Raw genomic sequence first — 50860 nt, forward strand, 5'->3', positions numbered from 1 at the left:
GAGTACTACTCTGGTGACCAGCCTAGCAAATAACCTAGCTGTTATCATAGAGCCGTTGTCCAGTGACTGATAAAAGCAGATCCAGAGATCCATGGTCAGGCACCAGGCTGAGCTCTGGGAATCCAACTGATGAGAGAGAGGAGAGATACTGCAAATCATGATGGGAGGATGTGCAGAGATGATTGGCCACACTAGCGGAAGCCCATGAACTGAGGACTGGTGGCTGTGGAGCCCCCATGGGACTGAACTAGGTCCTCTAGATATGGAGGACAGTTGTTTGGCTTGAACTGTTTGGGGGGCACCCAGGCAGGGGGATCAGGATCTGTCCCTGGTGCATGGGCAGGCTTCTGGGAATCTGGTGCCTGTGGTATGACATCTTGCACAGCCTTGGTGCAGTGAGAAGGGGCTTGGACCTGCCTAGGCTCAGTGTGCTGGGCTCTGCTGACTCACCATGGGAGACCTCGATTTGGGGATGTGGGGATGTTGGGTGGCTTGGGAAAGAGGGCTGGGGAGTGGGAGAATGGAAGGGGGGCATCTGTGGATAGCATGTGGAGTGAGTAGAAAATTTCTTAATAAAAAAATGAAAAAAAAAAGAAATTTTCTATTCATTTTTCATACCAACCACAGATCCCTCTTTTCTCCCTCTTCCCAACACCCAGGGTTCCATCTCAACCCAGCCCCCATTCCAGTTCCTCCAAGGCGAGGTGTCCCACAAATAATCAGTAGAGCCTGGTACATTGAGTTGAGACAGGTCTAAGCCCCTCCCCACCATACCAAGGCTGCACAAAGTGTCCCACCTGAGTCCAAAAACCTCACTCATGAACCAGGGATGGATCCTAAACACACTGCATGGGGGGACCCACACAATTCAAGCTAAACAACTGTCTTGCCTATCCAGAGGGCCTGGTTCAGTCCCCTTTGGGCTCCATGATGATTGGTCCACAGTACATGAGTTTCCACTAGTTGGCTGGCCATCTCTGTACATTTTCCCATTGTGATTTCGATGTCCCTTGCTTATAGAATCCCTCTTCTCTCTCAACAATTGGATACCTGAAGCTCAGCATGGCACCATGCTATGAATCTCTGTATCTGCTTCCATCTGTTACTGGATGAAGACTCTATGATTACAGTTAGGGTATTCCCTAACCTGATTACTGGTGTAGGCAAGTTCAAGCACCCTCTTGGCTATTGCAAGTAGTATCAGGTATATATACTCACTCATAAGTGGATACTAGATGTAAAGCAAAGGATAACCAGACTACAACCCATAGCTCCAGAGAAGCTAGCTAACAAGGAGGACCATAAGAGGGACACATAGATAGCTCAGCAAATGAGAAATAGATGGAGATCTACATGAGTAAACAGGGTGAGGGTGGGTAATGGAGGGTAGGGCATAGGGGATGAGAACATAAGGAAATGGGAGGTTCAAGCTGGAACAGGGACAGAGTGGGAGAGCAAGGAAATAGATACCATGGTAAGTGAAGACCCCCACTTTAGACTACATTGTATTTTAATTAGCTTATAAGGTAATGGAGTTACTTAGACTATTCCTACAGGAGGTTAGATTTTTGTGGTTCTCCTTTCCATTTTCTAACCATCTAGACATCCTTGGTGTACCCTTCTGCCTCATTCTATTTACTTCCTTCCATTTTAAATGTGTCCTGTTTCCAGTTCTTTTTTTTAAAGCTGTGCACTCTACACTAGGGGAAACCATTTCTTCTGCAATCAGCATTCCTTACTTACCATTTCTTCCTTTGAACTTTACATAACAACTTCTCTTATACTGAAGCAAGATTTTAGGGAGATTTTCAGAATACTTTTAATTCAGGGTCTTTTGGTGTTATTTCTAAATTAGATGTTTTTTCTGTCAGCACTAACTTAAATTCTGGTATTTTAGTAGTTTCTTGAACAACACTTGGAAAAAACTCAGAAATTTGCTTCCCATGACAAGTGTTAACATTTGGTTAGGTGCTCTGTTGTTCTTCAGAGAAGCATTTAGTCAGATGAAAAATTCACAAATGGAATATTTATATATATTTATGTGTTGACTTACGTGCATTTTAGGTATTGTTGTATAGAGAGTTAATAGTGTGATTCCTTTTGAAATTGTCACATTTCCTGTCATTTAATCCTCCTTCTTCCCCTTCTGTATTTACCTTCCTCCTGAAGTTGCCCCATCCCATTTTGTCATTTTCCTCTTCAGATCACTGGTGTACTGCTCTTCCTTTTCATTTCCCATACACACCCTGCTGTGGTTGCTTTCTCTTTTCCTGATTTCTCAGTTGCTTCAGGTCATGGATTCATATCTGAAGATTTGGAGCTAAGACCAAAGAAAAGGATATTGAAGAAAGTAGTACAGGATGTGATTGAATACAGAACACACTCAATTTGAACTCCTTCACAGTTGTGACAAAAGGCCCAAGGTCCAGACACTTTCAAAACTGAATTTGAGTAGGTCAGGGACATGCCATCAAAATATCACAGGCTGGAAAAACAGGTTTTTAAGCAGAAACAATAAAACAGAATAATATTATTGTAATCAGGGTATACCAATCCCTCAATTAAATATCAAAAATGATAACAGTACCATTGCATGTAGCTCATGATCAACAGGGCAGAAAAGATGTCACAGCAATAGGGAGATTCAACAGTTTATCATCTATTTTTGTGAAGTATTATTTTCAGTTTCTTGAATCATGATGTGCAGAATGCTGGGTGAATCTCTGAAGATATATCCAAAGTGATTCATTGAGCAAAAATAAGCCACCGTGTAACAGTACATTCTGGTTGATCCAATAGCCCTGAGATAATAGCATGGAGATTCATTAATTATGAAAATTCAGCCTATAACTTAGGCTTATCCTAAGTAGTTCTTGTACCTTAAATAAAACCCATTTCTACTAATCTACATATTTCCACATAGTTTGTGCCTGTTACCTCTCTTCTTCATGTCTTGCTTGTTCTGATTCCTGGTGTCTCTTTCCTCATCCTAGAACCAATAGCAAACACAAACTCTGGTCTTGACCCTTTCCTTACTGTTCATCTTCTCTATCCAAATTGCTGGCTTATCTAATGCCAATTCACTCAACTAGTCACTGCTTCTACTCCTTGATTCAAGGTATAACTTTATTGGGTAGTCTCAGGAGTGTCAGAGTGTGATCAAATATATCAAATACCAATTCATGACTTTTCATGCATTGTATTTTCAGTCACTTAAGACAATACAGGTGAAGCCAACACTAATACCTATTTTCTTTAAGCTTCTGACTTCCAAATTTATTTTTACAATGTGGTCTCCATTATACTCAAGTTTTTCCAAACAAATGAGTCTTACATTCCCAACTGCAAAAATAGTGATCTCAGAGTTAACTAGCATGGAAAGAAGCTTCTCTTTGGAGCAGATAATGATTAATACAGAGACAAAAATTGAGCAATGTATATTGTGTGTAACTGTGGGGAATTGTCAGTCTCAAGGACATTTACTTCACATCAACTCCTAGAAGGATGATGGATCATTGAGAAAGAGTGGAAAGATTGTCAGAGTCAGTGGCTTTGATTTACTATAAGGAATCAGTTTCTTGGTTCAGAAGAAGGCAGTTGAACATATGAACTCACATTAAGTGTGACAATGTGCACAAGCCTATTGTAACCACAGGGAGGACTAAATCCCTGTATTAAGATAGAAAATAGCAAGGAAGACCTACCACTCACTGAGAAACTATAGACATTTGACATTTGATACATGCTTAGCAAGAAGAAATAGAAAATTTCTTAATAAATATATCCCTGATATCTCTGCTGTATTCCAGGGAATGCACAAAGATTCCAGACATATATGGACAAGCCTTATTTACATGTTTGAAACATAGGGCAGAAAGTTAGGCTGATGAATATAGGCGTTAAACCTAGAGTCCCTAGATTGAGGGGGAAAACCATCAAAACTCACTAAACAAAATTCACAAGGAAGTAAGAAAAATAAATAAGAAATTCCTTGGCCTTGGGTCAAACTTGGTGAATTAAAGATGCAGGCAAAGTTGTTGCAAAGCTCCTGTTTTTGTAAAAAGATTAATATCATTATACAGAAAACATACTGTGCACAGTGGGAATATTTAGTATCTCCACAGAGTAAAACAGCATCTACAGAAGACTCACAGTGAGAAATGACAATTCCTTTGAAATGTATTTGACTGAGAATGCTGATCAAATAGATCCATGCCAGAGAATGATCAAATTTAGATGTATTCCCAAGGATTATCACAAAAAGATTACTGTAACTTTGACACATGTACCAGGGTACAGTTTAAGATGATGAGAGGACATGTCAGAATTTTAGAAATGGTTCTGTGTCACAGGAATTAAAAAGACTTGCAAACACTAGGGCTACAAAGGTGCCTGCATCAAAGACTTATAATTCTCTAAGGCCCACAGTCCTGTAAGGAGGCCCTAAAATGATATTGCATGTGAATATCTTTTGCTGAGTAAAACCATATGAATGGTGTGGTGCTCATCCAAGATTTGGGTAATGTGTGTACAAAAACTGATCTGAAGGTATGACACATTCTAGTGGGGAATAGATTTCCCCAATAGTCCTCTCTGATGTTGGATGTAGGTCTGAAATTCAGGGTCTTTGCTGGACTTCTGTTTTTTGGCTTTAATTCAGTCTTTTGTGGTACCTAAGTTCTAGTGACATGTGAAGACTATAGAGCTTTAAAGATTTGAGCCACTATAATGAAAGTAGATTATTAGTCATAGATGTCTGAAAGTTCTACCGATCTCAGACTTTGGTCTTCAGTATCAGCCTCCTTGACCTCTACTATGTTAAGAGTTGATAACTCATGCTCTCCCCACCTAGACATCACCTGCCTCTTGTGGTGTCTACACTATATAATAATGATATCTCTCTTAAAAAGGAAGCAAAATAAGCCTACCTTCCATTACATTTTTAAAATTCAGATATCTCTCTCTTTTTTTTTTTTGCAGGGAAGAAAGAAGTAACTAATACAAAAGTAGAGCAATTTTTTAGTCATAAATCAATATAATCCTTTCACATGTGAACTGATGGTAGACTGATTTCTAAATGGTCTTATTAAATTAAAAAAAAATGAGCCAAATACAGGGGTGAAAGCCTTAGAGAGGTCAGGCAAATAGGGAAAGCCACCAAACGACCTTACCTCACCAACTCTGCAGCTTCCAAGTGTGAGCTACTTCCTGTCTTACTCACACCTTTATTGCTTCACTGTTCTGACCTCTCATTGGCTATCTTAGCCTAGCTACCTCACTTCCTTATCACTGTCTGTCTGTAAAATCTCCAGGACTCTATGATTGGTACTGGGATTAAAGACTTGTGTCACCACACTTGGCTCTGTTCCCTAGTATGGACTTGAACACACACCCCCTGGCTGATAAGTGATCAGATTAAGGGAATGTGCTGCCTGACTTCTACTTTGCTTAAAATGGCTGGCCTTTCCCCCCTGATCTCCAGGCAAGCTTTATTAAAGCACAAATAAAATATCACCACATTTCAGCACAAAAAAAATTTTACCACATTTCCCCTTTTTGCCTAATAAAAATAAAAAATTATAACTAATACAAGAAAATCAATATACCATAAGCATAATAACTATATACAATATATACAAGCAATAAATACATCTAGTCCTTATGCATTTATCAATTCAGAGAAAATATTCCATTATCTATTCTATTTTGGTGAGTCCAAAATATACCTAATTCACTTTCTATCCTAACTAATATTACCGACAGAAAACAATGTTATGCTGTCTTTCAAACTTATACACTTAAAACCTCTTAGTAAGTTTCTTTTCTGAATTTCTTAACAAGGAAAACTGTAACTATAACTATCTGTTCTTCAACTCCCTCAAAAACCCAAGAAGGAAATAATATTACCTAATAAAACAGGAAGTGCAAATGAGAGACTTCCAAAAAAATGTGAGTTGACAGAAACAGCCAGCTCCCTGGATAGTCACCCTAGGTTTCTCTGCACATTGCAGCATCTTCTTTGGCCTATAGGCTTTACGTATCTGACAGACTCATTTGTGAAGTAGGATGTACACAAGGCTTACAGCTCGACCTCACATTTGGAGTGAGTATTCCATGTACCAGATAAACTTGAATTGCACCAGTGTCCTGTTATGATTCAGGATTTTAAATTCTGGAAATTGCCAGTGTGTTTGGAATTTGGCTTCCCATTCTTCTTGGCTTGTGGGTGACTTCATCTCCTTCATTAAATGCCAATATACCATTGAGAGGTTAGACTCCATCAGCCTAGTTACTCCTTCAAGAATAACTGTTTCAGCTACTGTTCCAGTGTACACCAGAAGCCATCAGTTCACTGCTTGTTCAGCTGCCTTTGAAGAAAGGGGCATTGTACCTTTTCTGGATTGCAAATCCACATCAGCAATGGTGTCATATTTTCCTGGCCTCAGAGCACACCTGTTGCCAAAGCTGCAGCCACACTTGTCTTGGTAAGGTTTGGTAGTCTTTGTTTTGTGTCCTGTTTGTCCATTTTGGATAGCATACTGTCAACAGTCAATTCGAGGACAGTTTGTTGCCCAGTGGCTAACTTTTACCACAATGAAAGTTAACTCCATATGCATTTTCTTCAGTGCCCATATCTTCTTTGATGTAGTTTGGTGCTGCCAGGAGCCAACATGTCTAATAGTCATATAAAAAAAGAGAAAAAAAGCTATGTTATTAAAACATTTTAAATGCCATATTCTGTAGATCTCTGAAGGGATTTCTGTCCTAGTCATTCTATAGTTTAAAGCAATAGATTCACAATAAGGCAGATTCAGATGGAATAAGACTTTAAATGGTTTCAGTATGTATAAAAAATATATGTAGGCTTGGAAGAGAGGGGAAAAGGAGTATAGATAATTATATAAAAAATAGAAATTTTTAAAAAATAAAGTCTTTAAAGAGGCAACAATAGTAATATAAAAATAAGCCACACAAAAATGGATATTATACGGAGAATCTGGATTATGTTGTCTTTGAGATTTTAACTCAGAAAGACATTTGATTGTAAAGGCTGCTGAGTTAAATATATATATCTTGCCTTCAAAATTTGGACCTCAGGAAAGGAAGCTCTGCTTTTGTTTCCGCAGGAAGCAAGAGGCTATGGATTTGTTCCAATTTAAAATGGATCATATTTGATCAAGCCAGACCTCCTGATAGATGGTACCTATTAACAAAGGTTATAGCCTGTAGTGGGTAGCTGTTTCAGCTTTGGCTTGGAAGTACTACCCCCATTGAGGCTTCGGTAACTGTCATGCCTACAAGGTGGGCCAGAGACAGGAGCCCTTAAGACCTGAGATCCAGAAACGCTGGCACATCCAGATTTCAGGTCTTAAGAGCTCCTGTCTTGGCTCTGCCTTGGAGGCATGACAGTTACCAAAACCTCAATGGGGGTAGTACTTCCAGGTCAAAGCTTGAACAGCTACCCACTACAATAGCCAGTCTTCCCAGGACTTGACCATTATCTCAAATTTTCTCAGGATCCCCATAAGACTACTAGCACCCCTTATCAGCAGTAAGTAGCCTAGAACACTATGCCCACATTTCCAAAAATGGATTATGGATGTTTGTCTTTTTTTAGGTTGTTGGTTACAAATTGTTATTGGTCATAGTCAACATTTTTGTAAAAGAAGAAAGGGGGATATGATATGAAAATATAAGATATAGAAATGATAAAATAAAGGGGTGGATTGTTGAACCTACTTTTAAAGATAAACAACTTGCTTAAAATATTTTACATTACTATGGATTTTTATTTATTGATACAAATTTAAAGTTAATTTTGTTATACTATATGTATATTTCTACCCTTGTTTAAGGTATTATGTTTGTAAAGCTCATTTGAAATGATAGTGGATAATTAAAGAAAGAAAGGTTAATAGTTAGTCTTCTATGATAGTCAAACTTAAAGTCATGTTAAGTCTTCTACATATGTATAGATATAATTCAATTAGTAGGTAATCTTCAAACACTTTGAAGACCTACAGAATATGGCAGTTAAAATCTTTTAAAAACTTAGACTCTCTGGATAGTGAGACACATCTACTCCTGACAGCACTGATTTACTTCAGAGAGAAAGATAACATTGAAGACACTCCATATGAGGTTTATTTTATTTTTGGCAAAAATAGCCATTTGAGCAAGAAATTGTTCTTGACTGGACTGCTTGACAAAATGTTATATTGACTGGACATGCAGGACCCACAGGACCACAAAACTTTGAAAGAGCAATGAAAGTCAATATGATCCTTCAGGATCCTGCTTCACAGAAGAAACTACCAGACATTCTACAGGACACAGAGATAAATGACTGAGAGATTAAATGTATGGGCTGAAGATGGATGACCCAACATTGCAGAAGAATTTTATATGACTGTCCAGACAGCCATCTGTCTCTGTCACTCTAGACTTTTGGAAGTTGCTTATCATGTGCTTCCTGTTTACTTAGGTAATATTATATCCTTCTGCAGGCTTTGATGTAGTTGAAGACTAGATAGTTATAATTTTCCTTGGTTATGATAAAAGATAAGTTAGATATGAAACTTTGGACTCACAAATATAGGATATATAGAATATTTTCTTTAATTTTGCCCAATAGAAATAGACTAGGTATTGTAACTGTAATTCTTGCTAGATAACTGTTCAATTATATATAATTTTACTATGTTAAAGTTAAAACTTTCCTTTTTGATGAGACAGAAAGGGGAGGTGCTGTGGATGTCTTTTTTTATGCTATGAATTATGTGTTGCTCTGATTGGTTGATAAATAAAATGGTGATTGGCCAGTAGCCATGCAGGAAGTATAGGTGGGGCAAGCAGAGAGGAGAGGGAAGGCTGAGTAAGAAGACATCAGCTCACCATTAAGGGAGCAGTGTGTAATGGCACGCAGGTAAAGCCATGGAACATGTGGTGATAAATAGATTAACAGAAATGGGCTGAGATTAGTGTAAGAGCTAGTCAGTAGGAGGCTTGAGCTAATGGCCAAGTAGTTTTAATTAATATAAGCCTGGGTGTGTTTACTTGAGTCTGAGCAGCTGCAGACCAGGTATGACATAGGTAAACTTCTACAACAACTGATGCATATGTTTGCAGCTGGAAGATTTTCTGTGTCCTGGCCTGCAGGTGGTTTAGGACAAATCTCTCTCACTCATGTCCCCCAAGTAAACACACAGAGGCTTATATAATTAAAACTGCATGGCCATGACTCAAGCTGCTAGCTAGCTAGCTCTGTATTTTAAATTAGCCCATAATTATTATTTCAATTTGATCCATGTCTGGTTTTGTTGTGGTAATCTAATTGTACTGAAATGTGATTTTGATTGTATGTTAATAAATAAAGTTGTCCGGGGGTCAGAGCTATTAGAGCCATAGCAAGAGTGTAGTGGTGGTGGCACACGCCTTTAATCCCATAGATCTCTGTGTGTTCAGGGATATAGCCAGCATTGGAGACATATGCCTTTAAGACCTAGGGGGCTGTACATTCAGACAGTGACGAGGCCGTCACATGTTTGGGTTTACAACCAATGAGAAGGCAGAACAATAATACTATAAAAAAAGGCGTACAGACAGGAAGTAGCTCTCTTTTCAGGAAGCTGGGACACCGCAGGTGGAAGGGTGAGATTTTAGCTCTGAGCTCTGACCTCTCGGCTTTCTCTTTTACATTGTTTCTGTGTTTTTTATTTAATAAGATGGTTAGTTACATCTACATCTGGCACCCAACGTGACAAGAATCCATTAAAAACCACTTGGCTTGACGGCAGGTCCGCTTTGCCGCAAGGGCGGCAGGCGGCGGAGGGAGCGGCAGGAAGCGGCCGGAGTCCTAGTCCGAGCTGCCGGCTTCTTAGTCTGAGCTGCCGGCTTCCTAGTCCGGGTGGCAGCTTCTAGCCCGGGCCTAGGTCTGTGAGCAGCTTGCTTAAAGCCGGTGCTACAAACAACTCAGACCTGCCCTGCCGAACAGGGCCCTGCCTGTAAAGCCAACGCACGTGGTCGGAGCTTAAGGAAGCCAGACCCAAGCCTTGACTCGGCACAAGAGGGAACACGTGGCTGCATTTAAGCTTTAGCCGGCTACGCTTTCTTGTGCGTTCTCTCTTTCCTCTCTCTCTCTCTCTCTCTCTCTCTCTCTCTCTCTCTCTCTCTCGCTCTCTCTCTGGATTTACACCTGGGACACTAGGTGGCTGCTTTGAAAATCCCCTCGGATTTCTACTGTTCTACGCAGATTTGGTAAGTCATAACATATCAGATGTTTTAAAGAAAACTATCTAAAAGAGAATTTTTTCCACATTAAAAAACAAATGGGTTTTATGTGTACATTGGAAGAAAATTGGTTTTTGTTTGAAATTTTAGGCAGTCTGATAATGGAACAACTATATAATATTAGTATTGGTGGAATTATGCACCTTATCACTATACTAATCCACATTTTAATATTTAAAAAGATAGTCAATTTAAGTGCCAGGATAACAGCTTTAGAAGAACTTGTTAAACCTGTAAAAATTCAGACAGAAGAAATTAACAGTGAAGTTGTTTCAAGTCGGGATAATAAGGTTGCAGAAAGAAAGCCTGTTTTCACACAGTCACCCTTAATTTATCCTGTAACCGTACAGCAGATGCCTGATCAAATGGCTACACAAAATAATTGGGCTCTAATTGAAATGGTGTATTTAAAAAGGTTTAAGGAGGCAATAGTATCTTATGGCATGCATTCCCCATATGTAAAGCAAATGTTAAACTCTTGGTCAACATATAATAGGATAGTACCACAGGACTGGCGGGACCTTGCACAAGGTGTTCTGGAACCCAGCCAGAGACTTCAATTTCTGACTTGGTTTAAGGAGGAGGCTAAAAACATAGAAAAACAATGGAGGGATAAAGGAATACAAGTTTTCCAGGATCAGCTTATTGGTGAAGGCCAATATGCTTCAGTACAAACACAATGTTTATATGATGTCCAAACCCTAATTTTATGTCGAACGGCAGCCTTGAATGCATGGGACAGAGTTGAGGAACCAGGAAAAAAATCTGAGTCATTTACAAAGGTGATGCAAGGCCCAAAAGAGTCTTTTACAGATTTTTTACAAAGACTGGCTTCAGCAGTAAAGAGAATGGTCTTGGATTCAGAAGCTGGTAAGGCAATAATTGAATCTTTGGCCTTTGAGAATGCGAATGCAGCATGCAAAAGAATAATCAGGCCATTAAGGGCAATATCTGCACCTATGGAAGATTGGATTAGAGAAACAATTAATGTTGAAGCTGATGAGCATGATGATACATGGGTAGGAGAAGTAATTTCAAAAGGTTTGAGGAGTGTTAGATGTTTTGGATGTGGAAAGCAAGGACATTTGAAAAGGGACTGTAGACAGGTCATTCCAGAAACAATGTTTCTTCAAGGAACAATGGCAACAGAATGCCCTTCCTTCTGGAGTATGCAGAAGGTGTGGTAAGGGAAAACACTGGACCAATGAATGTAGATCAACAAAGGACAGACAGGGTAATCCTTTGCCTCAGTCTTCGGGAAACTCCCAGAGGGGCCTCACACAGGCCCCCAGTGCAAATCCAGTTCAAACCTTTCCTGCAGCCATAGAGGAAATGCCTGCTCTGGAGAGCAATTAAATAACCAAATGCCTATTGGAATAAATCATGCTGGTCAGGTTGATGAAACAGAGAGAATAGAAAATTCAGGAGAAAACATAAAGAAAATTTTTTGGCAAACTTCTATTAATGAACAAAGACCAAAATTAACGATAAAAATAAATGGTGTTTTGTTGTCTGGTCTGGTAGACACAGGTGCGGACGTTACCATAATTGCACCAGAATTTTGGCATCCAACTTGGCCTCTTCAGGAGGTAAACGTTCAACTGTTAGGGATTGGGACATTATCTCAGGTGAAACAGAGTGCAAGATGGCTCGAATGTATAGGTCCAGAAGGACAGAGAGGAAAATTAAAACCATATGTGGCTAACATAACTATGAACCTGTGGGTCGAGACTTGTTGCAACAATGGAATACTCAGATTAACATCCCTCCAATCTCAGAAACAAAACATAAACTAGCACATGTTACTGAGAGAAATATTAGAAGATATTGTTCTAATGAGTGGTCACCAGCCATCCATATTATACAAGAACAGGGCACAATAACTGATGATCTTCCAAAGACACCAACAGCTCTACCTTTAAAATGGTTAACAGACAAGCCTGTATGGGTCCAGCAATGGCCTTTAACAACAGAGAAACTCCAGGCTTTAGAAGAGCTGGTAGAAGAACAGTTAAATGCTCAGCATATTGAAGAATCAACCAGCCCTTGGAATTCTCCTGTATTTGTTATTAAAAAGAAATCTGGTAAATGGAGAATGGTAACAGACCTTAGAGCAATTAACAAAGTAATTCAGCCAATGGGCTCTCTACAATCTGGGATGCCTTTGCCTACTCTGTTACCAAAAGGATGGCCTCTCATAGTTATTGATTTAAAAGACTGTTTCTTTTCAATTACCCTTACAAGAAAAAGACAAAGAAAGATTTGCTTTTACAGTGCCTACTTATAATAATTCTCAACCGGTTAAAAGATCTCAATGGAGGGTCCTCCCACAGGGAATGTTGAATAGCCCAACTCTGTGCCAATACTTTGTACAACAGCCATTGGAAGTGATACATAAAAAATTTCCTAAATCTATAATTTATCATTATATGGATGATATTTTACTAGCTGACTCAAATGCAGATACTTTAGAAATAATGTTTGAAGAAGTAAAGAAAATTTTGCCTTGCTGGGGATTACAAATTGCTCCTGAAAAGATACAAAGAGGAGATTCTATTAATTATTTAGGATATAAAATAGAGCTACAAAAAAATTAGACCCCAAAAGGTGCAAATTCGGAGAGATAGACTACAGACTCTTAATGACTTTCAAAGATTATTTGGAGACATTTCTCATCTACGAACTATTGTTGGGGTAAAAAATGATGAACTGACTAATTTGTTCAAAACCTTAGAAGGTGACAAGGACTTAAATAGTCCAAGAGAATTATCACCTGAAGCTGAGAAAGAATTGGCCTTGGTAGAAAAGAAAGTGCATGAAGGACACGTGGATCGTATTGATCCAAAGCTGGATTGCATTTTGGTTATTTTACCTTCTAGGCGTTCTCCTACTGGAATATTAATGCAGAGGGAAGATATTATATTGGAATGAACATTTTTACCAAATAAACCAAATAAAAAATTAAAAACTTATGTGGAAAAAATCTCTGACTTGATTTACAAAGGAAAATTGAGACTTCGTCAATTAGCAGGCATAGACCCAGCAGAAATTGTCGTACCATTAACTAAGGAGGACATTGAAAAATTATGAACAGAAAGTGAACCTTGGCAAAGAGCTTGCAGTAATTTTTTGGGAGAAATTAACAGCAAATATCCCAAAAGCAATATAATTGATCTTATAAAGAGAGCTGATTGGATCTTGCCTCGAATTGTACGGCAAAAAACCCCTATCTGGAGTTTGTACATTTTATACAGATGCCAACAAAGAAGGAAAGGCAGGTTACAAATTAGAAAATTTAAGTAAAGTGGTTCAAAGTCCGTATAATTCAGTTCAAAAATCAGAATTGTATGCTATTCTGTTGGTATTAATGGATTTTTCAGAACCTCTCAACATAGTAACTGACTCTCAGTATGCTGAAAGAGTGGTGTTACATATTGAGACTGCAGAATTTATCCCTGATGCTTCAGAATTAACTTCATTATTTATTCAATTACAAGATACAATCAGGAAAAGGAATCATCCTTTATATATAACTCACATTCGATCCCATACTGGTCTGCCAGGCCCTCTAGCACAAGGCAATGATGAGATTGATAAATTATTGATAGGAAATGTGCTGGAGGCCTCAGAATTTCATAAAAAACATCACATCAATAGTAAAGGTTTAAAAAAGGATTTTTCCATAACCTGGCAACAAGCCAAAGAAATAGTAAAGAAATGTCCTACTTGTTCCTTCTACAATCAAACGCCATTACCAGCAGGATGTAACCCAAAGGGTACTCAGAGAAATGAAATCTGGCAGATGGACGTGTTTCACTTTGCAGAATTTGGAAAGTTGAAATATGTACACCACACTATCGATACTTATTCAGGATTTCAATGGGCAACTGCTTTGAGTTCTGAAAAAGCTGATTCTGTAATCACTCATTTGCTAGAAGTTATGGCCATCATGGGTATACCTGCACAAATCAAAACTGACAATGCTCCATCATATGTCTCTGTTAAAATGAAACAGTTTTTTTGCTTATTACAATATAAAGCATATTACAGGCATACCACATAATCCTACAGGTCAAGCAGTTATAGAAAGATCAAACAGAACTCTAAAGGATATGCCAAATAAACAGAAATGGGTAACAAAAACCCCCAGAAATAGACTGCATAATGCTCTTCTAACTTTGAATTTTCTGAATGCCAATGAGAAAGGAACAACAGCTGCAGAGAGACATTGGATAATAGAAAAAACTACAGAATTAAATCAGCCTATATACTTTAAGGATGTGCTGACCTCAGAATGGAAACCAGGGTATGTATTACATTGGGGACGAGGTTTTGCTTTTGTTTCTACAGGAGAAGATAAGCTGTGGGTACCATCAAAATTGATAAAGGTTCGATTTGAACAAGAGAGACCTCTTAATTGAGGAGGTGATAGTTCATCATCCAGCATGAACATCCAATTTAAACTAACTTGTACCAGTAACACATGCCTTTTCATTTAATCAGATAATAACTTGCCAAAAAGGAACATCCCCAAAATTAGTCTTGGGAAAGGTTTTTGTTTTTGTCTTTTAGGAGAATGAAGGTTAAGGAATCTGAAGAACACTGGACAAATGAGACAGCTGAAGAAAAGGGACAAATCATCTATCCCAAGAAACCGAGTGAAACGGTGTATGGGTATATATTATCTAAAAAATTTTTATGTCTTCCTAAATGTTTGTTTCTGCTTTTCTCTAAAGATTTAACACTATTGGTTTTCTAATAGTCCCAGTTCAATTAAAAGTTAAAGCTGACTTTGGAGTTGGAGAATGGCTCTCTCCTTCTTTAAAATCAAGCATGTTGTTAAAAGGAAAATGCAAATTCCCTGTATCATGCCAGAATAAGAGCCATCTTCTGCTATGGTACAGGACAAAAGCAAAATTAATTAAGGGACTATTCTATTACTAATCTCAACTCTTTTTGATTCTATTCTGATTCTTTAAACTTTTCTTAAAGTATAAATTTTATATCAAAATTTACAAGATTAATATATATATACATTTTAAACTTTGTTAAGATATGAATGATCGCCGGGTGGTGGTGGCGCACGCCTTTAATCCCAGCACTCGGGAGGCAGAGCCAGGCAGATCTCTGTGAGTTCGAGACCAGCCTGGGCTACCAAGTGAGTTCCAGGAAAGGCACAAAGCTACACAGAGAAACCCTGTCTCGAAAAACCAAAAAAAAAAAAAAAAAAAAAAAGATATGAATGGTCATATAGAGTACTAAGTAATTCTAGAAAAAAGGCTAGCTGCATATATATGTTTTTGTGTTCGAGTCTCTTATCAGTTTTCTGCAGGAAATCTTGGCCAGGCCTAACATCAACTGAAGTCTCCAGAAAGATGATGGGGCCCCACAACAACAACAATTCCACGTGGACAATAATAATATCATTAAGCTGACAAACATCATCCACAGATCAGCTTTGAACTACAAGGTGCTCAGAGCAATTTTGAGATGACTAGCTGAGATGATCCAGTCTTAAAGACTACTTGAATAAGGACTTGAGATAAACCCTGAACTTTGGCATTATACACAGACTGGATAATGAAGGATATAGTTACCTCTCCTAGAATTTGACAATTAACCTAAAATTTTTCTTTCCGGATAAAGAAAACTTTGCCCATACCCAGCAGGAAGCAATTTTAAGAATACGACGCCCACATTCCCAAAGAGGTGGTGTGGGGCGGGTGGTTTTTTTTGGTCTTTTTAATGGGTTTTGGGTCTGGGATAATTTTCAGTATTTAGGGGGGTTGGTTACAAGTTATTGTCAAGGGTTAAGAAAAAGGCTAAGCAAAGGAGATTAGATTTAAGGTTCTTGTTTAAAAAAAAAGAAAGAAAAAAAGAAAGAAAGAAAAGAAAAAGATAATTACTAATACTTTACATTGGATTGAATTGTTTTATATTGTATACAAATTTGAAATTGATATTGTTAGAAAATGCTATATGTATATTTCTAATTGTATTTATACCATTCATTTAACAATGTAATACAAATTTCTGATCCTTGAATGTTATTATTACCAACTATTAGGATATAAAGAAATGAAAGTTAGTAGTTAGACATTACAATAGAACTTGTAGTCATATTAGATATGTTTTAAAAATTGAGCAGAGATGTTTTAGACAGGTCATCTTCAAACCCTTCAGAGATCTACAGAATATGGCATTTAAAATGTTTTAATAACTTAGAAAATTTTTCTTTTTTGAGACATGTTGGCTCCTGGCAGTACCAATCTACTTCAGAGAAAATATGGGCATTGAAGAAACAGCATATGGAGTCAACTTTCATTGTGGCAAAAGTTAGCCACTGGACAACAAAGTATCCTCGAATCAACAGGACAAAATGGACAGACAGAACACGAAACAAGGGACTACTGATTCTTGCCAAAACAAGTGTGGTTATGGCTTTATCAAAAGGCATCTTCTGAGGCCAGGACAATATGGCCCCATCCCTGAAGTGGCCTTCGCAATCCGGAAAAGGTACAGTGCCCTTTTCTTCGAAGGCAGCTGAACAGGCAGAGGACCGATGGCTTCTGTTGTGCAATGGAACAGCAGCTAAAAGCTCATGCCTCTTGAAAGTAGACTGGCATTTAATAGAGGATGTGGAGAAGAAGGGATGCTGAGATGAAGCCATATATACACACACAGCCAAGAAGAATGGACAGCTGAATTTAAAAACTGTCAACAATTTCCAGAATTTAAAATCCTGAATCATGACAGGACACTAGTGGAATTCAGGTGTTTCTGGTACGTGGACTGCTCTCACCCAATGTGAGGTTGAACTGTTGACCTTGTATACATCCTACATCACAAATGAGTCTGTCAGATACACTAAGCCTATAGGCTGAAGATGATGCCCCAACACTGCGGAGAAACCTCAGGTGACTGCCAGGCAGCTGGCTGTTTCTGTCAACTCACAAATTTTTTGAAGTTGCTTGCATGCACTTCCTGTTTTTATTTTGTTAGCTAATATTAATCCCTTCTTGGGTCTCTGAGGGAGTTGAAGATTAGTTAGTTATGGTTGAAGATTAGTTAGTTATAGTTGAAAATTAATTAGGATAGAAAGTACATTAGATACATCTTGGAATTACCAAAATAGGATAGATAATGGAATTATTTTCTCTGATTTGTCAAATACCTGTTTAGGTATTTATTACTTGTATATATTGTATATAGTTATTGTACTTTTGTATATAGTTTTTTCTTTTGTTAGTTTAACCTTTTGCTTTTTTTCTTTTTATTAAAATAGAAAAGGGGAAATGTGGTGGTAATCTAATTGTACTGAAATGTGATTTTGATTGTATGTTAATAAATAAAGTTGTCCGGGGGTCAGAGCTATTAGAGCCATAGCAAGAGTGTGGCGGTGGTGGCACACGCCTTTAATCCCATAGATCTCTGTGTGTTCAGGGATATAACCAGCATTGGAGACATATGCCTTTAAGACCTAGGGGGCTGTACATTCAGACAGTGACGAGGCCGTCACATGTTTGGGTTTACAACCAATGAGAAGGCAGAACAATAATACTATAAAAAAGGCATACAGGCAGGAAGTAGCCCTCTTTCGGGAAGCTGGGACACCTCAGGCGGAAGGGTGAGATTTTAGCTCTGAGCTCTGACCTCTCGGCTTTCTCTTTTACATTGTTTCTGTGTTTCTTATTTAATAAGACGGTTAGTTACATCTACATGGTTTTGTCTCTTATTTTACCATATTCTGTTGTATAGTACTCCCTTGAATTAGAATTTTGCATAGCTTAAATTTAATGCTTCAGATTTCCTGCAGTGTATGCACTTCACATGTTCAAGGACATATCATTAATGAATACAAAACATCCATATCCTAGGTAATTCTTTCCTGGTCTGAACTGTATAACTCAATATATTAAAAAAACAAATATTGAAATCATATTTTGACTGTTGTGGGTCAAGGCAATTGTACAAAACAAATGAATGATGAGCCACTTGAAATCATGGAAACGTTCAAATAGATAATTGCTATCCAAAATATTCAAATGATTATATAAGTAATCTCATTAGTCACATAAATATTACTCATGAGGAATTATCTTTAGTTCTATCCTATTCATCATTGTGTCTCTATGCACATTATCACACTCTCTGGTTTTAGTTACCTTGTAACCATTTATGCTCCTTTAATGTGTTTTGATATAGATTTCCACTAATGTGCACCTCTTGACCTGGAAATAACATTCCCTACATTTCAGTATTCAGATATGCTGTGAACACAAGTGTGAATAACTTTATACTCCTGTAATATTTCAAGAATGGAAACTGCAATATCTTCTACTTTTAAAAAGAAATTATCTCACAATAATTCCATTTTATACAAAACATACTATGTTTCATAAAATGCTTTTACTCAAAGCTTTATGAGGTGTTTATGAGGTGTGTACTAATGATGCAATGATATTTAGCCAATTCTTTCTATCCAATGCAGCTCAAGTTCATCATAAAAATATCAATGGTAAAATAGCTATAAATTCTACTTCATAAAATCATAGGCAAATATTGATTTTTCAATATTTTTTGGTTTATGCTTGTGTCTCTTTATACATGGAAAGTTCCTCCCATAATTCCCTTGTCTATGTTGTTTTTTTGGATATTTGGATGCCTATGGTACATATTAACCCTTTTAAATTTGATTTTTCCATGCAGCATGGTATTTCTTGCACCCAGAAAGTCTGTAGGAAAACAGGGAAAAGAACCTACTGACAGAAGAATGCTGAGGTTTTGTTTTGCTGGACATCAGATGTATGTATAGGAAACAATGAAATTGTTTAAAATATCTCTGTCTATGAATCATGTATGTCTGTATAACAATATTTCATCCTTGTTTAATTACTCAAAAAATGAGTCTGTCTTAATCCTGAGGATATCAGTAGTCATACTGAATTCATAAACTGCAAATCAGCAGCTTAATGTCAAAGCTGAGATTAGGTTTCCTATTAACAGTCTGAACTTTGACCATCTGTACAATTTTGTCATCTTTTCTCGGTGAATCCTTCATTCACATAGATTTCTGATTTCTCTCCAAACCAGAGTGCAGGCTTCATTACTTTTTAGGCTTTCCTTGAATATGTGGTATTGTGAGAAACCTCTCACTTGCCTCCATAAAACATGAGTGTTCAGAGGTATGTCCATATATCATGTTATACAAAACATTCAAAAGAACCATCCTGAATTTTCTATAGCAAGATGAATTTAAAGCATGGAAATAGTATATGCTATTCTGTAGCCCTAAACTAAAATTTATTGTGATTATATTCACATTAATTTAAATGTAAAACAAACATGTCAAACAAAAAACATCAGTCATTATATAAATGAGGACCTTCACTGAAAATGGTGCATCAAGATTTCTTGATTGATTGTGCCATATTCTCTGATAATGCAAGATGTCTATACAGGAGAAAATGAAAACATTATATGTGGTATGTTAACCAGGATTTTTCTCCAAATCATTTTACCTTTATATTGCTCTTAAAAATACAATATCTTTATTTTAAATAACCAAAATAACTAAAAATTTTCAGCAGTCAGAAGTTAATTCTGGATATTTGAAATGAAGTTTATCTGAAGAGAAAATTATGGAGTATGAATTATCCAGAGTTTCAAAGATTGCACACAAACATGCATGCTTAACACCTCAGTCACACTTCATGTAGATTCCATGGTATGATGCAAAGTATTACTTCTATTTGTTTATACAACCTAAGTAAAACAGTTAAATATTCCAGGTAGCTCTTAATCTGAGCATGCTCACACATGTCCAATAAACATCTGCACTCTATAGAGGAGCAGAGGTTCTCCCTTCTGAAAACAACAAAAGCATTTGGTGACTGTCACACTGAATTGCACCTACCTTATCTTGAACAAAGTTATAGATGACTCTAGACTGGCATCTCCACAAAGAATCTATTAAACCTCTATGTCCCAATACCTTGTGGCTTCTTGTGAGAAATGGTTTATCTGCTTCGATGATCAATGTAGATAAGGTGATTATTAGTAGATCTGATGTGGTTGGAACTCTATCATACAGAACCTCCCATGACATGGACACCTTTAATGCCAGAACTTCAGGGTCTTTACTTCTTGACATTCAGAGGGTAAAATGATGTTTCTTTGTAAAAAACTCCCATCAGTTTGAGTTCCTGTGTTCCAGAGTTGTGCAACAAAAAATATCTCATGCTTTAAACACTCAGATTTGGTTCATTAATTTTATTTTACCAGAATGTCATTGTTACTTTACCAGTTTATAGACAGGTGAACTGGTGCAACTCATTTTAAGAAAAATGAACTCAGCATGAAACATGGAATTCCTGACATTACTTTTTATTATTTTATCTGAAACTAGTTAATGCATAATATCACAAGGAACTTCTCATATCCTCCTGATTTGTATATATATATGTTTATATTACATTTCATTTATCAGCATGAGAATAGACATCAAAACCCATAACATTTTCATTATACTTTATTGAAAATTGTAGAAATAGGGACAAAATGGATATTGTGATAGAGAAATCTTAGAAACTGTGATTCAGAACCAGGTTCTTGAGTTACTCTTTCTCTGATTTAGCATTAATTTTATTTATTTTTACTTAGATTATTGATTGATGAGCTTGCTTAGAGTACTTTTACATAAGCTCAGATTTTACTGTTTCTCTTCCCCATCTTCTACTACTCCACACATGTGGAGAGCCATGTGACTTCTCCAGGGAACAAGGCCTCAGAACAGCACAAACTCATTATCCTTGTGAAAATCCCTTGAGCATCTGACTCATTTTGACAAGGACAATGGTTAGTTGGCTGCATGATTCTAGGCAAGACCCCAGAAGCATCTGTGGTACCTTCTCTCCCTGCTTTCTTTATACAAACCATATGGCTACCTGCCTCGAGTTGCACTTTCACAGAGATGCAGATAAAATAGCTATTACAGGAGAAAAACATCCCACTGGTGAATTTCCTCTGGGTGAGCCAGTGGGGACTTTGTTAAAAATACACAGCATGCCTAATTTAGTCCCTAAACCCTTTTGTTTCACATGTGAGTATGAATTCAGGATTTTCAAGAATAGGATGTTTCCCTTCCAATATACCTTATGATTATCCTGAAAGAGTCACAGTAGTTAATGATATTAAAAATGTGCATAACTGTTGCAGACAGAATGATTCTAAGTGCAAGAGTCTAGGAGAAATACTAGTTCTGAGTTTATAATTTCATATTCCCCATGAAACAGCACACTCAACTGGGATTCCCTATAATCCTCAGGGACAGGCCATAGTGGAATGCTTTTATCAAATATTCAATCCCAACTTCACAAGCTTTAACAAGGAGAGAATAAATATTCCTCCCCTTCACATTTTGCATCATTCTCTCTTTGTACTTAATGATCCTAATTTAGACTCTGAGGGCATTTCTGCTTCCCAGAGACAGTCTTACTACCAATTACCTAAAAAAACAAACAAAAAACAAACAAAAAACAAACAACAAAAAAAAACTATGGTTAGATGAAAATATACATTAACACAACAACAAAAAAAGAAAAAAATGAAATAGAAGGACCAATTGTCTTTTTTACTTCTGAAAGCGGGTATGCTTGTAACTATCTACAGGATGCTGATACACCACTTTTGATTCCAGACTATTCTCATGCACTTTTTCAGATGTCCTCTGTCAAAATGATAGCATCTCACTTTTTAAGTTGGATTACCTCTTTTGTTCTATAAGTACTTTTGGACACTTATCATTAATTTTGTTGTTGCTCTTGGTTTATTTTTAATTAAAGTTATTCTGTTTCCAGTCATCTCCAAAAAATAATTAAGACTTGCTCTTTGCTTACTCCTTCCTGATTTTCACAAGCTCCAATTAAAAAAAAAGGAGGGCAGATTGTAGTGGTGTACGCCTTTAATCCCAGCACTTGGGAGGCAGAGCCAGAAGGATCTCTGTAAGTTCGAGGCCAGCCTGGTCTTCAGAGCCAGATCCAGGACAGGCAACAAAGCTACACAGAGAAAGCATGTCTCAAAAAAAAAAAAAAAGGAAAAAAGAAGGGATGTCTGGAACCATATGACTTCTTTGGGGGACATGGCCAGAGAATAACATGAACAAATTCTCCTTGTGGCAAGGCCCTTGAGAATAAGACCCATTTTGGCAAAAAAAGACCCATTTTGGCAAAGAAAATGTATGGTTCACTGAATACTTCTGTGCATGACCCCAGGAACATATGTGCTACCTGCTTGCCCTGCTTTCTTTATACAAATCATATTGCTGGCTGCCTCTAGATTCACTATTTCAGAGATATGGATAGCATATCTATTGCAAGACAGAAACATTACCGTGATGGAGCTCCTCTTGGGGGAGGCATTGTTAAAAACATACAGTATACCTGATTCAGCCCCTAACAATTTAAAGTTTCAAGTGTGACCATGTATTCATGATCCACATAACAGGATGCTGCCTTTCCAACACATCTTGTGACTAGCCTGAAAGAGTCACAGTAATTCATAACATTACAAATTTGCATGACTTGTTTTGGAGAGAATGATTCTAACCACAAGTGTCTAGGAGAAATGCTAGCTCTGCATTTATAATTTCATATTCCCCATGAAATAGAGCACACTCAACTGGGATTCTGTATAATCCTTAGGAACAGTCCATTGTGGAATGCTTTCATCAAATATTAAAATCACGACTTCACAAGCCTTAACAATGTGAGTATAAATATGTCTCCCCCTTCACATTTTAAATCATGCTCTCTTTGTATTTAATTATCTTAATTTAGACTCAGAGGACATTTCTAATTCCCAGAGACACTCTAATTACTAATCTAATTACCCACAAACCCGTGGTTAGATGGAAATGTATATTAACTAAAAAAAAAAAGGACCAGATGTCCTTTTCACTTCCAGAAAAGGTTATGCTTGTATCTTTCTGCAGTATGCTGATACATCACCCTGGGTTCCAGACTGTTTTATTAGGACATATGTCAGGCTCTCAAATTCCAAGTCTGCCCCTGTTGAACCGAAGACTTCACAGATCTCTCCTGCAGCCCCAACTATGCCCTCCTTAGCTACTGCCATTGATCATGACAGAGGACATGGAAGATTGAGATTGACCTGAAGCTGCTGATCCACTTCCCTCTCTGCTTTCACAACTTATTTGGCAGTCAAAGCAGTGTGCCAAGACAACCTGGAAAGTTTCTTTGCCAACATGAGGCCAAGTTAAGGTGGTAACATCATATACTGAACATATGGTCAGAGATCAAGGAATAGCTGTAATCACTTCCTCATTTTTTTTCTGACTGTGACTGACTTGATTACTGTCCAGGTATTGTTTTCTCTTGTGCCTTCATGCAAGGCTCAGGAGCAATATCAGACCTATGTCCCTGAGCTCTCTCTTCTGTCCTGTAACTTGGAATATGAGTAAGTTAAGGTTGTGGTAAATGACTCAAAGTTAATGAGGGGGGGCAATGATCAAGATGCCTTTGTACATCATAGGGATTCTGATATTTTAAATTATATGGGCTATGCAGAGGGCTGTTACTTGTTTCTCCTCTGCAGGTATTCCTTCACCCTAAGAATGAGCTAGTCTTTTAGGACTTTGTTAGCCAATTCTTCTGTAGTAGTAGATCCAGGGACAATGATCAGTTTGGGACATTGAGCTTTGTCTATAGCAGACAGACCCCCTCTAACAGCTTTGGCTACAACCAAAGAAAAACCTCCTATGATTATGACTTCTACTACAAATAATGTTTGATAAAATCATACTTGTGAAAATATTAGTCCTATACAGTGCATCCACAAAGGTTGCCCTGAGTTTTCCCAGATACAGCAGTCATTTACACAATTAAGGACATAAATGATAAGATTTATAATTGGTTAGTTTCCAGTCCAGGTATTCATTATAAAACTTTTTTATTTCACAACTCTCATTTTCTTAGTCTAATTCTTTGCAGCTACTAATTATACTGTCATTAAAAGATCTTTGCAAACCTCCCCTATTTATTAATAATAAAATTTATTTATTATTTATTATTATATAAGCCTATGTTACTGCACCTTTTGCAACCCTTGTTAAAAGTTTTCTTGGTTCCCTTTCAATTCCAGAAATTATACTACTTATCATTTTTTTTTGCCCTAACTGCTTCATTTACTAATTGTGTCGATCTAACTATGTCTCCATATTATTTTGTGGTTGTCATTCAACCTCACTATATTCTTCTCCCTGTAAACTGTCTCAACCTTGGTGTGATGATCTAGGCATTTTTGCTATGGAAACTATTGTTAATATGCTTTCTCATTGTAAAAGCTTCATTGCTGCCATGATTTTCTATCATTGGAACTATAACTATCTCTATTATGCCCTTTGTATAAGTACATATGGCTAATCATATTAATGCATTGTCCTGAAATGTTTCTGTTGCTATTTTTAAGAATCTATCAATGATGGCCTTGTTAATAGGGTTAATGCATTGGATGAAGCTGCCTCATATACAGGTACACAGATTCAAAATATTGATGTGAGTCCTACTTCAACTTGCCATACAAAATATACATGGATTTGTGCCACACCATTGTCTTACAATGGTTCTCATTATCCATGAGAACAAATTCAGGCTCATATTAGATGAATATGGAATAGTTATAATCTAGATATAAATATTAATTCTCTCCATGAGCAAGTTGCAATTATTTCTCATGCACATGTTCAGATTTGCTCTGCCAAAAAGATTTCATCTCATTTTTTAAAATTCGTTTACCTCTTTTATACTATAATTTTTTTGAACATTTATCATTAATTTGGCTGTTGATCTTGGTTTAATTTTAATTTTAATTCTTCTGTTTCCAGTCCTCTACAAAAAAATTAAGATTTGCCCTTTGTATAGTCCTTCTTGACTTTTGCAAGCTCCAATTAAAACAAAAAAAGGAGGAGATGCCATGACCATGAGACTTCTTTTGTGGACAAGGCTGGATAATAGCATAAACAAGTTCTCCTTATTGCAAGGCACATGAGAAAAGTCAATTGAGAGTTCCCTGCATAATTCTTGGCTTGACCCAGGAGCCTATGTGCTACCTGCTCACCTTGCTTTCTCTATACAAACCAATTGCTGATTGTCTCTTGGTTCACTTTCTCAGAGCTACAGATAAAATAGCTATTACAAGAGAAAAAAATCCCCCTGATGACTGTCCTCTGTGTGAGCCAGAGGAGATGTTGTTAACAACATGCATTGTGCCTGATTCAGCTCCCAAAGCCTTTGATATTTCAAGTGTGACCATGAATTCAGGATTCTCAAGGAGAAGATGCTGCCTTTTCAATGCTCCTTGTGATTAGGATAAAAGAGTCAGAGTAGTTCAATGACATTACAAACTTGCATAATTGTTCTGGAGATAATGATTCTAACTTCAAGAATCTAGAAAGAATGGTAATGAAGGAATGATATCAAGAGTTAATGGTAAGAGTCTAGGAACAGGGAATGAAGCAGAATCATAGAAATCCACAATGCCCGCATTTCTAATAGCTTTGTCAATACTGTAGAAAGCTGAGAGGAAGCATACATGATAAAAAGGATAAGCAGTGCCAACTATTAAGAGAAAGCTTTAAAGTTATGACAGTTATAGGATGATAAAAAAAACCTGGTATATGTCCCCTAGAGGACATAGAGAAGTACATAATGAAGAAGGAATTGATTCAGCCTTGGCTGATGAGTTAATTATGAGAAATTTAATTTGACTAGAGGCAAAACCCTCCTTCTTTTTGTATGATGCTGTAACTGGAAAGGTTACCAACTGTTTTACCTGTAGGTGTGCCCCTAGTTTGAAAACTTTCTTCGTCACTTGCAATGCTGCTTATGCTTCCAGCATTAGAGCTATGAATCAAGTAGGCCATAATTATGAGTGGGCAAGGTGGGGGACAGAAAGGGAATGAGGTAAAGGAACAAACTAGTAAGTGTTGTAACCATTATTAGAAACATAAGAAAGTAAATCTGATGGTAAAACTGTTCATGCAAACTCTTGAAAATGCATAAATAAAAACAGCACAGGCAGCTCAGCCACTCCAGGGAAGAACTACCCAACTTGAACCCAGGTTCTGGACATTGGGGAGGATACCCCCATACCCACCAGAAAGGTTCCCCTTATTCAAGACCCCCTGCAGACCCTGCAACCTCCACACCTTGCCCCCAGGCCCATCTGCCTGAGAACCCAGTCACTTGCTGAGATTTAGAGACCAGCCCAGAGCTCCCATCCTGCCCTGGACCTACCATCTGGACAAGAGGTGAGTGCCTGGGCTTAACCTATATCCCATCCCTGGGCACCAGCCACTCCAGGGAAGACCTGCTCAACATGGCCCCAGGTTCTGGCCATTGGTAGGATTCCCTCCACCCGCACTGGGAAGGCTCCCCTTCTCCAAGACCCCAGGCAGACCCTGCAATCCCCACGCCCTGTGCCCACGCCATCTGCCCTAGACCCCAGCCACTTTCTGAGACTTAGAACCAGCCCCCAGCTCCCATCCTGCCCTGGACCTCCCATCTGGACAAGAGATTGCATTTTGCCTCAGAGCTCCCATCTGGACAAGAGAGAGAGACTTCCTGAATCTGTCAGCTCTGTCTGGACCAATAGCACTGATATGATGAAGAATGAATCCAAAGGGAGATGGGCAGACATCAAGGCAGAAGTACATACAACAAAATGCAGAGCAACACACCATTACCAGAACCTAGTCCTCCTCCAACAGCTAGACCTGAACACCAAAAATTGGAAGAAGCAAAAGAAAACAGCCTTACGAATAACATTGTGAAGAAGGTAGAGACTTATATAGAAGGAATCACAAATGAAATTGAGGAATAACAAACAAAAAATGGGAAGAACACTATAAAAATGAGAGAAAAGAACAAATAAAGCAGAAGAAAACAATAAAGCCCTGGAATAAAACAATAAAGCCCTGAAAGAAAATCATGAAAAAGCAATGAAACAGATGAAGGAAACAGTCCAAGACCTGAAAAGGGAAATAGAAAAAATGAAGAAGACACAAACAGAGGGAATGCTGGAAATAGAAAATCTGAGTAAATGAATGGGAACTTCAGATGCACGTATAACCAACAGAATGCAACAGATGGAAGAGAGGATCTCTAGCATTGAAGATACAATAGAAGAAATAGATTCATCAGTCAAAGAAAAAACTAAAGCCAACAAAGTCATGACCCAAAATGTCCAAGAAATGTGGGACACCATGAAAAGACCAAACCTAAGAATAACAGGGATGGAAGAAGAATAATAATACCAACTCAAAGGCACAGAAAATATATACAACAAGATCATAGAAGAAAATTTTCCCAAATAAAAGAAGGAAATGCCTATGAAGATACAAGAAGCCTATAGAACACCAAACAGACTAGAACCCCAAAAAAGTCCCCTCACCACATAATAATTAAACAACTAAACTTAAAGAATAAAGAAAGGATATTAAGAACAGCAAAGGAAAAAGGCCTAAGTGACTTATAAAGGCAAACCCATTAGAATAACACCCGATTTCTCAATTGAGACTTTGAAAGCCAGAAGGACATGGGCAGATGTAATGCAGACACTAAGAGACCATGAATGCCAGCCTAGACTAATATACCCAGCAAAACTTTCAATCATCATAGATGGAATGAACAAGACATTCCAAGACAAAGCCAGATTTAAACAATACTTATCCACAAACCCAGCCCTACAAAAAGCACTAGAAGGAAAATTCCAACCTAAGGAAGTCAGATACATCCTCAAAAACACCACGGAGTAAACCCCAAAGAGAGAAGTACACACGCACTACCACCAAAAAATAACAGGATTGAACAATCACTGGTCATTAATATCCCTTAATATCAATGGACTTAATTCACCTATAAAAAGACACAGGCTAACAGAATGGATATGAAAGCAGGACCCATGTTTGTGCTCCATACAAGAAACACACCTCAAATTCAAAGATAGACACTACCTAAGAATAAACGGCTGGGAAAAGACTTTCCAATCAAACTGTCTTAAGAAACAAGCGGGTATAGCCATCCTGATATCCAGCAAAACAGACTTAAACTAAATTCAATCAAAAGAGATCAAGAAGGGCATTACATACTCATCACAGGGAAGATCTACCAAGATGAAGTTTCAATTCTGAACATTTATGCCCCAAACACAAGGGCACCCACATATGTAAAAGAAACATTACTAAAGCTTAAACCACAAATAAAACCCCACACATTAATAGTGGGAGACTTCAACACCCCACTTTCACCACTGGACAGATCTCCCAAATAGAAACTTAACAGAGAAATAAAGGACTTAACTGATGTTATGACTCAAATGAACCTAATAGATATCTACAGAACATTCCATCTTAACAAAAAAGAATATACCTTCCCCTCAACACCCCATGGAACTTTCTCTAAAATCGACCACATACTTGGCCACAAAGCAAATCTCAACAGATACAAAACAATTGGAATAACCTCCTGCGTTCTATCAGACCACCATGGTTTAAAGTTAGATTTCAACAACAACAAAAACTGCAGAAAACCTACAATCTCATGGAAACTGAATAATGCTCAACTGAATCACCAATGGGTTAAGGAAGAAACAAAGAAAGAAATTAAAGACTTCCTATAGATCAATGAAAATGAAGACACCACATACCCAAACTTATGGGACACTATGAAAGCAGTGCTAAGAGGGAAATTCATAGCACTAAATGGTCACATAAAGAAGTTGGAGAAATCTCACACTAGTGACTTAACAGCACACCCGAAAGCTCTAGAAGAACAAGAAGCAAAGTCTCCCTGGAAGAACAGATGCCAGGAAATTATCAAAGTGAGAGCTGAAATCAATAAAATAGAAAAAAGAGAACAATACAAGAAATTAATGAAACAAAAAGTTGGTTCTTTGAGAAAATCACCAAGATAGACAAGCCCTTATTCAAACTAACCAGAAGACACACACAGAGAGAGAATCCAAATCAACAAAATCAGAAATGAAAAGGGGGGCATAACAAAAAAGAATACACCTTCCCCTCAGAACCCCATGGAACTTTCTCTAAAATCGACCACATACTTGGCCACAAAGCAAATCTCAACAGATACAAAACATTTGGAATAACCTCCTGCGTTCTATCAGATCCATTGAGGAAATCCAGAGAATCATCAGGTCATATTTCAAAAACCTCTACTCCACAAAACTGAAAAACCTAAAAGAAATGGATAATTTTCTGGATAGGTACCACATACCTAAGTTAAATCAAGACCAGATAAACTATTTAAATAGTCCAATAACCCCTAAGGAAATAGCATCACTCAATAAAAGTGTCCCAACCAAAAAAAAAAAAAAAAAAAAAAAAAAAAAAGAATAGATGGTTTTAGCACAGAATTCTACTAGATCTTCAAAGAAGAGTTAATACCAATACTCTGTAAATTGTTCCACACAATAGAAACAGACAGAATATTACCAAACTCCTTCTATGAGGCTACAATTACCCTGATTCCTAAACCAAACAAGGATACAACAAAGAAAGAAAACTACAGACCAATCTCCCTCATGAACATTGATGCAAAAATACTCAATAAAATACTGGCAAACAAACTCCAAGAACCATCAGAACAATTATCCACCATGATCAAGTAGGCTTCATCCCAGGGATGCAAGGGTGGTTCAACATATGAGAGTCCATCAATGTACTACACCATATAAACAAACTCAAAGAAAAAAAAACCACATGATCATTTCACTAGATGCAGAAAGGCATTTGACAAAATCCAATACCCCTTGATGCTAAAGGTCTTGGAGTGATCAGGAATACAGGGAACATACCTAAACATAATAAAGGCAATTTACAGAAAGCCAACAGCCAACATCAAATTAAATGGAGAGAAACTCAAAGCAATTCCACTAAAATCAGGAACAAGACAAATCTGTCTGCTCTCCCCATACTTATTCAATATAGTACTTGAAGTTCTAGCCAGAGCAATAAGACAACATAGGGAGATTAAGGGGATACAAATTAGAAAGGAAGAAGTCAAGCTTTCCCTATTTGCAGATGACATGATAGTACACTTGAGTGACCCCAAAGATTCAACCAAGGAACTGATAAAGCTTATAAACACCTTCAGCAACATAGCAGGATATAAGATCAATGCAAAAAAATCAGTAGCCCTCCTATATACAGTGGACAAACAGACTGAGAAGGAAATCAGAGATACATCACCCTTTACAATAGCCACAAATGACATAAAGTATCTTGGGGTAACCCTAACCAAGCAAGTGAAGGACCTATATGACAAGAACTTTAAGTCCCTGAAAAAAGAAATTGAAGAAGATGTCAGAAAATGAAAAGATCTCCCATGCTCATGGATAGGCAGGATTAACATAGTAAAAATGGCAAATTTACCAAAAACAATCTACAGATTCAATGCAATCCCCATCAAAATCCCAACACAATTCTTCACAGACCTGGAAAGAATAATACTCAACTTCATATGAAAAAACAACAACAACAAAAAAGCCCCAATATAGCCAAAAGAATCATGTATAATAAAACAACCTCTGGAGGCATCATTATCCCTGACTTCAAGCTCTACTATAGAGCTACAGTAATAAAAAAGCTTGGTACTTGCATAAAAACTATCATGTAGACAAATGGAATCAAATTGAAGACCCTGACATTAATCTGCATACCTATGAACATATAATTTTTGACAAAGAAGCCAAAAGTGTACAATGGAAAAAATAAAGCACCTTCAATAAATGGTGCTGGCATAACTGGATATCAATGTGTAGAAGGCTGCAAATGATCCATATCTCTCACCGTTTACAAAACTTAAGTCCAAGTGGATCAAAGACCTCATCATAAATTCAGCTACTCTGAACCTGCTAGAAGAGAAAGTAGGAAGTAGTCTTGAACACATTGGCATAGGAGATCACTTCCTAAATACAACACCAGTAGCTCACACACTGAAAGTAACAATCAATCAATGGGACCTCTTGAAACTGAGAAGTTTTATAGAGCAAAGGACATGGTTAACAAGACAAAGCCACAGCCTACAGAATGGGAAAAGGTCTTTACCAACCTCACATCTGACAGAAGACTGATATCCAGAATATATAAGGAACTCAAGAAATTAGACATCAAGATGCCCAACAGTCCAATTAAGAAATGGCCACACATACTCCAACAAGGCCACACTTCCTAATAGTGCCACTCCCTATGAGTTTGTGGGGGCCAATTACATCAAACTACCACAGACCCCCATGGCTCTTTTGACAATTTCTAACATTTGTTTACACATGGAATTGTCGTGGTTTAAAAGAAAATGACCCTTAAAGGGAGTGACATTTTTAGGAAGCATGACCTTGTTGAAGTAGGCATGGCCTTGTTGGAGGAAGTGTATCACTGTGGGAGTAGGCTTTGAGATCTCTTTTGCTCAAGTGAAGAACTGTTCTCCCCTGCAGATGGAAAGGCCCTTGTGTTGACTCCGTGGTTCATAGCACTAACTAGACCTCAAAATCACAGGGAAGCTCTCACACGATATGGAAATGTTGCTTTCAAATCAAATGTTCTCAAGCTTAATGCAGTGTGGATGGAAAATTAACAGTGTCTCCCACGTTTTTTGGAGGCACAGCTAGCCTTGAAAACCACGAAGTGAAATTATAATTATCAATTATTAGTGCTTTTCCTCCTTATATGTATCAAGCTGAAACTTCACCATCTGAAATGATTGTTCCAATTTTCATTTTTGCTACTAATTCATATTAAAAAAACAAAAAAAAAACAAAAATAAGAAATGGGCTATAGAACTAAACAGAGAGTTCTCAACAGAAGAAACTCAAATGGCTGAAAGACATTTAAGGAATTGCTCAACATCCCTAATTATCAGGGAAACAACTCTGAGATACCACCTTATGCCTGTCAGAATGGCTAAGATCAAAAACAATGAGGACACTTTATGCTGGAGAGGATGTGGAACTAGGGGAACTCTCCTCCACTGCTGGTGGGAATGCAAGCTTGTACAACCATTTTGGAAATCAATATGGCGCTTTCTTAGAAAATTGGCAATCAGTCTCCCCCAAGATCCAGCTATACCACTCTTGGGCATATACCCAAGGAATGCTCAATCATACCACAAGGGTACTTGTTCAGGTATGCTCATATCAGCATTGTTTGTCATAGCCAGAACCTGGAAACAACCTAGATGTCCATTCAGCTGAAGAATGGATAAATAAAAGTGGTACATATACACAATGGAATACTCCTCAGCAGAGAAAAACAATGACATCCTGAGGTTTGCAGGCAAATGGATGGATCTAGAAAAAATCATCCTGAGTGTGGTAACCCAGACTCAGAAAGACAAACATGGTATATACTCACTTATAGGAGGATACTAGAGGTGGACCAAGGATGACTGGACTGCTACTCACATCACCAGGGAGTCTACCTAGAAAACAGGACCCCAAGAAAGAAACGGGTATTGTCCAATGATGGAGAAATTAATCAGATCTACATGAACAGACTGGACATGAATGGGGTAATGAAGGGCAAGAGTCAAGGGAAAGACAGCTTAGGGGAGCAGGATATCCCAGCTGTATCAAGAACAGAGAGGGAGAACAAGGAATAGGAGACCATGGTGAATTAAGACCACATGAGAATAGGAAGAAGCAACGTGCTAGAGAGGCCCACAGAAATCCACAAAGATACCCCCACAAGAGACTGTTGGCAATGGTCAAGAGACAGCTGGAACTGACCTACTCTGGTTATAGGATGGCCAAACATCCTAATTGTCGTGCTAGAAACCCCATCCAATGACTGAGGGAACTGGACGCAGAGATCCACGGCCCGGCCCCAGGTGGAGCTCCAGGAGTCCAGTTAGCGAGAAAGAGTACAGTTTATATGAATGAGAATTGTTGAGACCAAGGTTGGATAAAGCACAGGAACAAATAGCCAAACGAATGGAAACACATGAACTATGAACCAATGGCTGAAGGGCCCCCAACTGGATCAGGCTCTCTGAAAAGGTGAGACAGTTGATTGGCTTGATCTGTTTGGGAGCCATCTAGCTAGTGGGACCGGGTCTTGGGCTCAGTGCATGAGTTGGCTGTTTGAAACCTGGGGTTTATGCAGGGATGCTTGTCTCAGCCTGGGAGGAGGGGACAGGACCTGCCTGGACTGAGTCTACCAGGTTGATCTCAATCCTTGGGGGAGGCTTTGCCCTGAAGGAATGTGGAAATGAAGCATGGCCGGGGGAAAGGGGAGGGATGCAAGAGGGGGGAGAACAAGGGAATCCATAGCTGATATGTAGAACTAAATTATATTGTAAAATAAAATTAAATTAAATTAAAAATATTGTATTTAAATTTTTATTTAATATTTGTCATGACTTATGTATCCTGTGCTTTCACTAAAGAATATATGGGGTTAGTGCAGATATATCGTTCATGATTTATTAGTAACCAATAGAAATAAAAACATGGGATATAGTAGAAACAAATTGTTTTGGGAGTGTGAGCACAAAAGGAACTGGAAGAAACAAATAAAATGCTGATGATGGAATAAAAGACACTACAGACTCTAGCAAAAAGATGAATTCAATAAATTTTTAATTAGAATTTTCAAATCCAATTAAATTGCAAATTCCACTTTGCAAAAATAACAAGTATTTTAATTGAAGTATGAAATGGAAATATTTTAATAAAATATGTAATAAATAAATTGATATTTATATCTCTAGAATTCAAGATGAAACTTACAAATTATAAATGATAAGGTATCAAAAAATTATTCCATGATCAACTAAGACTAAACCCATAGTTTCATATCTCTCTGCTCAATAGATATTATCTCCCTGGGAATGAATAAACAGATTCATAAGGGGATTTTTTTCTGTCTTTTAAGAATCTAATAATTCTCATTACCACAAGGATTATCACAGAGAATTAACAAATTGAAGAGTTTAATAAATTCAATGGAAATTGATAAATTTTGATATTAGGACTGAGAAAAACATTACAAGAAAGACATATCAAAGGAGGTATTTTTACGTAACTCACTTGAAATGGTCACTCAATGGAATAGAGAAGGAAGTGATTCTATGATCAAGTTAGGTTTATGTAATTTAATTCAATAGTTTATGACAATATAAAGAAAAATACAAATTATAACTTAATTGAAAATATATTTAAGTATAACAATGAAAAGGATAGTATTGTTCTCTTTATGTCCAACAAAGAAAAAGAAAATTGTCAGTATCAATGAGGAATGGTTGATTAGAGAGCATTTGGTAATTATAACTATTGATCACTGATTTATTTGAGTATGAAACATGAAAAGGAAATGTGGGCAAATGCCAGACAAAGGGTGATGGGAAGTGGCTTGAGATAAAAGGGGAACCTGTACAGAGACACACAATAACTTTAATTTCTCAGTAGATATTGATCATTGTGTGAGTGTCCAGAAAGTCAATATGCAAACATAGAGCAGAAATACTGCCTCCAGAAAGCAGTGATGTTTCTAGGCTATGAAGATTCTTTGGGGACAGCATTCACCTACTTGGCCCTGGGATTTTCTGCACTAACAGCTGGTGTTCTTGGCATCTTTGTGAAAACCACCACACCCCCATTGTCAAGGCTAACAATCAGGCTCTCACTTACATCCTGCTCATCACTCTGATCTTCTGTTTTCTCTGTCCCTTGTTCTTCATTGGCCATCCCAACACAGCCACCTGTATCCTGCAGCAATATACATTCACAGTTCTTTTCACTGTGGCTCTCTCCACAGTCTTGACCAAAACTGTTACTGTGGTTCTGGCTTTCAAGATCAAATTTCCAGGGAGACTGATAAGGTGGATAATGATATCAAGGGCTCCTAACTTCATCATTCCCATCTGCACCCTCATCCAACTTGTGCTCTGTGGAATTTGGATGAGCACCTCTCCTCCATTTATTGACTTAGATGCCTATACTGAACTTGGACACATGATTATTCTATGCAACAAGGGCTCCACTATTGCCTTCCATTCTGTCCTGGCACACCTCTGCTCCATGGCACTTGGGAGCTACACTATGGCTTACCTGTCCAGGAACCTGCCTGACACATTCAATGAAGCCAAGTTCATCACTTTCAGCATGTTGGTGTTCTTCAGTGTGTGGGTCACCTCCCTCCCTGTCTTCCACAGCACCAAGGGGAAACTCATGGTGGCCATGGAAGTCTTCTCCATCTTGACTTCCAGTGCAGGTCTGGTAGGTTGCATCTTTGTCCCCAAGTGCTATATTATTTTCTTCAGGCCACATTGGAATGTACTTCATCATGTCAGGAACAAAGCACATTCCAGAGTAAAAATGGATCTCACAGCTTAGTCCATGTTTTTCTGAGTTACATAGACATCGTCAAGTCTGTTTAGCACAAACTCAATTGCCAGAGATCATATAGCAATTTAAGATTTTATATATATTGCTTTCATTTATGGACAAAATCATCTGTATTCTTTCATCTTCTAATATTTTTTACTAATTTTTCTAAATTAGAATGCCCATTTCCATAAAAATTCATTCTCTCTTTCAATTAATATTAAAGAAAAGATGAAAGGGACATGCATGTATCTTCACCTCTTCAACATTGCATAACTTTGCCTTTATGGCATCAAATGTTTTCATATGTATCCAAGTATTTTTGATACACTTGATAGGTTTCTTGGAATCATCATGTTTACATTTCACGTATGATTTTGCTATGAAGGAAGGCACATTTTAAATAATTGCATACTAGAGTCGAATGAAGACAAATTTGTTTCTTAATTATAACCCAAATCATATATCAGAAATCTGATACTTATGCAAACATTCAATTCCATGATGCTACTACTGTTAAATTTCTTAATAATGTGAAAATCACTGCTATAATCACTTCTGTAGAACCTGTGCTCATATATATCTTTGATTATAGATATCCAAATGGTTTGTGTATTTAGTCATTCATAATTCTTCAATTTTGATAAATTACTCTAAATTCTTCAACTGACACTGTGTATTGTGTTGCTTCTGCATACTTATGAGTACTCCATAATTCATCAACATTTCATAAAACTTAGATAATTCTTATGGGTCACTTCTGTACTTTTTTTTTTTTTTTTTTATATCTATATTCTTTGGGCAATTACACTTCTGATCTTCTTTGTCATTTTTTTTTTTTTTTTTTTTTTTTTTTTATATCCATTTAACGTACACTTGCATAAATGTTCTAATAATTTGATTTTTTTTTTTTTCTATGTTTTATGTGAATTTTGCCTTGCATCTTATCATTTGTTGTAGCCAGTCTTCTTATAGTTCATAGTCTGTAAACTTTCAAGAATAAGGTAGAGAGTACATTTTATCTATAAGTATAATAAAACCCCAAAAATGCCAGATTCTATCTTTGTGAATAGGTTCATCAGGGTGACTTTTAAAAATTCATTTTCTTTTACAATATTTGATGACCGTGGTTTGTCCTCCCTCATCTCCTCCCAGGGCCTCCTTAAATGCCAACCAACCTAGATAATGACTTCTTTTTCTATTTATTGAGAAAAGAAAGAGGAAAAATCCAAAGAGGAAAAGAAACAAACAAAGAGCAACAAAGCAAGGTAAGGTTTGCAGAATACATTGAAATATAGACACACTCCCACACACATAAATATACATGTACACACAGGTGTACAGCCTGCAACATAAGCTACTGCAATAGTGACATAAATCTTGGGGAAGTAACCATCTGCCCCGCCTGCAGGGCTTCAATGGGTTCCCTAAGGAGGGAATGTAGGGACAGGAGATACAAAGGAAAACACGCCAAGTCTAGATTCTGATCAAGGTGCCTTTATTTCTCTTCCAGAAAGGTTTATATAGTTCCCCAGGGTGTGTGTGGGGGGAGCAAGAAGCTGTCATCTGCATAAGGTGGGGAAAGCTAACAGGATGTTTGTATGGGATGTTTACAGGGTGAGAGGGTCAAGGGCTCTGACTCAATGTCTTGTTGCTAGGCAACCTGACTGTAAAATGACCTAGTTCCTGTCTTATTGGGGGTCTGTATTTTTCCACTAACTAGAGATTCTGTCCTTGTCCCTGACATCTCCCCCTTCTTAGTAATAAATCTAAGGGCCAACATAAACCAGGTTCGAATGGTCTAAAAGGAGGGCTCTGAAAGAGGGTTTGCATGGAGGATTACAGAGGCCCTATCCTCTAAAGGTTGTGAAAAGGTCCGAGAGGGAATGTCTCTCTAGACTCAAGCACCACAGGCGTCCCCATAGTGAGGGAATCAATGGACCATGCAGTTTTTTGAGGGAGCGGAAATGGGTAAGCGCAAGGCTGCTACTGCACAACTGCTATGCAACAGGGCATATAATCCAGGCTCTCAGGATTTTGGGGTACCATGGTCCCCAGCCTGTGCAGTCCCAGCTGCACTCCAATCATGCCTTAAGTGAGCCCTTTTTCCACACACAGGTGCAGCCTCCCCCTAGTGAAGGGGTCTGTGTGGGACAAATTTCAACCCTGGAGTCCTGCATATCAAAGCAGTGGTAATGAACCTAGATCTGCCTGGCCAGCAGGTCTGTTATTTGGCTTTAGATGAACTGAGTGAGCCAGGAAAGTGCCCCAAAGCAAGGACCAGGAGCAGGCCTACAAACAGGTCCTAGGAGGGAGGAAAGAAGGGTCGTTAGCCAAGGGGAGTTTGGAAAACTAATTCTAGAACCACCCAAGCTCTTGTTCTCCTTTTCTTTTTCTCTTTTTCTAGTCCTTTTTTAATCTTTACTATACTATCTCTGACTACCCCGGTGTGGTCTGTAAAATAGCATCATTCCTCTTTGAGCACAGTACAAAGGCCACCCTGTTGTAAAAAGAAGAGATCCAGGCCTCTCCTGTTCTGTAAAACTATCTCAGCTAGGGAGGAAAGGGATGACTCGAGGGCAGAAATTCCCTGTTCAAATTGGGCAATATCCTCATCTATGGACAGGTGAAGCTCAGAGTAATGTTGGTTGAACAGGACCAGAGAGGCAATTTCTGTGCCTGTTTCCACTGCTCCAACCCCCAGAAGGACTGCTACAGGCAGTAACAGGCTCCCGTCAAGGCAGTCATCTCAGTGCAGCTTCTCTTCCTAGAGATCTAGGAATTGATCTGAGGAATAATAGGTTAGTCTAGGTGGAAGGGACCTAAGTGCCCTGAGTGGCATCTCTGGTGCTACCCTGTTTGCTGTGCTACCTGCCAGCCACAGGCTGTGTCAAGCTAGCCCACCAAGGCCAGCAAGTCCAACAAGCCTTTCTGACACTTTGGATTAAAGTTCAGCACTGCCCTTGGAAACATGATCCCTGCCCAGAACGTGATTGACTATGGGACTTGTACACTGTGTGAAAGGTCTCAAACACAGTTTGCTGTAAAGTTCCTGCTGTCCCCCCCACAGGAACTCTGAGCAGAGTGATAACAGAGCTAGAGGGCTGGTGGGGGTTGCTATGAATGAGGACAATAGCCTGGATTGCTTGCCGGAGGGACAGCATTTGACACAGAAGAAGTTTCCTCAGGAGAGGGGCTCTCTCTCCTGGGCAGATCAGGTATATTTACAGCTCTAACCAGGCCTTCTGGCAACCATCTGGTTATCTCTTTTATGGCACCATTAACAGGATTTAGTCTTTCTGTGATGATCAGCAATGGTGTTAATGCTGAATGTTCTCTTACCTCACATCATGAGAATCAGAAGGCTGATGCCCCCCCCCCCAGACCCCTCCTCCTCCTGCAGTCCCCTGTGACTCTCTCACTATGAATGAAGGAGCCAGCAGGGGCCAAGGTGGAAAGGCCCTCCATGGTCCCACAAGCTCCCCAGTCCCAGGAACCACCTCCAAGGGCAGCTCCACCCCCCATGCAGACAAACCATCACCAACATCTCCTACACTTTGAGATCCTCTACCATCACCCCCTACAGACCAGCCTTACTCTGTTGGAGCAGAAACATGATCTCAGAGACAGCCCCGTCCTGCACATCAGGCGATGGCCCATCCAGAGACAAAATGTCCCTGTTCCCTCTAGCCACCCAGGGGATTCATGGTTGCCTTGGCAAATCCTGAAAGCACCAGTAGCTACCCCAAGCCCTAGTTCCTGGCAGGCAGGGTTTGTGTTTTCAAAGGCCAAGTGTTTAATGAAGGTACTTTTGTTTTTGTCCAGCTGAACAGTCTCTCGGCCTGGAGGGAATCCTGCCTGTGTTGCATTTGCATCATAGGGGAAGTTGCTGAGAAGTTTCTTTAGTGTCCAAGTTTTTGAGGACCGCTGTTCAAGTGAAGTAGTGGGGTTGGAGAAGGAACAAAGAAATCTGCAACTGGTTTGATCAATTAATTGTAAACATCACTACCCTTGGACCAACCCTCTAGGGAGGCCTCCTTGGCAGGGTCTAGAGGGAAGATAGAGGTAAAATTGTTAACAGAGGGATAAAGATGGGCAGGAGTGGACTCCTGAGGATTCCTAGGTTTAAAATTCATGAGAGTCCCCTCTTCCATAGAGCACAGGTTGTGATCTGAGGGACAGACCGAAGGCACTTGAGAAAGTGCCTCAGGGGATCATAGGGCAAGTAGAGGGGGAGTGAAAGGCTTCTTTGGAGATTTTTTTCTCCTATATTAATAACCCCTTGCATGTCAGGGAAATGTTTATAGACCCTAAGAATATCATTAATAAAAAAAGGCTTTAAGGTCTTTTTTTGTTTACCCTAGTTCCTTGTATCTTGAGGGGCTCATTTAGGCCAGAAATGAATAAATCTTGTGACGACATTGCCTGTACCATGGCTTGTCACTGTTGTGCCCAGATTGTAACCCCCAGAGAGACCACCAAGGACGAGCATACCAGAATGCAAAAGCAAGGTTTATCTGTTACAAGTCATGACAGTGAACTCATCTCAAGCCATCTCAAGTGAGGCAGAGAAGAGTTATTCTTTCTTGGGGAAGCTAGTTTTTATAGGCAAAACCCATAAAATTTCTTAGAGGGGAGGGCATTAGTACGGATCCATCCTTAATTGGTCCAGTTTTTTCCCGGGCCTGGACTTTATCTTATTCTAGCTTATCTGTTTGCCCTGTCAGGAGTTTTACAACTCCTCTCCGGGTCTGGTCATGTTATCTCCGGAGAGGGGCATCTTGTGGTTAATTGGTTACCATCAGACATCCTGACTCTGTTCTTTTGTTCCTGGGGCTGGCACCATCATTTCTGGGGACTTGAAACTGGCCTGGGTCTATCTATATTGAGATAGCTTTGTCTAAGGCCCCCTTTTTGAGACAATAGAGTGAGGGTCTTGTTGTGCCTAGATCACAACCCCAAAGCTGCCACTGGAGACTTTAGTTACAGAATGCAAAAGTAAGGTGTTTTCTTCTAAGTTTACAAGCCTCCAGGGAGGCTCTTCTAAATCTCTCACTCACAGCAGGGAGGTTGGAAGGAGCACTCCCCTTTCTTTGTGAGGCTAGTTCTTAAAGGCACAGACCATATAATTTATTTTAACCAGCCTCCCTTTTTAGTCTTTTGGTCGAATATCCTGACTGTGTTTTCCAAAGTCCCTGTAGCAGATACAGCCACCTGGAGAAAAGGGGTCTAAGTTCTTATCTATACTTAGGAATCCTGGTTTCAGCTTCTCTTTGTCTGTAGGGGATAGAGTGGGGGGTTTTACTGAGGTATTACAGTCACTTTCTTACCTGCGTTGTCTCTGCTCTCCTCCGGGATCGCGTCCTGAACCTGGTGATTTCAGGGGGATCCAACAACTTCACCAAGGCCTTGGTCTTCCTCCGGGAGATGACTTTCTGAACCTTAAGAGGTGGTTTCATCCACGTTGGGCGCCAGTCGCCCTGCCTGCAGGGCTTCAATGGGTTCTCGACCACCCTAAGAGGGAATGTAGGGATAAGATATACAAAGGAAAACACACCAAGTCTAGATTCTGATCAAGGTGCCCTTTATTTCTCTTCCAGAAAGGTTTATATAGTTCTGCAGGGTGGGGGGAGCAAGAAGCTGTCATCTGCATAAGGTGGGGCAAGCTAACAGGATGTTGTATGGGATGTTTACAGGGTGAGAGGGTCAAGGCTCTGACTCAATGTCCTGTTGCTAGGCAACCTCACTGTAAGATGATCTAGTTCCCTGTCTTATTGGGGGTCTGTATTTTTCCACTAACTAGAGATTCTGTCCTTGTCCCTGACAACATCCAACATCTGATTTGACTTTTGCTCCATTCCATGAAATGAAAAACATACCTGACACTGTTTTTCATGTGTCAAAGCACCTAAAGTTACACAGCCCAAGAGCATAAAGTAAGACAGAATACTGCAGTTCTAGTAAAGGAATATAATGAAATGACTCCCAATGACATTATGGAATATATCAGTGGCTTCCTCAACTATTGACAAAGAAGATACCTCCTGAAGCAGATGAGAGCCAATATAGAGACCCACAGCCAGACATTATACTGAGAATGATAGAACTTGGAATTCTCAACCCCAAATTGTATGCCTCCATCTAATCACTTCCTCGGGGCATGGGGAACACTGTGGCAGATGAGACAGAAAGAGTGTTGGAGGCAGAAGGGATAGAGGACACCAAGAGAACAAGACCCTCTTCATCAAGAAGATAGATGCACATGTGCACTCGCAGAGATGGAGCAACATGCACAGGGCTTGCACTGCTCCTTAACATTTGGGATCCCAGAACTAAAATGGGAAGTGTTCACATTCCTCCATTCCTAACCCAATTGCTATTTCCAGTTGCTAGGCAATTACCAATGAAAGTTTAGTTTTCTCTAAGAGAGTCTCACTTAGGCAAAAAACAAAACAAAACAAAACAAAACAACAACAACAAAAAAACAAAACAAAAAATAACCCTTCTTTTAAGTATAGCCTGAAAGGTGGGGAGATCAGAATCTGTCCCTGGTCTATGGGCAGGCTTCTGGAATCCAGTGCCTGTGGTGTGACACCTTGCACAGCCTTGATGCAGTGGGAGGGCGCTTGGATCTGCCTAGGCTCAGTGTTCTAGGCTTTGCTGACTCCCCATGGGAGATCTCGGTTTGGGGGGTGGGGGGTGCAGGGTGGCTTGGGAGGGAGGCTTGGTGTGGGAGGAGGGGGGTCTGTGGATGGCATGTGGAGTGAGTGGAGGATTTGATGGAGAAAAATGAAGAAAAAAAAGATGAGTCAGTTCCTCCAGTCTGCTAATAGCTATGGAAAAATCACATTTGATAATCTAGACAATTTTATTTCATTTATTTTTGTTGTGTGGGGAATCAGATCCTAGTCTATGTGCATAAGAGGCAAGTCCTCTGCCACAGAGCAACATTCTTTTGTCCCAGATAAAACTGTATAAACTTTCTATTTTTGTTAAAAATCGAACAATAATGTGCTACATTCTATTTTTACCTTAACCAATTAGTTTTATATCATATTTTTATTGATTTTTTTATTGACAAAGCCTGATAATTCACAATGCCAATATATCTTTGCTTGTAAGACTTACAGGAAATAACTGTGGCTGAGAAGAAGGAAATATGAAGAGAAATGGATGGAATTGTTCTTTGCTCTGTGTTAATATTGTTTAAATTTTGAGTTTTTTTCTTTTGTCAAGTCTTTACTCTGTAATATGTGATAGCCTGGAACTCATACATAACTCAAATTGGCCTTGAATTTGCTGAAATCTAGTTGCTTCAGCCTCCTATGTGCTGGGATTATGGTTACAAGCCACTTCTTCAGGCTGGACTTTCTTAAGGAAGACAGAGGTCGTGAATTTGAAAGATAGCAAGGAGAGGTATATGGGAAATTTTGGAGGAAATAAGGAAAGTGGGGATATAATAACCCCAAAAAAGATGTAATTGAAAACTAAATATTATCAGACAATAAGAAATGATAACATAATTATAAGTATATGGAAATAGAAACAAATTTGAAGTAACCCCAGATCTCAGGACAATGGAAGTATCTTTCTTATGCTAAAGTACAGTCAGTTGTAAAGCAGATCCAGGTTAAGGGTAGAAAATTTTGTGGGCTCTAAGCTGAGGGATATCATTCAGTCTGAACACACTGCAGCTAAGCAAACACTTGTAGAATGAGTGGAAACAATGAAGAGAATTCAGGAGGTTTCTGTGGGTCAAACTGTCATACTGTTTGACATGTCAAAATATGTCAGCTTATCACACTGAGCATTGTTAGTAGTATATAAGGAGAAGCATTGTTCCATATCATTAAACACCCATCTAAAATAGATTTTAAAGCCTTATTAGGATGGATGTCTGAGAAATGGATTACTGGCCTTTGTAGATTTAACTAAAATATTGATTGTCTTTTTTGATGTTTGTTTTCATGGGAATAAAGAAAAGAAAATTAGCAACAAAAGAAAAAAAGTATAGCCTGCAAAAGTAGCACTAGATTGCCAAGAGAAAAAAAATCAGTGGTGTCTTTGCAGCTTCCCTGTATCATAATATCCTGTCAGGGCTTTTCTTTGCTTTCTCTTTTATTTTATATTATTTATTTTGTGAATGTGTTATGGCTTCTAGATTAGTGGTTTTATGAGATTCCTGAGAGTGTCAACAAGTGGGTCTCTGTGTCTATATCTGTTTCTTATGTGCTTTCTTGAACAATTTTCCTCTTGCGTGGCAGTTTTGTACTATTCTGATATGTTAGTTTTTGCTTCATATGCTATGCTATTATATTATATTTTATAAGCATACCTTAGAAGCCTGATAATTTTCTAATGTGAGATAGAACAGAGTTTGGTCCAGGCAAGAGGAATATTGGGAAGGAACATGGAGAAAAAGGAAGTGAGACAACTGTAATTAGGATAAACCATGTAAGAAAAAAAGATGATTTCCGTAAAAGAAAAGGAAAGATAAAAAAGACATAAAACACATAATTGGGACCCATAATATCTAAGCAAATGATGAGTAAGCTGAATTATGAAGAGAATTATAAGCCCCAAACTTCTAAGATATCATGATTTCAATTTTTAAATTTTCTTATTTATTGAAAAGAAAGTTTTTCATACACTATATTCTTATCATGTTTTTCCTCTCTCACTCCTCCCAGATCTATTCCACCTTCTTCCCCACCACAAAGCAGATCCTTTCTCTTTCCTTCACAGTAAAAAACACACTGACAAGTAAAGTAAATAAGTAAATAAAACTAATCCAGAATAGGAAACAAATAAAAAATAGAAAAAGTCATAAATCCTCATTGAGTTCATTTGTGTTGCCATCTAATTCTGGGCATAGTACCTAACATTCAGTGTGGGTTTTGCACTCTTTGGAGAAAACTAAATTTTCCTTTCATTTTCTAAGCAGGTCTATGTTTCTGCAGTGATAAATTGAAGAAATTGGAATTTTCTATTTTTTTTTAACTGAAGCAGTGAAAAAATGGTCGTAAGACAAGTATAAATTGTCTTTAAAATGAGCTCATACTCTTTTTTTCAAAATGTAATAAATACTTTGTGGTGGAAAATAAATCTAGACAGATTATCTTCTAAAACATAACTGGTGTCCCTTTTTAAAAATTTGTGATAATAAGCAATGGTCAAATTTATTCTTATAACAATAAGTACAAATATTGTGGTGAAAGACAGCAGGTGTAAGAAAGGTATTTACACTCTCAGATTCCATACTTTAATCTAAGGTCCTTATTTAACAGGCAACTAACTCTCCAGTTCAAGTATTCCAATATTCTAACAGATTCCAACATACATATCAGCTCACATATCAAGGAATGCATTGACTTAAGAACAACTATTGTTCATTATTTTTATTAGTTACTTGTCCCTTCCCTGTGAAAAAATTGACCTGAAATGAAAAATGAAATGGAAGATAGGCTCATTTTTCTTCTAGGTGTTTAAGAGATATCATCATTATTAAAGGAAAGATGACATAGTAGGATTCAGGTGAGCTGCATGTGGTGAGATTTGGGTGCATCAACACTTCATAGTAGAGGACAAGAAACCTGAAACTGAAGGCCAGAGCCTGAGGTAGTTAGAGGCTTTTGAAAATCTGTGAATAATAACCTACTTTCATCATACAGGGTCAATTTCTTCAAAATCCCGCAGTCTTCCCATATTACCAGAACTCAGTATCACAAAAAAGTCATTAGAGAAAGAACATCAGTCATCAATAAGATCACCAAAATTTTAGACCCACATTTAATATCTAAGTGTAGTATTGAGATGATCCAGGCAGATTATCTGGTCCATGCTACCACATCACGTAACTGCTGTGGAATGTCTTTCTGTGTGCTGTGAAAAGCAAGCTTACAGCCAGACATGAAATCCAAGCAGAGATACAGAGACAAGGGCAGTGTCAGGAGAGACACTAGCCACCTCCAAAGGAGCAACAAAATGCCATCAGACTTGTAAAGGCTATGTAATGACATACAGATTAATAGGAATGGGTTAATTTAATATGAAAGAGCTAGCTAGCAAGAAGCTGAAGCTATAGGCAATACAGTTTGTAATAATATAAACCTCTGTGTATTTACTTGGGACTGAGTGGCTGTAGGACCATGCAGGACACAGGAAATATTCCATCAGTATATGGTGCCCTTAAGTGTTGGCAAGAGTTTTCACCTAAAATCTGAAAAAGCCTAAGAAGGATTATAAATGTAGCTAACAGTAGCTTCCTAGTTCCTGTAGTGGGTAGCCATTCCAGCTTGGATCTGGAAGTTCCAACCCCATTGAGACTCCAGCAACTGTCACGCCTATGAGGCGGGGCCAGGGGAGGCGCCTGGAGACCCGAGAGCTGGATGGGCCAGCGCTCTCTCTGGGTGCTCTCTCTGTGGCAAGATGCTGAATGGTGAAGGTGGATTGTGCAGAGCTCCGGAGAATACCGCTGGACTGTGATACCACCCCAAAACTATTAAGTAGAAGTGTATATAAACCTGAAAGGACAGTTTTTAAAGCAATTCAAATGTCCAGCACAAGTATTTGAAGATGCTTACCATTTTTACCCAACATGATAATGCAAATAAAACTATAAGAGGGTTTTGTGGCTGTGTATAATGGGTCATTTTCTGTGCAAACATGAAGATCTGATTTCAAGTATCCTTAGGAACCTCACTACCCTTGTGAGGCCACAATCCCAGTACACTGAAGGTTGGATTTGGAAGGATAAACTAGGTTTCAGCTGCAGGCCTTAGTGGCAGTTGTGATCTCAATGATATAAGGTGCACAGTGAATGAGAAGAACGTATTCTGGCTTCTACTTGTGCATTAACGTGTCCTGTGTAACCTCTGCTCCTTGGCACTTGGAGATACACTATGACCTTTCTGTCTAGGAACCTGCCTAACACATTCAGTAAAGCCAAGATCTAGAGATTCAGCTTGCTGGTGTTTTTCAGTGTATGGATAACCTTCCTCCCCGTCTACCACATCACCAATGAAAAAGTTTGGTGACCATGAAAGTCTTTTCCCTCTTGACTTCCACACAGGGCACCTCAGCTGAACTTTTGTCCCCAATTTCTACATTATTCTGTTAAGACCAGGGAAGAACTCTTTTTATTGTACCAGGAACAATACCTATACCATGAGTAATTTTTTTTTTTTTTTTTTTTTTGGTTTTTCCAGACAGGGTTCCCGTGTGTAGCTTTGCGCTTTTCCTGGAACTCGCTTTGGAGACCAGGCTGGCCTCAAACTTACAGAGATCCGCCTGCCTCTGCCTCCCAAGTACTGGGATTAAAGGTGTGTGCCACCACCTTTTTAACATTAATGTCATTTCATTCTTTAATCAAAGTCTTGAAAATATTTCAGCACAATTTCAACAATCAGACATAAGGTCAGAATTTGAGAGTTGATTATACATGCTAGCATTTCATGATCTAGTTTGATTTGAATCTCTTAGTTTAATAGCTACCATTTCTAATGTTCTGAGTTCATGTTGGATTTATATAATCTCTGATTATGTTATCATTACTTTACTTTTATTGATGTAAAATGTTTATGCAATCTATTTTATGCTCTGCTTTCTTAGATCATTTATGTCTTCTTTTTTTTCTGGCAAGTATATTTCAGAAGATTAATTCCTTCTTTTCTTTTCTTTTTCATTTTTCTCTTCTTACATATTTCATCCTGACCATAGTTTCTCCTCCCTCCTCTCATTCTATTTTCTCTCCCAAAAGTACTTCCCTTCATTCCCATAGCCATTTCTCCTCTGTTTTCCTTCTGAAGAGCAGACCTACAGGCATATCGATCAAATATTACATAACAAGTTAAATTAAGACTAGGCATATAGCCTCATATCAAGGCTGGACAATGCACCCCAGAAGTAGGGAAAGGTTCCCAAGAGCAGACAAAAGAATCAGACAGCCCCCGGTCCCACCGTTAGAAGTCCTACAAGAACACCATGGTATACAGCTATAATATACATGTAGAGTTCCTAGGTCAGAGCCATACAAGCTTCCTGATTGTCTCTCAAGTCTCTTTGAGTCCCTAAGATCCCTGGTTAGTAGAATTTTGGGCCATGTGCTTGTGATGTCTTTTACCCCTCTGGCACATTCATTCTTCCTCCTATGTTCTGCAGGATTCCCCAAGCTCTGCCTAATGTTTGGGTGTTGGTCTCGATATCTGCTCCTATTACTTGCTGAATGAAACTGCTCTGGTAATGATTAAACCAAGCTCTGGTCTAGGAGTATAGAAAATATTGATTTCTTATGTCAACGAGATTTCACAAAAAGAGTCTGTTTCTCACAGGCACTTCTTATATCTTAAACATTTTATAAAAGTCTTTCATATGCAACATACATATGCATATATATTTATATGTATATATATAAATCTGATATTAGGTTTTACTACTTATGCTTTTATTTCGATTATCTGTTATTATGTATCATATCACATTTTAAATGGAATATTATCATTTCCTGAACATACTATTACCTACTTGGTTGATACATCTAATGTTAGAAGCATAAGCATTATTGCAAGCAACACAGGAAGGTTTCTAACTATGCATGCCTACAGGAAAAGCAGTGTGCCCAGTGGCAGCATTTGAGGTTACAGCTTCCTGCCAAGGGAAATACAGTTTTACCTTTAGTCAAATAAAATTGTTTACAGTTAACTCATCAGCCAAGGCTGAATCAATTCATTCTCCATTATGTCCTACTCTATCTTTTATGGGGGATATACCAGGTTTTTTCTTATCATCCTGTAAACTACATAACTTAAAAGCTTACTATTAATAGCTGGCACAGGTTATCCCTTTTTTTGTGTCCTTTTACTCTCAACTTCCTTCAGATATTAAAAGTGTGGGCATTGTGGATTTCTATGATTCTGGTTCATCCTTGTTCGGAGACTGTTTCCATTAACTCTTGATATCATGTCTTCATTAGCATTCCTCATAGATTCTTGAAGTCAGAATCATTCTCTCCATAACAGTTAATTCAAATTTATGAAGTCATGAACTACTGTGACTCATTCGGGCTAGTCAGAAGGTACTTTAGAAAGGCAGCATCCGATCTCTGGGCACCAGCCACCCTGGTAAGACCTGCCCAACTTGGCCCCAGGTTCTGGCCACAGGGCAGGTCCCTTTCTAGCCCCACCGGGAGGTATACCCTTTTCCAAGCCCCCCAGCAGCCCCTGCAATCTCCATGTCCTGCCCCCACGCCCATCTGCCCAAGACCCCAGCCACTTCCTGAGACTTACAGACTGGCCCCCAGCTCCCATCCTGCCCCCGACTTCCCTTCTGGACCAGAGGTGAGTATCCGGGCCCAACCCGGACCCCATCCCTGGGCACTAGCCACTCCGGGAAGACCTGTCCAACTTGGCCCCAGGTTCTGGCCACCGGGCAGGTCTCCTTCTAACCCCAGCGGGAGGGATACCCTTTTCCAAGCCCCCCAGCAGCCCCTGCAATCTCTGCGCCCTGCCCCCATGCCCATCTGCCCGAGACCCTAGCCACCTTCTGAGACTTAGAGACCGGCCCCCAGCTCCCATCCTGCTTCCAACCTCCCTTCTGGACCAGAGACTTCTGGTGTAGATAAGAGCATCCATCCTGCCCTGGAGTTCCCCATTTGGACAAGAGAACTCCTATCTGGACAAGAGAGAGAGATTTCCTGAATCTGTCAGTTCTTTCTGAACCAAGTACACTGATAAGACCAAGAAGGAACCACAAGAAGTGGGCAGACGTCAAGGCAGAAGTACATACAACAAAATGAAGAGCAATACAGCATCACCGGAACCTAACCTGCCTCCAAAATCTAGAGCTGAACATCAAAAATTGGAAGAAGCAGAAGAAAGTAGCCTTATGAGTAACATCATGAAGAAGTTAGAGGCTTGTGTAGAGGAAAAGATAAGAAAATTAGAAGAATGCTGTAAACAACTAGAGGAAAGGGCAAACAAATTAGAAGAAAACAATAAAGCCCTCCAAGGAAACAATAAAGTTCAGGAAGAAAACAATAAAGTACTGAGGGAAATCATGAAAAAGCAATGAAACAAATAAAAGAAACAGTCCAAGACCTGAAAAGGGAAATTGAAAAAATAAAGAAGACACAAACAGAGGGAATGCTGGAAATAGAAACCCTGAGTAAAAGATCGGGAACTTCAGATGCAAGTATAACCAACAGAATGCAAGAGATGGAAGAGAGGATCTCTGGCATTGAAGATACATTGGAAGAAATAGTTTCATCAGTCGAAGGAAACACTAAAGCCAACAAAGTCATGAACCAAAATGTCCAAGAAATTTGGGACACCATGAAAAGACCAAACCTACGAATTATAGGGATAGAAAAAGGTGAATAATACCAACTCAAAGGCACAGAAAATATATTCAGCAAAATTATAGAAGAAAACTTTCCCAACTTAAAGAAGGAAATGCCTATGAAGATAAAGGAAGCCTATAGAACACCAAACAGAATAGACCCCCCAAAAAGTCCCCTAGACACATAATAATTAAACAACTAAATGTACAGAATAAAGAAAGAATATTAAGAGTAGCAAAGGAAAAAGGCCAAGTGACCTATAAAGGTAAACCCATCAGAATAACACCTGATTTCTCAATGGAGACATTGAAAGCCAGAAGGACATGGACAGATGTAATGCAGACACTAGGAGACCATGGATGTCAGCCCAGACTATTATACCCAGCAAAACTTTCAATCATCATAGACGGAAGGAACAAGACATTCGAAGACAAAGCCAGATTTAAACAATACCTATCCATAAACCCAGCCCTACAAAAAGCACTAGAAGGAAAATTCCAACCGAAGGAAGTCAGATACACACTCGAAAACACAGGCAATAGATAAAGCCACAACAGTAAACCCCAAAGAAGAGAAGTACACACACACTACCACCAAAAATAACAGGGATGAACAATCACTGGTGGTTAATATCTCTTAATATCAACGGAATTAATTCACCTATAAAATGTCATAGGCTTACAGAATGGATATGAAAGCAGGACCCATCTTTCTGCTGCATACAAGAAACACATCTCAAATTCAAAGACAGACACTACCTAGGAATAAAAGGCTGGAAAAGACTTTCCAATCAAATGGTCTTAAGAACAAGGGTCGGGG

At 38.6% G+C, this 50860-nt stretch overlaps 1 pseudogene; it reads left to right on the forward strand.

The window, feature by feature from the left end:
* The first annotated feature begins 32867 nt into the window (after positions 1–32867).
* Positions 32868–35715, forward strand: LOC119086549 (annotated as a pseudogene).
* Positions 35716–50860: the final 15145 nt, after the last annotated feature.

The sequence above is a fragment of the Peromyscus leucopus genome, chromosome 23 (genome assembly GCF_004664715.2).
Source record: "Peromyscus leucopus breed LL Stock chromosome 23, UCI_PerLeu_2.1, whole genome shotgun sequence".
NCBI lineage: Eukaryota > Metazoa > Chordata > Mammalia > Rodentia > Cricetidae > Peromyscus > Peromyscus leucopus.